Source organism: Haliotis rubra, unplaced genomic scaffold, assembly GCF_003918875.1.
Source record: "Haliotis rubra isolate DU_JTF1 unplaced genomic scaffold, ASM391887v1 Scf1814, whole genome shotgun sequence".
Classification (NCBI taxonomy): Eukaryota; Metazoa; Mollusca; class Gastropoda; order Lepetellida; family Haliotidae; genus Haliotis; species Haliotis rubra.
In genome coordinates, this window is record NW_025765797.1 from 33494 (window position 1) to 105582 (window position 72089).

The 72089-nt window shown below is 39.7% G+C and overlaps 1 protein-coding gene and 1 long non-coding RNA gene across 2 annotated transcripts in view; both read left to right on the plus strand.

The window, feature by feature from the left end:
• LOC124273542 (jerky protein homolog-like) overlaps window positions 1–5098 on the plus strand; it is a 7679-nt gene extending 2581 nt beyond the window's left edge. The window contains exons 2-3 of the mRNA XM_046708822.1: window positions 3768–3869; window positions 5009–5098. Coding sequence (XP_046564778.1) covers window positions 3768–3869; window positions 5009–5098 — 192 coding nt within the window. The remainder of the gene's footprint in view (window positions 1–3767; window positions 3870–5008) is intronic.
• A 39716-nt stretch (window positions 5099–44814) lies between these two features.
• On the plus strand, window positions 44815–56497 carry LOC124273541. Its single transcript, XR_006897679.1, has 3 exons — window positions 44815–44825; window positions 48491–48494; window positions 56351–56497. It is a non-coding gene; the product is annotated as an uncharacterized LOC124273541 (long non-coding RNA).
• The last annotated feature ends 15592 nt before the right edge of the window (window positions 56498–72089 follow it).

Genomic DNA, 72089 nt, shown 5'->3' on the forward strand with positions numbered 1-72089 from the left:
ATGTAAAAAGACATAAGACGCCTGCACACTCACAGAAGCTGATAAACTGGTGAATGCAGACACCAGCTTCCTCGTGAGACACGGATGGGGGAGGTGGCGACTAAATATGATGTGTGTGAAATGTTAGCAACCAGTTAAGAAACAGTTCTGATGTGATGCACGTTTTCGCATAGTTCATGTACCTTACATAAACGTAAGGATTAAAGTGACTGCCAAAACAACGGGGACGTGTTAATTTCAGGTAGTTAATACTCTGCCGTTTGAAAGAGTGACGACTTATTTTAGGTTAACGAATGCAAGGACAATCGGTAAAATGCATGTGTAAGCATATGTATAAATTTAAAAATAATAATTTATTACATATATATGTAAGGGAAGGTGCAAGAGGTGGCACATATATAGTATTACTTATGTGAAATTTTACTTGGAGAATTGAATTAAAGTTAAAATGTATAATTAAGCACCGTACACTTTACACAAACGACCGATTTCCTAATGTGTTATGATTTTTTTCCCAAGGTACACACTGAGTGCTGTGAACGTAATATTATTAGACATAACATGTGTATGCAAAGTTTCCAGATACCATTGATATAGTTGGTACGACATTATGCCTTAGCAAGGCCACCCATTTTGATTTTCTTCACATTCATACTTTTTAAGACAGGTGAAATTCTAGGTTAGAAACCCTGTGCACACTTCTTATGATTATTGCAAATGCAGGGAAGGTGTTAATTGGGATAGAATATTAAAAGAGCTGATAATTTTGACGCACCTTAAGAATGGCCCGCTTAATAAACGAATGAAATATAAAAATATATTTATTTTGTGGTGATTTCAGGACTGTACAACCCCATTGTTAACTTTGAACACCTTTAGAATACCTTACCATGATATGTACGGAAGTAACCTTCAGCATGAAGTGACGTAACATGCTCTTAAATTGAAGAAACTTTTGCAAATGAAGGAAGTTATGATAATGATGTGTACTGGCTAGCGACCAGTTATCGCCGCGTACCAGTTATCGCTAACACCTGTCTGTAGCGCTTGTGCAGACAGCTTGACTTTTACTTCCGTAGTATTTCACACATTGACACAGAACAAAAAGCGAAAGGCTAAGAGAGATAAAATCACTGTGAGTATTTTACATTGTAGACGTTACAGATATTATGCTCTCGGAAGACTAGACCCAAACTCGTTGGGGGGATGTGACGTGAGCATTCATGTGCTGACATGAAATTTCATAAATGATGACTGACTGACTCACTGAGTTTGGTTTTACGCCGCTTTTAGCAATATTCCAGCAACATGACGACGGAGGACACCAGAAATGGGCATCACACATTTTACCCATGTGGGGATTGGAACCGGGGTTTTCGGCGTGACGAGCCAACGCTTTAACCATTAGGCTACCCCACCACCCCTAATAAATTATGAGAATTGGATGAAAATAATGCGGGCTATGTTGTGAATGTATGACATTACAGTTCAGTGCATAAAAAGAGCAGTTTTTAATTTGTGTAAACATACCCATTAATGCAATGAGTAAACTTTGAATATTGAGCTAAATTTCCATTTGCGTTTTATGGACTCGACGGATACCATGCAGAAGATACTGACAAAATATAACTAGAAGGCGAAATGTGCATTTTTACCTTTTTTATTTCCTTTTTTCCCGGAGAAAACAAACATTACGAAAATTGCAAACAACTATTGAAAGAGTTAACTTTGATAAGTTCAACCGCACTGCAACATGTGCATATTAGCGTATTGAAAAATTAAGAAATGATGATAACTGGTACTGTTACTTGTTGGGAAAGCACAATAAACACTATCGCGCTCCCTGTTGACAGCGTTTCGGAGAAACACGATGGGCAACTTTAAACAAGCAGTAAATGTTAGGGGTGGGTATTGCAGAGAATTTTCATATTGCGATATATTGCGATGCCAAAGCATGTATTGCGATATGTGTTGCAATATATTGCGTGAAGTATTTTTACACAAAAAACTACTTAAAATTGAGGTAATGCTTGATTTATAGAGCAAATACACAGCAAAATCACTATGCTTGATTAAGCTTTAATAACAACTTTTATTCATGATATTCCCACATTAAACAACTTAGGAACATATTCATAAGAAACAATATCATTATAAAACGTAAGAAGGTTGTTGATGAGTGACCTTCCACTAAATTTAACCTGCTCATTTACAATATGATCCGGGACTGAGGATTTACCGCCTTCAATGATTTTACAGTTTTCAATAGTTCATCACCAGTAAATGGACATAAAAGATTCATACTGGTGTCATTACAGTCATCAACGTCTTGTCTTGTGACAAGATCTTCAATAAAACTATTAACAAAACAGGTAAAATCTTGATCAAAATTGATATCTTCATACGGCTGGGGGAGATCCCTAAAGTACTTAGCAAATAGGTTACAGATACTTTCTGGAGTGTCACAGGTCTCGTTCTCATACACAATGGTTTTAACTTCGTTCTTTATTACGCGTTTGTACTTTTTGTAACCCTGGTATATTCCTGAATATCAACTTTGGCTGCTTCAGAAATGTCTCTGAACTTTTCATCTTGAAGTTTACGTTTTGATCGGCAATGTTCTTTCCGAAAGATTCTCTTAGCCTGCTTATATTTTACGTAGTGAACATCGTCCTTATTTCGTGGCTTAGCCATATGGACCCATTCTTTACGCATGTGTCGATATCGTTATGACATGGCTTTTTAAATTATCCCTCTTCCAGTAGGGTTTTAAATGGGATTGAAATTTTGAAGCAGGAATACTGATATTGGCTGAAGCATGTAATGAATCAAGGATGAAATTATGGTAGGCTTCAATATACTCCTCTGGTGTGTTGTAATATGCTTTATCTAAACTGACATTTCTGAAATAGTTTTCAGTCTCATAGCGATAAAGCATCAGATCAGTGCTGTTGGCCTTTCGCCAGTTTAACTTTTCACCCCCATAGTGATATTGACGTACATCATCAGTTACATGCATACAAATAAGTATAGGGTAGTGATCTGAGACAGAGTATGGGATGGAATAGTCAATATCATAGCCAACAATGCTACTTCTGCAATCAGTGTTAACAAAAACATAATCGATCATAGTTTTAACCTGTCTACATTTACTAGTGTAGGTGTAAGCATTTTGATTGTCTAGTGGTACAATCGAGATCAGGTCACGTTCCTTCAAAGCTCTCTGCAAACACTTAGCTCAAAGTTTTAATGCTGAGAGAGTCCGAAGGTCAGTATTAAAATCACCAAGTATTACAGTTTGTCCATGATATGAACAGGTATCATATACATCCATAGCATTATGGAGTTCTTCTGCGTAGACAGTGTCCATGACATTAGACGATGGGAGTCGCACACCAACTATGTACACTGGAATGCCACATTTAGTCAGCTTAACACCAATGATGCGTTCACTGTTAGGTATATTTAATACCGAGACACTACAACTATCTTGTTTCCTGATGAACAATGCAACTCCACCAGCTCCTCTAGGTGAAGAAAAGATCTGCTGGCTTTTGACATACACATGGAAGTCGTCATGAAGATCAGTTAGAATTGGTTTCTGATTGTCATTCAGCCAGTGTTCACTTAGGAACAGTATATCACAGCTATCCAGTTTATAGTTGAGTTCCGACAAACAGTTCGTAACACCATGAATATTTTTGACTGATTTTTGTGTAATATATTTAAATACCCTATAGTAATTCATTACTACCTGTCATTTTCAGAAACTTGTACAGCGCCTGAAATGCCTTGAGACCATTGATTGGCCAGATCAACGAAAGGAAAAAGTAGCATCAGTACTCACCTTGGACATGAATTCACCAGTGGTGAGTGATGAAGAAGATAGCACTTTATAGCACTCGATCCCCTTTGCCGGGGAGTCCAGCAGACTCAGGACCTACAAGTCGACACTGGACTCAGCAAGAATTTACAGCGCCACTGCCCGCGTTAAGGCCAACATGAGAACGAGGATGAGGCATCCAACCAAAATAACAGAAGGATCTCCGCCCAAGGATGCCCCTGAGTGGGCTATCAAATAGCTATACATGATCAACTCAGTTTGATTTATTTTCAATTTAATAATTTAGTAAAATATATATTAAATTTTAAAAATTTCTTTCATTTCATTTTTAATGCAACTTTATTCATTTCAGTACATTTGTTTTCATTTCAATACAATTTTATTTATTCTTAAATGCAATTTTTATTTATATTCAAATACAATCTTATTTATTTTCAATGCAATTTTATTTTCAATTTAATCTAAATTATTCATGATATTGAAACAACAGCAATTTTGAATAAATAAGCCGAAGTAAGTGAATGAGAAGTCAATCGGCGTAGCTAACTTATGCAATTAACAAACCAGCGCGGATAACACCTTTCATGACTCATGGGGATTTGACTGTAGATGTATGCTAGATTTCACTGATGCGTTGCTGACTGATGATATATACTCGTGAGCAAAATAAACAAGTGTAGAAGTGAGCACAGCTCACATACCCCCGCTTCCCACTTTGGGACATGGAAATGACTGATATTGATATATATAATGTGACAAGGATCAGCAGCTCACAAGACTTTCTCCTTGACTCTACTAAACTTTATATACATGTTAGATAATTGTTTTGCCATGTACTGATTACTGTAATAATTTATGGAAACATTACTTTTTTGTGTTTTCCGTGGAAACCTGACATACAATTGAACTTGTTGCACACAATTAAGTGGACGTAGATGAAGATTGTTATTTTTTAGCACATGGCATATCTGTGGGTCATGATTAACTTAAGTTTGGTGAACCTAGCATGTATAGTTTCGGTGATATGCTGTGGCCAGGTAACCATCAAACACATTTTGCACTAAGTAATGTTTCCATGGAAACTACAACAAAACAAATTCTGAAAAACTTTAAAATAGCAAAAGGCACATCAATGGGTAAAGATTAACATGTGTGTGATTACAGATTGCAGCAAGTGTCCAAAGGGAGGTGCTAGAGCTCATAGAAGACCTCAGGGAGGTGATCAAGAAATGTTTGAAAAACCTGAGGACGTGAACCCGGAGACTGCACAGGAAACGTGAGTTTGTTATACTGTGATTATATGTAGCGGTAACAAACCTGTACAAACAAAGTAATGCACACAACACCACCCCTAAAAACCTTAGTTATTATTACATACAATAACATCATTATAACTTTATCATAAAGACATGTCGATCATCAGCCGAGTACTTACAATGTTTGCTATGATGCAACACCGCGTAATTGCGCGGGTAAACACCGCCATCCGAGAATGTATGATGTCAGAAAACACATTTTATTTGATTAAATTCAATCCCATTTTCATTCATTAAAACTGTTTACAATAACAACGGAGAAACCATGAGTGAAATGGCATTACCTCATTCCATACAACGCCCGCTTACCACATTCGTGAGGGTCAGTTTTTCGCACCTACCGCGATAGCACCAATTTCACATTTTTCTCAGCAATCACGAACAGATTACAGCCTTGTCATCCACTGACCCCAAGACCCGTGTTATTGACTCATTGAAGTCATATTTGACAATTAATTGCCAACATTTTGTTTTTACAATCAAAGTGGCACGTTCAGCGGGAAGTCAGCGGTGACTTGTCAAACTGTCTCCTACGTAAAATGTATCCAGCCAGGTAACCCAAAGTGCTTAGCAATGCTAATTATTATGTTAAATATGTTCGTAGAAAACATGCATTATACTTATACGATAGCAATATATAAGATCTCTGTTAGAATAACTGCTTGACATATAAATTATTCTGATAATGGAATAGAAATTCTTTGATGTTATATTTTCAGATCGTTTTAAACTGAATCAACGGTACATTGGACCAAAACATCGATCTGTGCCGAGCTGATTGCTATTTCCGGCTTAGTTGAATAACAGGTATCATAACGGAACAACAATTGAATTATCATGTCTTGTGATGTTTGATTGCAAGTTTCATGTACGTACATCTATTTTCATTTTCAAAGTTGTTGTTTTTTTCACCTCCAACAATACGATATAGTTTTGACTGGGCACAATACACGAAATAGCAGTTTTGTTATGTCCATGGCAAATACGATTTTACTTGGCCTATGTTCTGCGTTATGTAATCATTACTATAACGCGGGTGTCTAATAACACGGGGGGTCATCCATGGACCCCAAGACCCGCTATGGCGAGGGATGCCTGTATATGGTGGAATAGGCCTGAACCAGAGAGTGGGTCCTGTAGTGTTCCAGAACCTTGGTCCAGGGAGAGGAGGCTGCATCACAGCGGTGCGTTACATCGACCAAGCTCTCAGACCCCACGTCATACCACATTTCGCACGTCACCAGAACAACATTTTCCAGCATTTACTGCCAGAGCTACACGGAACTTCCTACAGCAGAAAGGTGTCAACATTATGCAGTGGCCAGCCCTTAGCCCTGATTTAAACCCAATTGAACATCTTTGGGATGAAATTCAGAGGAGACTGAACAATGTCATATCAAGGCTGAACACAGCTGATTTCTCTCAGAGTGTGGTTCCAGGTACCAATGGCCTTCATCAATTGATTGGTGCAGTCCATGCATATATGCTGTGCTGCAGTTATTGCTGCTCGTGGTGGTCACACTAGATACTGAAGTCAAGAGTCTGAATGGACTGCAAACGTTCACGTAATGTCTTGAACTTGAGTTATTCATTGATGTGTCAAGATATTGTACACAAAAAATGTTTTTGATCGGCTTATTATGTCCATTTCTGTAATGATTTGATTACAGTGCCTATCTAATTTTGACTTCATAATGACGTTTATTTTGCTGCTGAGTATATCAGGTTTAATTCTGCAATAACTTCCACTAAATAATCTTTTGCCTTAGGATTGTTAACATTCTCGTAATTAATAAAGAACAAGACAAAAAACACAGGATTCATTTCCAAATTTGCTTAACTTTGTCAATATCATTTTATAAAATTCTGGAGAGTCTGAGTTTGGACCATAAATGTTACATATTGACATTCTTCACCCATTCAAAGTAATATCTATCAGTAGGAAGTTGCCAGAATCATGTTTGTAAATCTGATGTGTATTGTGTTCAGTATAAGTCTAGAAGAAACACCACGCCTCTTGACTTATCCATTTCTAAAAAAGGAATTGAACTATTACCGCAAGGTAGAAACAAATCAGATATTATACCAAAGCAAGGTTTCTGGAATACCATTACAAATGGAAACAATATAAAAATCAAATGAAAAGAAATTTCGCCAACCTCAAGCACCAAGCCAAGGAAAGCGGTCTTGTATTCAGCTCTGAGAACCACCAAAGAAAGAATAAAAGCATTATACAACACAAATGCAAATCCAAAAGACATCTTCCATACCAAGCTGTAAGAACAGGGTTGAATCGAAAGTGTTAAAACTTTGGCAAATATTCCAAAAGGCAGGGGACAAGTCAGTTATTTCCAAAAGTCAGTATAATCGCACATAGATCCATCATAAGAATGCACTCATTTGGCAAACGAACGAGAAGGTAGAAATAATAAATTTATTTAAAAGATGAGTTCAGCTCCTGAATTCATAAAGCTTTTGTCAACAGATACTCAGCTTAAAAATCTGAAGAAATTTAACAAAAACCTTTGTATCCTAGGTGTGGATACAACAATCAGCATTGGACAATAGTTTATAACTTCTAATTGATCTGTCGCTGTAGCGGTTATCGTGTAGGTCAGAAGTTTTTAGTGGTATTTGGGTTGGCATTGGCAGAGGGTTGCCTCCCTTTTGTTTTGGTCCCCCTTGCGAAACCAGATCATGGCTGAAAGCACATGTCATGTTGAACTTTGCGATGTCTTCTTCGATGGACATTCATGCGATGTGAGGAACCATGGTGTTCACAAAGTTGTGAAGAGAATGTGTACGGACAAGGTTTGCGACAACTTTGTATTTTAAATGAAGAATAAATGTTGGAACTTTTATAGATTGTGTTTTGCACGTGAGTTGCTTGAAACCTAGCGACTACCGCTTATAGTGAACACCACCTCTGAATGCAACTCTCGTGAATAGCAGAACATTTTACTTTATTCATGATGAGTGATAAAGTTTCAGTGATAAGTGGTTTGTCAGGACAGTCGGCAAAGTCAATGCGGACTCGCGAATGGCAGCCGCCGCCAAGGCAGCGGAATATCGTGGTGCAGTTAGAATATGTTGAAAGGGAAGAGAAAACGCCAAGAGTGAACTTTTGAAACTTGAATTAAAGAAGAAACTTGATATTGAAAATGCCAAGTCACAGGTATTTGAACAGTTTGAATCGAAAGTGAAACATTTCTTTATGGAGCTAGTCCAGATAAAATCTCTCCCAATGTTAATGGACAGGCTGTAGAGAAATCAGTAAATATTGAGGAAGAAAATAAGACTGAACTTGTTAAGAAATATATTCAAACATTACCAAATGATGATATTCAGAACTCTAACCAGGATCATGATAAAACATTTGATGGTGCAGATCGTGCTCAAAACCCAGGAATCTATTCCACACCAATTTCTACAGGAGAAACACAAAGACAGACACAGCCATTTTCTTCAACGGCTGAATGTTGGTGCAGATGAATTCACACCCAAGTTTACACCTGATTGTGTTCCCAGAAGGTCTGAGATTTCAAATGTAGACTGTGTTATGGCTGCAGCAAGTGAGATTGCTAATATGACTAGGACATTTGCAGAGAAGTTTAGTTTGAGTAGATTACCAGTTCCTGAACCTGGTATTTTCTATGGAAATCCCATTTATTTTCCTTCTTGGAAAACTGCCTTTGAAACTTTGATAGAAACCCGTGAAATTCAGCCCCAAGAAAAACTTTATTATTTGAAGAAATATGTTGGTGGCAGTGTGCTAGATGACCTAGAAGGATATTTTCTTATGAGAACCCCTGAAGCTCACGATGAAGCTAAACAGCTTCTTGAAGATAGATATGGAAATCAAGTTGTGTTAGGAGATGCATTCAGGGATAAACTAGATGCATGGCCGTAAAAATTAGTTGGAAAAATGGAACAGCATTGAGAAAGTACGCTGACTTTCTGAAACAGTGTTTGATTGCAACAAGAACTATTCCAAGTTTGAGAGCCCCTCGACTTTGAGAAGGAGAATAGAATGTTAGTGTCTAAATTGCCAGACAACTTGATTCACAGATGGAGTCGCGATAGTTGTCATTTTTAGATCGAGGAAAGTATATCCTCCATTTTCGGAGTTTGTGAAGTTTGTGACTGACGGCCAATGTTGCATGTGAACCAGTCACACGGTCCTTGTCATGAAGCAGGACAAAATCAAGGATTCCTTTACACAGAAGGATAGGGTTAGAGACACACAGACAAATCATAGTCTGAGAAGACCAGCTATCTCTATGTCAACAGAAGTAAAGAAGAAATATTGCTTTCCTGTGCAACAAAGATCATGAACTTGAACATTGGCGATGTTTTCCTCAAGAAATCTGTTGCTGATAAGAAGCAATTTCATGCATGCAACGGGATCTGTTTCGTTGTTTGAAATGGGGTCATCGCCAAAGGATTGCCAGGACAGATTGACTTGTCAAGTGTGTTCTCGAAACACCCAACAGTGTTTCATGGTGACCGTGGACAACAAATGTGAGATGAAATCAGATCAATAAGTTTGAATTGGCGTAAACACAAGTGAAATCTGTGAACGGAAAGTAGCTGTTAGTCATATGAAGGACACTGCTCAGAATAACAAGTGTATGGCGATGATCGCATTCAGTGTGGTTGTCACACGATGATAATCCAGATTCTGAGATATTGACTTATGCTTTATTGGACACCCAGTCTGATACAACGCTCATTCTGAAGGATACCTGTGAGAGGCTTGGTGTTACTGGACCTAAGGTTCAGCTGATGTTATCTACAATGCATGCAGAGAACTAAACAATTGAGTGTCAGAAGATCAGGAATCTTACTGTCAGAGGATACAACTCTTCACTGAAGATACCTTTACCTATTTCCTATACCAGGGTATAATGCCTGTGAGTCGTGGTCACATTCCTACACCGAGAATGTAGCTCAGTGGACGACCTCGCAAGCATGTCAAGTGAGTTGTTAGAGTTACAGGACTGTGAAGTTGGTATTCTGATTGGGTACAACTGTCCCAAAGCTCTCACACCCAGAGATGTCATACCTGCAGATGCAAGTGGACCGTGATGCTGTGAGAACAGACCTAGGATGGAGGTGGTTGGTGTCATGGATCCAGAGGCTGTTGATGAAGATCCTATTGAACGAGCCACCGTGATGCTCACGATAAGGTACCAGAAGAGCTGTCTTCCAGATGCAATGCTGCAGAGAAGTCTGAGCTTTGAACCACGTGGTGATATCCTTGCAGACTTCGTGAAGGAAACTATAGGAACAACACAAGTTGTCAAGTTGCTTGAACAAGATTTTATTGAATGTGAGAAGAGTGACAAGGTGTTGTCCTAATGATGATGCTAAATTCAGTAAAGATTGCAAGAACCAGAATCGGCCAATGCGCTGACAGTCATTATGAAATGCCCCTGCCTTTCGCCACCCACAACCAAAGTTGCCTAACAACAAAGTTCAAGCTACCCGCCGCATGGAGCAGCTGAGATCACGCTTTTAGAAAAAGATGTCCAATTCCACACAGACTACGAGCATTCATGGATAAGATCATCCAGAACGGACATGCTGAACGAGCCCCTGTGATAGATGACAGCAAGAAAACTGTTTGGTATATTCCACACCATGGGGTGTACAACCCACGGAAACCCAACAAAATACGAAGTCGCGGTTTGATTGCAGTGCACTCCATTTCGCGGTGAATCCCTAAACGCACCACCTCTTGCAAGGTCCAGATATGACTAACACATTGATCGGAGTCCTCCACAGATTCCGGCCAAGAACGGATTGCGTGATGTGTGATATTGAACAGATGTTTTTCAATTTCGCTGAGGAGAATCAAAGAGACTATCTTCGCTTTCCTTTGGTTCGATAAAGGGATTTTAATTCCAATCCTGTTGAGTATCGCATGAAGGTGCACTTGTTCGAGCTACCTCCTCGCCGGATGTTCCAACCATTGTTCATGCATAATGTGCTAATGATTATGAGGAAGAAGTTGGACACGGCTGCTGAGTTTTTGAGAAACAACTTCTATGTAGATGATGGGTTGAAGTCGGTGAAGACAGTACAGGAAGCTGTCAAACTTGTCAGTGAAAGCCAAGAACTTTGTGCTTAAGGGTGGCATCAGGTTACACAAATTTGTGTCCAACTCAAAAGAGGTCATGACCTCTCTCCGCCCACAGGATCGCGCCAATTCCAAGGAGACAGAACTGCTCAAAGGCATGGACATTGTTGAGAAGCCTTTGGGAATTCACTGGTGCGAGAGAAACTGATACTCTGTCAATCAGAGTTACTTTACAGGACTCTCCACTGACGCCAGAGGCGCAGGTTATCAACGGTCAGTTCTGTGTATGACCCTTGGGTTTTATAGCTCCAGTCATCATGGTTGGAAAGGCTATACTACAAACAATGTGCCGAGATAATGCTGACTGGGATGACCCAGTCCCAGAAACCCTGCGCATCCCAATGGGAGAAGTGGAGAACTGAGATTTTAGAATTGACAAGTCTTAACGTGGATAGATGTTTCAAACCACAGGAGTTCAGTGAGATTGAAAGAGTGGAGTTTCACCATTTCTCAGACGCCAGCAATCTGGGATATGGTCAGTGTTCTTACGCCAGATTGACTGATAGTGGCGGAAAGATATATGTCTCATTCCTGATGGGAAAATCTAGAGTTTCTCCGCTAAAACAGGTCACCATACCTCGCTTAGAACTCACTGCAGCACTGGTATCAGTCAGAATCAGTACTTTGTTGTCCAGAGAACTTGAATTTGAAGATGTGAAACATGTGTTCTGGACAGATAGCAAGGTGGTAATTGGCTACATAAACAACCACAAGCTGCATTTCACGCCTTTGTGGCTAATCGAAAGTGTCACAGATCCGAGATAAGACTGAGCCAGCTCAGTGGAGATACATCCAGACTGAGAATAACCCAGCAGATGACGCTTCGAGGTCTCACACCTCATGACTTGATACACAAGTCCGACTGGCTGAAGGGACCAGTCTTTCTCTGGAACAAGCAACTACCTGAACAGCACACAGATTCAAACAGTGTGATGTTAAACGCAGATGATCCAGAAGTGAAATGTGTTAAAGGTGTTGTGATGAAGACGATGATTAACTGAATCAACCAAGCTAGACATGGTTGATCGACGGCACGCTTCTCTGATTGGTTCAGGTTGAAGCGTTTGTTGTTGCAATGTGCCTGAAACTGAAGCCAAAGTTGAGACGAGATGTGAAATTGAAACACAGCTTTACCTCCGCGGAGCTGACAAAATTATTGATCAAGCACTAGTGTTACTGTGAATGACATGCTGGAAGCTGAAAATGAGATAGTCAAACACTGTCAAAATAGTGCTTATGCAGAGGAGATTCAATTTTTGGCGATCTGTGAAAGACAATCAATACACATTCAGACAACTGAAGAAGACGAGCTCACTCTCTCGCCTTGATCCATTCTGGATAGCTCTGTGTGATTCGTGGTCGGAGGTAGAATCAGGCAGTCTTCTGTCACCTGCAATGAGAAACATCCAGTGATACTTGCAAAGGGACAACATGTTAGCAACCTTATTATTCGGCCATTGTCATGAGAAAACGCGGTCATCAAGGACGCGGGATGACTACAAATGAAATAATGATCAAGTGGCTATTGGATTGTAGGCTGTAGCTCTGCAGTTTCATCTTACATATACAAATGTGTGAAGTGTAGGAAACTCCAAGTCAAGTACAGCAACAAAGGATGGCAGATTTACCATCTGAACGAGTGAATGCGCCCCCACCATTCACATATTGTGGTGTAGACTGCTTCGACCCTTCCTGGTGAAAGAAGGTCGAAGACTCAGAAACGCTTATGGCATACTCTTTACTTGTTTAGCCTGTCGTATATACATGTTGAAGTTGCTTCATCACTTCCACAGATTCTTTCATAAATGCTCTGAGGCGTTCCAGGCAGTTAGGGGACCAGTGCGTAGAATTGGCGGTAGGATAGAGGCACAAACTTTGTTGGTGCCATGAATGAACTAAAGGACTCTTTTGAGACTGAGATGTTAAGAAACTACCTTTGAAATGTAATTGTGACTTAGTGAAATTCAACATGAATGTACCTGGAGCCAGCCACATGGGTGGTGTCTGGGAAAGACAGATACGCCAGTGCGCTCAGTGCTCAATTCCCTAATGGACCAAGTGAAGGCCCAGCTGAATGATGAATCCCTGAGAACATTGATGCTGGAGGCTATGGCTATTGTGAACAGTCGGTCGCTATCAACTGATACTCTTAATGATCCAACATCATTAGAGCCTCTGACAGCAAATCACTTGCTGACTATGAAAAGTCAGATTGTACTGCCCCCTCCGACATTTTCAGAAGGCAGATTTGTATGCAAGCAGTGGCGTAAAGTGCAGTACTATGCCAATGAGTTTTGGTCTAGATGGAAGAAGGAATTTCTTCAAAACATGCAGACACGACAGAAATGGACCCAACATTTCAGAGATGTAACGGTTGGCTTATGTTATGATCCTCAAGAATGACAATGTACCAAGAAATCAGTGGCAACTTGGTAGAGTTGTTGAGACCTTCCGAGTAAGGACGGACATGTTCGAAAGTAAAACTTCAGATCGCAGATCAAGGATTAGACTCAAAGGGAAGACGGCAATCTTCCACTACCTTTCTGGAACGGCCTGTCCAGAAACTGATACTTCTCCTTGAACATGAAGAATGATTTGAACTGTTTATGCTGACTGAGCTAACTACTTGAACTGATCTGAGTGGATATGTTTGTGAACTTTGCAAGTATTGAAGTGTGAAATATCTGAAATTGAAATGATGTTTTGAACATTTTAAGGTTGATAAGATTTTATTCAAAACCGCTTTGTTTTATTGAAATGTCATGTTTTAGTGAAATCTATGTTTACTTTAAAGTTTGAATGTGTGTTAAGAATTAATTTACTTGGTAACATTTAAATTCATGCAGGATGAGTTAACTTGCTATGAATATGTAAATTCATGCATGGCATGAATGGAAATTAAGGATATTGCAATTATATGTGTGTATCATTAGTTGCAAGTTATAGATAGTTTCCTATTAAAATTAGTTTATGCTAATTTGTGGGGAGTGTAGCTGTTATCGTGGTAGGTCAGAAGTTTTTAGTGGTATTTGGGTTGGCATTGGCAGAGGGTTGCCTCCCTTTTGTTTTGGTCCCCCTTGCGAAACCAGATCATGGCTGAAAGCACATGTCATGTTGAACTTTGCGATGTCTTCTTCGATGGACATTCATGCGATGTGAGGAACCATGGTGTTCACAAAGTTGTGAAGAGAATGTGTACGGACAAGGTTTGCGACAACTTTGTATTTTAAATGAAGAATAAATGTTGGAACTTTTATAGATTGTGTTTTGCACGTGAGTTGCTTGGAAACCTAGCGGACTACCGCTATAGTCGCCATTGATTGAATATAGATGTACATCTCTGGCTTCCTGTAAATCTAATTATCACTTCATTAGCTGTATTCACATCTCCTTATCCTCATTGTTTGTGTCAACTGGCTTTACTCTATCCCTATTATCATTGTTTTTATAACTGCTTTTCATCGTACCTCTCATTCATTGTATATACATGTACTTCTCTGGTTTCCTGTAATTCTGGTATATATAGTATGTTTTGTACTCCTGTCTTTATATCACCAGAAGAAGGGGCAAGAAGTAGCCCAGAAACGTCGTGTTATACAATAAAGAAGAAGTTGTCATCCATATACTCGTCTTATAGTATATAACTGCTATTACATATCGTCACCTCATGCTAGAAACAGATCAAGGTACTGAACTGGTAATGTTAGGCCCAATGTTATTACATCAGATAAAAACTTTTGACAGCTATTTCAAATTACCAAGTGGACTAATGCCAGAGTGCCCTGAACTAAAACATTTCAGGTAAACGTTACCGATGTGTGAAGTTTCACGCGTGACATGTCTGATAATATAAAAAGGAAATTACATTCTTCAGCAACTGAAGGGCACACAGCCAAGTTGAATACATGTATTAAGGACATATATGGTGAGGTAGTTGATAGATCAAAGTTTAGTGGAGAGGTTGACAGGCAGTTTGATCAGAAAATAATGAGTGGAAGTATGCATGGACCAAACACCATCAGGTCATGTGTTACATTTTATCACTATTTCATAGACTACAAACCACACATTATTAAACACTGCATATCGGCAGATTTACGCAGGATGTGTGGTCTTTGATTTCCTTCACAACCATAGACTCAGAATCCATGTGAGTGCCTGACTCCAGTGATGAAGAAAGAATTACTCAAACAGACAGGACAAAAACTTGACAAATATGACTTTGTTCGTGAATTTGAAAAAATTCTAGAGGCAGGAAAATGAAATGAAATTATCTCTCATTGGGAAAGGTGAATGGTGAAACCAGAATATTCCCATCTCTGTGAAAATGAAACTTCCCATTGAAAATAATCAAGAAATCAATGGCAGGCTGTTTACAATTATTAAGTGTTTATTCATTCATCTCAAAAAGCGACCACCATATCTCCTAATGATAGTTTGAATTTCTGTCTTTTAAGCTCAGCATACATATTTCATATGGTACTGAAAGATCCAAATATTCTCTTTCAGAATCTTCTCCGATTCAGCGATGAGTCCATGCAGCCTAAGGTGTCATCTGATACACAGTCATAAGAAACCAGTGATGCTGATGATTTTCAAAATGGAGTTGAACTGCTAACTGATGAACATAAGGCATTGCAAGGGGAAGGTGCTGTTTGTAAGAAGGTGCTTGGTTCTAAGAAACATTTCAACGACTGTTTGTTGAAACCAATGAAAGAGGCAACTGTTCACTTCCCACAAGTCTCCTCCCACTTGTTTTCCCAACAACTCTCATCAAGTTAGAATGCATACTTCCAGTCAAACAGGATGACATCATCAGCTGCCACAGTAGTATGAAGTTGACAATGTTGAAAAACTTGAAAAAGAGGAACACATCAACAGAAGCAGAAGATACCCTCCAATTGGCCTGCTGCCTAGTGACACTGAGGTTCAGCAAGGGTACAAATTACAAGTATTGTTTGTTGCTAATTGTCGACGATTTCATTGTGACGAACAATATAATAAATTTTAAATCTTCAAATATTTCCTATTTCTGAAGTTAATACAGTTAATGAAGGAAAGTGATGACAGATGTGATTGCTCTTCCCATGTATTTGACTATGTTTGTTTCAATGTTTGCTGTCAATGTGCCACCTATGGCAGATTTAGATCATGAACTCAGTGCTGTAAGTGATGTAAATGTTAATCTAGTAATCAAACAAAGTTTTTAAAAAAACTAAGTGAGTGAGTGAAAACATGGCTGTTATATCATCAAACAGTAATAATGGTATCTTCTGACACCAAAACGGATGTAGAATAAGGCACATATTATTTCAGCACAAGTGGATAAAGCTGTATTAGCATTATTAGTTATTCATCTGTAACCTGGAAGATTTTCTATCTCTATTATTGAATAAACAAATGTCGCACCCTTAAACTTCTTATTTGAAGTGAATATCCATATTTAAAAATATGGTGGGTATCAAAAAGTATAGATACCCACTTGAAATTGGAAATACCCACTCAGTTTCAAAAGTATGGGTATCATACCCACATGGCCAAAAGCTTATCTGGAGCTCTGTATTTTTATATCTATAGCCTTTCTATTCTGATTTCTGCATCTAAGTCAATACATAGATGTAGAGTTCTACTTTCTCTATTTCCACACACACAAATAACTTGATCGTTTAGCTGTAATAAGTATGATCTAAATACATATTCTTTGTCAAATATGCCATGATTTTTCAACATCCTTTCAATATAAAGTGTGGGTTTTTTTTCACAATCTTGTCTCATATGACAGATCTATATTTGTAGCAGTCATCTCATCCAGCTGGTCTTGTGTTCATAAATCCATACTTGTAGTCATTCATTTATCGGTAACTCATCGACAGATGACCTCGATAATCGATTATAGTTTTAGAGGTTGATTCCCAATACTAGGGTGGACAGCCATTCAACAAAAGACAAAAGTTCCCACCTCATGATTTGTTTCTGAAGAGATATGATCATCGTATTTACACCAGCCCCAGGAGTAAAGAAAAGAAAACAACAGCTAACCAGTAGAACACATATGTCCACTGTGCAAGGCAATAGGATCCTGGGTTTGAGATGAAGAATATTATCATACATCATGAAGTAAGGGAACAACTGACTCTTGTTCACGAAGAGAAATTAAAAAGACTGAAGTGTTTACAATGTAATGTTCATTGTCATTGATGACACTAAATAACAAGTCATGTTTACAAAACTATGTACTGTGAAACATGTCCGATATGGATAAGAAAAGAAAGATGGGCAGGCCTGAAGTGCATTGGAAGTATGATGTCAATGAGAGTGATGTATTTATTTTGGATATGTAGTGCATGATAACTAGTAATGTTTGACTTGGTTTTACAAATACATTGAATGTCTGTTATGTGTAACTATTTAAATGTCTTTGTTTTTACAATGAAATAGATAATTTTCGAGTTTTATAGATGGCTTGACCAATCTGTATGTTCTTTATTTGTTATTTGAAGTAGAGGAATCACTTAATGAATGCTTGAACATATCTTCACATTTTGACTGGAGTTTATTCATGGTAGATAGATTGATTAAATTTATTCGTGTTCCCTATTTCAAAAGTTTGCTTTTTTTTTTAACTTCATGAACCCAGCCTATATTGAGATCACAGAGACTGATATTAGCTTCCATGGCATCTTTAAGGATGACATCTGTGTTGTGTTATCTATATGGACTGACTGACTGAATTTGGTTTTACGCCGCTTTTAGCAATATTCCAGCAACATCACGGCGGGGGACACCAGAAATGGGCTTCACACATTGTACCCATGTGGGGATTCAAACCCAGGTCTTCAGCGTGACAAGCCAACCCTTTAACCACTAGGCTACCCCACCGCCCCGTTATCTATATGGAACTTTTTGAGGATTGGTTCTAGTAATGGGTACACACCTAGTTCTGCGCGACCAGTGTGTCAATATTTTTTAACATTGTAAAATACCCCAGACTTCACAATTGTATAACATTATTGGTTCTATGAGGGTTTTAAATAGTTTTATTGCTAGTTTTACTGGAATATCATCATGTTTATTGATAGAAACTTTGCATGCACTGTATGGTATGTTCATAATTAGTGTAGATTATTACACTTAAACTTTTTTTGTGGTGCTATGCAAATACTAGTCTGTAGTACAGACCCTGAAGCAAATATATCCAAGAAAGCCCACACAAGTCTACGCAAGTAGAAAATGTGGCAAGTCTAGATTCCACAGCTTCAGGGTCTGTACCAATCTGCTGAATTCACAAGCCAGCACATGGCTTGTAATTATCAGTTTATCTCTAGCTGTCACTGGTGTTTAATATCAATTCATGGGGAGTCTCCCTCACTGCTCCCCAAGACCCCACCCACACTAGGCCAAGACCTCCTGCCCTGTCCTCTCACCCCCAGGCAACATGCGTTATTGCACGTACTACAAATCTAGAGACTCACAAAATCCCTGTTTTCTTAACTGATTCATTGTTACACTGGTGATGAGAGGGGAGGATTTCGAAAGGTTTTGCATCTCAAAGTAAAAATGAATTGGAAAATTGATGAGGTAATTGCTTCATCACTAATGAAAGCAAATGTACAGAGCATTTGTCCAAATCAGAAGACAGTGATAGAAAGATACTAAAGTGGTAAGGATGTGTTGTTTTGTTATCCGCCTGGGAGTGGAAAATCACTGACTTTTGAAATTTCTCCCTATTTATATAAGACAGTAGAAAATACAAGCCATGCTACTGTCATTGTTGTGTCACCCTTGATTGCCCCCGATGAAGAAACAAACAGAGAAATGTTTGTCATTAAGGCTTAAAGCAGTGTACCTGAATGATGTTACACCGGAGGAAAATGATGAGTTTGGTATGTACAATAGAGAAAATGTCTCTGGAAGACATAAGAGATGGGGCAGCTGATATCATATATACCACCCCAGAATCCATTCTTGGACATTATCGGAATCTAGTGATTTAATTGGACAAAGAAAAACATCTGAAGGCATGTTAGAAAACTAATCTCACGAAAGAAGAATAGTCCATTATTCACAGCAAAGGCATGCTGCAAATTCCAAGGATGTATAAGATACATAGTGAATATAAGACAGGAACCAAAAGGGGTCAAGCCAGTGAAGGTAAAGGTGAAGGCTATCAAGCCCTTCATTCACACCAGTCATGAAGACTGTGATTGGGGCATCCATACAAAGGTGCATATCTGTTCAGCCCATCTTCTACGAAAGATTTCAGGTCACTTGAGCCAGCTTGTAAAGATCAAACACTGCAGAAAGTACATCTTGTACTCTTGCTTGACCACGGTATAGGAAGCTATACCGAAACGTCGCATTATAATAAAATAAAGAAGTTGTTATCCATAAAGTATTATACTTTTGTTAAATTGTATGTGATTGCTCGTATGGTAAATGCAGAAAACCAAGAACAAATTGATGCATGTTTCAAGAGCCTGTGTTCTTTGTTATTATCAAAGAATCTTGACTCCCACCCACATGTCGAAAGGAGTATTAAGTATTTGGACAAGGTCATAGCTAATGAAGGCCCTGATACAGCAGTGGATGTATTTCAAGACAACAATGACGATGAAGCCGAAGACAAAGCGCCAAGTGCACAACCAACTACTTCTGCTTTTGGAAGCCACTTCAGGCGTATCTCAGAGGAAGTAAAATCAGAAACCCAAAATGGTATTTCTGAGAAATATCCCTACTACAGCCCTGATACCTGTCAAACACGTACATTAAGATATTGTCATTATGGACAGGTTTAATGCTCGATGGAGACAGACATGACACAAACAGTCCCGCAGAGAACTGGATGAAGATTGTCAAGAAGGAGATTCTTTGGTGCAAAACACATCTGACTCCAAGCAATTTCATCGTTGAAGTAATGGCAAATGTTAAAGAACGTCTAAGAGAGTTTAGTGACTGATAACATGTCCAGAAACAGACTGTAGACCACTTATAAAGCAAGAAAAAGAAGAAAGAATCAAAGGAATCAACTCATTCATAGTATCAGAGGAGAAATGGTAAGGATGCATGTGACGAAACCCTGTATTAAGTTGAATTCTATACAATTTATGTGGTCGTGTCAAGATTTAAAGTCAACTTGTGAATTTAACCTAAATCTTTCATCATGCAAATGGGCCCATAATACTTAGTTTTCAGGCAATATGGTCTAATTTATGTAAACTTGTTTATTTTGGGAGGAATGCAGTATTTTCTTCCATTAATCTCATTGGAAGACTATTTTCAAATCTTTATTGGAACTATATCTTCATTATTAGTTACTCTAGAACAATTAAAATTCTACGTGAAAGTAGCCAGTAACGTCTGCTATCACATGTTCAGATTTCAACTCATAAGACTGATTAATCATTTTTGCAATATATTAAAACCTGATGCTTGAGAAACACAATTACTAAGTCTCAAGTATTAGTTTCAATCTTTCTTGGTCAAGTCAGAGGTTGTCCTCTCCAACGGGTCAGTTCCCACGGTGGACTCACACAACTAGGACCTCTTGGAACGCTGGACACAGGAATATGATGGTAAGTTCCTTGTGTTCTTACCTTCAGTCTGGCGTTTCACTTATAACTTCATGTAACAGACTATAATCCTGTCAGGGGTATGTTTATTATTACTGGTGTCACAACATGAAGATTCATGTTCTTCATGTTCATGTAGTCTTATAAGAATGTAAGTCTTCACAAGAATTCAAAGGTTATTGTAATTTTGGTAGATAATAATTTCTTCATATCTACATGAACAATATCTATGTCAATATTCATCATCTTCATTCTATTTGAAGAGTATTGAGGTACAGTCCTCAGATACTTGAGGTCTTCAGGTCTTCAGTTTCATTTCCTAACACATCGATTATCATTTACCTGAGTTGAGATTCTCACCGAACATTTCCGACCCAGTCTCGAGAGAGATGTTACATCGCCAGGCATGTTACTCCCAGCATGTTCAATCGTTACTGGATACATGTTAACTTAGTTAACTGACTGCTATCTGCTTTGAGCATTGTGATTGGCCAAGACATTTCTCTCAGCCAATCACATTGCTGGATACATGATATAAGCGAATTGAAGTCATAGCAAAACCCCGGGAAACATGGCGTTCTCGGTAACGGTATTTGAGCCTCTGTCGGGCAAATACAAGTCAAATGTGTGGAAACACTTTAATTTTCCAGTCACTTACGATAGTAATAGAGTTCGGAATGTTTGTCGTGAAAAAACAGTATGTATGCTTTGCAAAACCAATTTAGTTTATTCCGGTAACACAACTAACATGAGTACACACTTGAATCGACACCACCCGACATCGGGCTCAACTGTAACTTCTAGTGCTTGTGACAGGTCAAATGTACCAACTAAGAGGAAAAAAAGACTCTTCAGGGAACAGTCAAATGACATTAACAGGTTGTTTCCAAAACAATGTCGTTCAATTCTGAAAAGCACAGATTGATAACACGACAGATAGGTGTGTATCTGGCTCATGACAAGCGGCCCTTCTCGACAGTAGAAAATCAGGCTTTTATTAAGTGGACGGCTGTCGCGAACAAGCATGCAGTGTCATATCTTAATATATATTAATATAATAATATTGTCATAATCCAAGGGAAACTGTTATCAATATCCGCCAATAGTTAGGATGTGTGAGGTCAGGCATGCAGGATCTGGGGTATTAGAGAGCCATGCTCATTTTTTTTCTTCTTTTGTACTGTAGTAATCTGTTACATTATGTTGCAGATGGATGACGAATGGTGTAATGGTGAACCTTGCAGGTCATGGTGATAAGGTTGGATTTAGGAGAACACAGCTGTGTTCACCTCTTGTAGGTCATGGTGATAAGGTTGGATTTAGGAGAACACAGCTGTGTTCACCTCTTGTAGGTCATGGTGATAAGGTTGGATTTAGGAGAACACAGCTGTGTTCACCTCTTGTAGGTCATGGGGATAAGGTTGGATTTAGGAGAACAAAGCTGTGTTCACCTCTTGTAGGTCATGGTGATAAGGTTGGATTTAGGAGAACAAAGCTGTGTTCACCTCTTGTAGGTCAGACACATTAAGTTATTCTTAGGAGACATGTTTTCAAGGGTTCACATTCCAAAGAGCTTGCTTAAAAAGATGAGATAAATTGAAAGTTCACTGGCTAAAAAAAACATTGTTGAAGTTGAGTTACTTTGCAGACAAAAGTTTTCAAGATATTCTAGTTAAATCATAATGTAAGGGTTTCGAAAGCTTTTATTGGAATTCTAAAATTTCACTAGCAAAGACTAGTAATTAACAAGTGACTTCGAGCCCTGAAGGAGGACAAAATGACTTGACTGTCCCTTAGTCCTTCTCACTAAATGATAATATTATCTCAGTTGTAAAGTCTTAATTAAGTCACGCTCATTTGGGGGCTAAATTGAGAATTCCCCCTCAGGGTCTTTGTAACGACTGCTATCAATAGTATACAAGCAAATAAGTAATGTCATAATAATGTTCTGGAAAACTTATTAATGTCTGAAAACAAAAGGACAATAACCCCAAAAACAGTATATGCCTATTGTACACCAAATATCCTATAAAATGGAATGATTGCTCAAAACCATGGGGAATCATTTCACTTAATTACTTGATTCAATTTGATCTTTTCACAGACTATAACAAACTCGCATAAAGTGACGGAAAATGAGGTCTACCTTGAGATGGGAAAGTATCTGAAGAATGCCCCTGGACGGTGTTGCAGGGGTAGAAGATCGAAGGATGACTGATGCCCCAAATTTGTATTTACATAGAAATAATAATGAAATGAATAAACTTGATTTTACATCATTTACAAATTTTGTCTTCATTTATCAATTTATGTGGAGATAATGCATTTGAGCTTAAAACTTCATGAGTTCAATTTCATGCTCAATTCAAAGTTCATGCTTAATTCTGACTTCATGCTCGAACTTACTGCAGGGCTCCAGGTTATAAGACTTCTTGAGGTCAATTTCATGCAGCTCAAAGTTTTATAACCTGGAGCCCTGCCGGTGGGATGAGGATGGTACATGTTTGAACTGGCAACTTGTGTAAACAACTGGTATTCTAGTTAGTAGAATAATAAAATGTGTTTTGGTGCACCATTAAAACAATACAGTAATTGGCATCTAATCAACGTCTTTTATACGTTTTTTCAACATTTAGACGATGTCTATCTTTAGACATCTAAATGACGCTTAAGTTTCAACGGCTTCTAGGCTTCCATTTTAAACTATATTTAGATGTCTTTTCAACGTATTGTGTAGTCGTCATTTAGACATCTATTAGACGTTGATGTGCCTGCTGGGTGCAAAATCAGACGTTTGAAAATACTTTGGCCTTAAATCTGCAGACGGGAAGGTTGACACAAAGTTAGCTGTTTGCTATGAATGTAAGGCAGTGGTGGGACCACACACCTCACGACACATTTTAGAAGACATCATCCCATGTTTCTCTCCACGACAAAAAGTGACAGGTCAGAATTTTCCAGCAAACCTACAACGGACTTTAATCAGCCTAAATCGTCTCCCTCAGCAGTGACAACACCTACTTCGACCCAACAAACATTGCATGTGTTTGCTTGACAACATCAGTAAACATGACAGTAACTTGACACAATGACTGTTTATTGGAATTTAAGATGTGCTGCTTGATGTGTTGAAAAGTTGCCAAAATTACCATTACATTAGACTTGAAACACAGCAATAAGGAAGATCTCTATTTACATCAGTATGGAGTAACTCTTGTATCTGTCAGAAATACCTACAATGACAGACATGTTATTGTAAACAATGGACATACATAAGGCCTTTGGAAACTTTCTAGAGATACAGGTTTGACTTGACAAGAAATTCTCTCTTATTTGAACGGCTGACTTTGTGCTGGCGATTTGGTGCCTGACTCTGAGGGTGTGGGTTCGAATCCCGGATGGGACTCAACCCCAAATAAATTACTAGAATTTGTACTTTACTAAAAACGTGTTATCCCAAATATAACATATGTAACATTGGACCACTTTATAAATGGCATTGTGTAATCATACTGTATACCAGCAGGTTCACCCAGAGAGTTCACCATCGATATACTTGACATAAATTGCAAGTTTGTTTTTTTTTTCTATGGTGATGTCACAGGTCTCATCCAACATAAGGCCAATGTATGGACTGCTCTGTAATTGCTTTAATTTGCTGTTCTTCCATAACATGGAAGATCGATTCCTCCATTTCCTAAATGACATGAGCATTTCTGTTTCAGAAGTGCAGCATTCTACACCACTGATAACTTGTAGATCCATCCAATCTTCAAAAGTATAAGCAGGGATATTTTTGGAGCCATGACATAAACAATGCGCATTTGTTTAATGTGACCAGCAGGCTGGTCACTACAGTGAACTTTGTCTGCCATTTCTGCATTTTTGACATATGCACTGAAATGCTGTTGCAGTTTGTGAATTTTAATTGCATCAATGTGATCTTTAGAAGCTTGATGTCTCTTTCAGGATGACTTCTGAAGTTCGACAAGAAATGTAAATGGGTTCGGTATATTTTTTGCCCAAATGCACATATCACAGGTCGTGATTTTATTGACATTGTCGCATATTCACCAGGTGTATAGCGATAGCCAATCGTCACAAAATACCCTTGTGACTGATTTTGATGTTTTCCAGTTGGTTTTAGTGCTCTATTTATTTGCATCATCATCAGCAACATCAGGAGATTTGCTTTTCTTACTTTCATTACTGAAAAATGAGTCAAGCGACCAGTTTTTTTAGCAGGACCAGTCATGCTTAAATGTCCAAAACATAGTCTAATTATACCGAATAACATACTCAGCTGCTACTGGCTGTCTAGATATAGTGAATGACATGCTCAAATGCTATTGGCTGGTATTTTTACCGCATTGCAGCAAAGCTCAATTACACAAGCGTTTTCAACACAGTTTGCAATAAAACGAAAACTATCATTGTTTGCTTATCAAATTGATCTTATTGAACTGAATTCTGAGGGTCACTCATAAAACATGCGTCAAGCTTGACTCATATAATAATTTTGGAGTCTCTTAAAAAATTGTTGTGTTCTAATTTTGATAGTAGTAAATACACAGTCTTAAACTGGAATATCTTTATTAAAATATAAACATTACCAGACACAATATATATTTAATTATAGTACATGTATTTGTCCTACCATCCCCATGTATTTATTACTGCAATAGTTAACTTATGGCTCAAACAATTCACCCCTTCATGTGTCAGGTTCAATTCCTCCGCCATGATATTGCTGGAATACTGCTAAAAGCGGCGTAAAACCATTCTCACTAACAAAATGGCGGTAGCAAGCTGAAACGTGCTCCTGTTGAAGTTGATCCATGCGTCCACAACACAAATGGCACTAAGATATTTACATCTTTTGCCAATTCCATGAGGATATCTGAGATTTATGAACATTTTCACGTAGTTGACTCAACGTCATTGTCACCGAAAAAAAATGACAGGAATTTGAGTGCAGGGCTGCAACAGCTAATGAAAGAGAAACCTATTTCATGGTCGACCCCATCCTGACACTCAGCGACGTTGTGCAAACGTGTCAGGTAAAGAAACTGAAGTTTAAGTGTCTATGTAAACCTTATGAAAGAGCAGACAGGCTGCACATAATGCCATGACAGTTCCTGTTGATGCGTTCCTGATATTAATGGAAGGGGGCGACAAGTTCCTGTGAAAAAGACTACCAGGTAAGAGGATCTAGCAAAGGGTTTGCCTTGAAGCAGCCCCCTAGATCAGTACCCCACTCCCTATACATGATCACACCAACATATGCTGCTTTGTTGTATTTTATGTTAAGTCATAAGGTAATTCATTGCATAAATATAATATTGGGGGAAAAAAATAATTTCACAAGGACCCAAAATATACTAAAGTGAACCCACTCCTATGTCAGAACCTTCATAGGGCATACAGGCACATCCAGGAGTTCAAAGAAATAAGACAGACAGAGACCAGAGAGAAGCAGACGACTTGTGGAATTGTTCCACCTCAAGCCAAACTTGTATCCAAAAGAAAGTACAAGGAAACAATTTCAAAAGAAATGGAGGCATCATGGCTGAAACACTGCAGTGAATAAAGAAACAAGTTGGGTTAGTCCCATGATCACTATTACATGGAATGAAAGATTACAAAATGTCATCTGCCTATTTTGTTTTGTAAATTATTTCATTATCTTAGGTATTAAAATTAGTTTTTCATTACTTTTTATTATTTGTTTACTTTTCTTAACTTCCTTGGTAAATGATATATTTATTTTCAAACTAGGTTCAAAGTCGACATCATTTATTTATCTCCTGAGGCAAGCTGAAGATGGAACAGTGACAGCAAATGTAAGCAAAACCATTCCCATCAATGTATTATCAATCATTCCTCGCCTTATTTCATCAATGCACCCAGCTAAAGAGCTGACCTGTACATTCCATCTATGGAATTTGGTTTGTAAAATTATTGAACAACTCATCAATGAAGAAGTCATCTATGAAATGTTGCAAAAACTTCAGTCATACATTCAAAAATTATCGATCCTGTCATGTACCAGATAATTCATGGGGAGGATTCTCCGAGGCAATCACAGGTGGTACTGTCAAATGAAAATGTTGGAAATTACCATCAGATGTGGTTATCATACCTGATTGAGATAATAGATTAGAAACACACCAAAAGATCTCAAAAGCCATGGATGTCCTTGCTGAATTTAAAATGGACAATGGCTGCCTCATAAGTGAAAACTTTATTACACTCTCTGAGAAAGTTTGCACTACTGACTTTGTTTTGCAATATTTCAAAAACCAAAAGATCTTTTTCCTGGAGAAAAAGTTCAAAAATTTTTACTCTGGGTGTATCGCATTTTTAATATTCCTCTTGAAACTATTAATGTCAATGGGTTGAAAGCTAAAATTCTGAGGCAACAGAAAGAACTAGCAAAGAAAAAGAGGCCAGGACAAAATCAACCTTTTGAAGGACAGGTTAGTTATTCCTTGTACGACTTTGACTCCAACAGCTCCAAAGGAATTTGATATAACAAGTCTGATTGCTGCAGAATTAGTTGAATCAACACAAAATGAAGCAAAACTGAAGATGCAACTAGCTGTGAAAAACTTGATCATCTCCAAAGTGCGGGAAAAAGGCAAGGTGTTAAAACGAAAATTGAAAAGACATGATGAGCAAGCGTCAGTGAAGATTGCTAAGCTTTCTCATGCCAAATTGTCAGATGATTTTCGTATTTCGGAAAATCGCTGAACGGCTCTCAATAGGGCACTTGTCCATTCAAAATCCATTAATGCAGGGCAAAAGGAACACTGAGGGGTAGTTGAATTTAATCTGACAGGGAAATGTAGAGAGCTGCTGGGTTACTGGATTCATTGAATGGAGTTTCAAAGTCAAGAGAAGAATGTATGTCTGAGCTAAAAAGAAATATGCCATGAAAGAGAAGAAGATCTGTTAACAATGCAGCAATTTAAAGAAGAAAATGAATATTTAAATTCATTGTTAGAAGAAGATTAAAAGTTGGAAATATTTGATGACGAGAGAAAATGTTTCAACACCAAAATAGTACAGTGTGTTATGAACTTGACAGATGCCAATGTAGCCGCAAACAAAGTCAGCACTGTCATACATCATGTGTGTGATTTGTGTGGTAAAACACCTGAGAAACTGCCTTCTGAGTGGACAGTGAACCGGATCAACCTCAGAAAAGCCAGTCTAGCAAGGAAACAGCTTCAAACCAGTACGGAAGAGGAAAACTTGACATTGTATTCAGATGAAACAAGTAAATATGGCAAGAACTTTGAAGTGTATGCAGTTACCGATTCTAATCAAGAGTTATATCTACTTGGACTCCGAGAGATGTCCAACAAGAGCTCACAGACAGTGCTGGACACATTAAAAGACAATGTAACTGACATCAATGAAAGTTGTTATAACACTAGCACTGAAGCAGGATACAGGATTTTTGGCAACATCAAGAATACAATGAGTGATCGAGCAACCACGAAAAAAAAATGTCATGAATTGTTAGAGGGATATTGAAGAGATATTCTACCACAAGTAGTGAAAGACTGGGATAAAATGACAGAGGAAGAGCAAAAGGAGTGCTCTAGCTTGAATAACTTTTTCTGAGGTTTGCATCTGCTTGTTGGGCTAGCTGATGTGTGCGCTACTGCTATTGAACAGTGTGGAGTCATGGGCTATGGGACCACACTCGACAGTCCAATCATAGGGTTTCAAGTACTTGACGAGTGTCTTAGAACCTCACTTCCAAATACTGTGTAGAGTTTACTTAGAACCTGTCTCCAAATACTGTGTAGAGCTTACTTCGAGTGTCTTAGAACCTCGCTTCCAAATACTGTGTAGAGCTTACTTCGAGTGTCTTAGAACCTCGCTACCAAATACTGTGTAGAGCTTACTTCGAGTGTCTTAGAACCTTGCTTCCAAATACCGTGTAGAACTTACTTGAGTGTCTTAGAACCTCGCTACCAAAAATACTGTGTAGAGCTTACTTTCGAGTGTCTTAGAACCTCGGCTTCCAAATACTGTGTAGAGCTTACTTCGAGTGTCTTAGAACCTCGCTACCAAATACTGTGTAGAGCTTACTTCGAGTGTCTTAGAACCTCGCTACCAAATACTATGTAGAGCTTACTTCGAGTGTCTTAGAACCTCGCTTCCAAATACTGTGTAGAGCTTACTTCGAGTGTCTTAGAACCTCGCTTCCAAATACTGTGTAGAGCTTACTTCGAGTGTCTTAGAACCTCGCTACCAATACTGTGTAGAACTTACTTCGAGTGTGTTAGAACCTCGCTACCAAATACTGTGTAGAGCTTACTTCGAGTGTCTTAGAACCTCGCTACCAAATACTGTGTAGAGCTTACTTCGAGTGTCTTAGAACCTCGCTACCAAATACTGTGTAGAGCTTACTTCGAGTGTCTTAGAACCTTGCTTCCAAATACTGTGTAGAGCTTACTTCGAGTGTCTTAGAACCTTGCTTCCAAATACTGTGTAGAGCTTACTTGAAAGTGTCTTAGAACCAAATACTGTGTAGCTACCAAAAATACTGTGTAGAGCTTACTTGAAAGTGTCTTAGAACCTCGCTACCAAATACTGTGTAGAGAGCTTACTGAAAGTGTCTTAGAACCTCGATTTACTAAATACTGTGTAGAGCTTACCAGTGTCTTAGAACCTCGCTACCAAATACTGTGTAGAACTTACTGAAGTGTCTTAGAACCTCACTGTGTAGAGCTTACTTGAGTGTCTTAGAACCTCGCTACCAAATACTGTGTAGAGCTTACTTGAGTGTCTTAGAACCTCGCTACCAAATACTGTGTAGAGCTTACTGAAAGTGTCTTAGAACCTCGCTACCAAATACTGTGTAGAGCTTACTTGAGTGTCTTAGAACCTCGCTACCAAATACTGTGTAGAGCTTACTTCGAAAGTGTCTTAGGAACCTCGCTACCAAATACTGTGTAGAGCTTTACTTCGAAAGTGTCTTAGAACCTCGCTACCAAATACTGTGTAGAGCTTACTTGAAAGTGTCTTAGAACCTCGCTACCAAATACTGTGTAGAACTTACTCGAAAGTGTCTTAGAACCTCGCTACCAAATACTGTGTAGAGCTTACTTCGAAAGTGTCTTAGAACCTCGCTACCAAATACTGTGTAGAGCTTACTTGAGTGTCTTAGAACCTTGTTTACCAAATACTGTGCCAAATGCTGTGTAGAGCTTACTTGCTTCCAAATACTCTTAGAACCTCACTAGAACCTCACTACCAAATACTGTGTAGAGCTTACTTCGAGTGTCTTAGAACCTCGCTTCCAAATACTGTGTAGAGCTTACTTCGAGTGTCTTAGAACCTCGCTACCAAATACTGTGTAGAGCTTACTTCGAGTGTCTTAGAACCTCGCTACCAATACTGTGTAGAGCTTACTTCGAGTGTCTTAGAACCTCGTTACCAAATACTGTGTAGAGTTTACTTCGAGTGTCTTAGAACCTCGCTACCAAATACTGTGTAGAGCTTACTTCGAGTGTCTTAGAACCTCGCTACCAAATACTGTGTAGAGCTTACTTCGAGTGTCTTAGAACCTTGCTTCCAAATACTGTGTAGAACTTACTTCGAGTGTCTTAGAACCTCACTTCCAAATACTGTGTAGAGCTTACTTCGAGTGTCTTAGAACCTCGCTACCAAATACTGTGTAGAGCTTACTTCGAGTGTCTTAGAACCTCGCTACCAAATACTGTGTAGAGCTTACTTCGAGTGTCTTAGAACCTCGCTACCAAATACTGTGTAGAGCTTACTTCGAGTGTCTTAGAACCTTGCTTCCAAATACTGTGTAGAGCTTACTTCGAGTGTCTTAGAACCTCACTACCAAATACTGTGTAGAGCTTACTTCGAGTGACTTAGAACCTCGCTTCCAAATACTGTGTAGAGCTTACTTCGAGTGTCTTAGAACCTCGCTACCAAATACTGTGTAGAGCTTACTTCGAGTGTCTTAGAACCTCGCTACCAAATACTGTGTAGAGCTTACTTGTCATTGAAGTGTCTTAGAACCTCGCTACCAAATACTGTGTAGAGCTTACTTGAAAGTGTCTTAGAACCTTGCTTCCAAATACTGTGTGTAGAGCTTACTTCGAGTGTCTTAGAACCTCACTACCAAATACTGTGTAGAGCTTACTTCGAGTGTCTTAGAACCTCGCTACCAAATACTGTGTAGAACTTACTTCGAGTGTCTTAGAACCTCACTTCCAAATACTGTGTAGAGCTTACTTCGAGTGTCTTAGAACCTCGCTACCAAATACTGTGTAGAGCTTACTTGAAAGTGTCTTAGAACCTCGCTACCAAATACTGTGTAGAGCTTACTGAAAGTGTCTTAGAAACTCGCTACCAAATACTGTGTAGAGCTTACTGAAAGTGTCTTAGAACCTCACTTCCAAATACTGTGTAGAGCTTACTTGAAAGTGTCTTAGAACCTCGCTACCAAATACTGTGTAGAGTTTACTTGAGTGTCTTAGAACCTCGGGCTTCCAAATACTGTGTAGAGCTTACTTCGAAGTGTCTTAGAACCTGCTTCCAAATACTGTGTAGAGCTTACTGAGTGTCTTAGAACCTCGCTTCCAAATACTGTGTAGAGCTTACTTGAGTGTCTTAGAACCTCGCTTCCAAATACTGTGTAGAGCTTTACTTGAAAGTGTCTTAGAACCTCGCTACCAAATACTGTGTAGAGCTTACTGAAAGTGTCTTAGAACCTCGCTACCAAATACTGTGTAGAGTTTACTTGAGTGTCTTAGAACCTCGCTTCCAAATACTGTGTAGAGCTTACTTGAGAGTGTCTTAGAACCTGCGCTTCCAAATACTGTGTAGAGCTTACTTGAGTGTCTTAGAACCCTCGCTACCAAATACTATGTAGAGCTTACTTCGAGTGTCTTAGAACCTAAGCGCTACAAAATACTGTGTAGAGCTTACTGAGTGTCTTAGAACCTTGCTTCCAAATACTGTGTAGAGCTTACTTGAAAGTGTCTTAGAACCTTGCTTCCAAATACTGTGTAGAGCTTACTGAGTGTCTTAGAACCTCGCTACCAAATACTGTGTAGAGCTTACTGAAAGTGTCTTAGAACCTCGCTTCCAAATACTGTGTAGAGCTTACTTGAAAGTGTCTTAGAACCTCGCCTTCCAAATACTGTGTGGGAACTTACTGAAAGTGTCTTAGAACCTCGCTACCAAATACTGTGTGTAGAGCTTACTTCGAGTGTCTTAGAACCTCACTTCCAAATACTGTGTAGAGCTTACTCGAAAGTGTCTTAGAACCTCGCTACCAAATACTGTGTAGAGCTTACTTCGAAAGTGTCTTAGAACCTCGCTACCAAATACTGTGTGTAGAGCTTACTTCGAAAGTGTCTTAGAACCTCGCTACCAAATACTGTGTAGAGCTTACTTGAAAGTGTCTTAGAACCTTGCTTCCAAATACTGTGTAGAGCTTACTCGAAAGTGTCTTAGAACCTCGCTACCAAATACTGTGTAGAGTTTACTTCGAAAGTGTCTTAGAACCTCGCTACCAAATACTGTGTAGAACTTACTTCGAGTGTCTTAGAACCTCACTTCCAAATACTGTGTAGAGCTTACTTCGAGTGTCTTAGAACCTCGCTACCAAATACTGTGTAGAGCTTACTTCGAGTGTCTTAGAACCTCGCTACCAAATACTGTGTAGAGCTTACTGAAAGTGTCTTAGAACCTTGCTTCCAAATACTGTGTAGAGCTTACTTGAAAGTGTCTTAGAACCTCGCTACCAAATACTGTGTAGAGCTTACTGAGTGTCTTAGAACCTCGCTTCCAAATACTGTGTAGAGCTTTACTGAAGTGTCTTAGAACCCCGCTACCAAATACTGTGTAGAGTTTACTTCGAGTGTCTTAGAACCTCGCTTCCAAATACTGTGTAGAGCTTACTTCGAGTGTCTTAGAACCTCGCTACCAAATACTGTGTAGAGTTTACTTCGAGTGTCTTAGAACCTCGCTACCAAATACTGTGTAGAGCTTACTTCGAGTGTCTTAGAACCTCGCTACCAAATACTGTGTAGAGCTTACTTCGAGTGTCTTAGAACCTTGCTTCCAAATACTGTGTAGAACTTACTTGAGTGTCTTAGAACCTCCCTTCCAAATACTGTGTAGAGCTTACTTGAGTGTCTTAGAACCTGCTACCAAATACTGTGTAGAGCTTACTGAAAGTGTCTTAGAACCTCGCATACTACCAAATACTGTGTAGAGCTTACTTGAAAGTGTCTTAGAACCTCGCTACCAAATACTGTGTAGAGCTTACTGAAAGTGTCTTAGAACCTTGCTTCCAAATACTGTGTAGAGCTTACTTCGAAAGTGTCTTAGAACCTCACTACCAAATACTGTGTAGAGCTTACTTGAGTGACTTAGAACCCGCTTCCAAATACTGTGTAGAGCTTACTGAAAGTGTCTTAGAACCTCACTACCAAATACTGTGTAGAGCTTACTTGAGTGTCTTAGAACCTCGCTACCAAATACTGTGTAGAGCTTACTGAAAGTGTCTTAGAACCTCGCTACCAAATACTGTGTAGAGCTTACTTCGAAAGTGTCTTAGAACCTTTGCTTCCAAATACTGCTTCCAAATACTATGTAGAGCTTACTTCGAGAAAGTGTCTTAGAACCTCACTACCAAATACTGTGTAGAGCTTACTTGAAAGTGTCTTAGAACCTCGCTACCAAATACTGTGTAGAACTTACTGAAAGTGTCTTAGAACCTCACTTCCAAATACTGTGTAGAGCTTACTTCGAAGTGTCTTAGAACCTCAGCGCTACCAAATACTGTGTAGAGCTTACTTGAGTGTCTTAGAACCTCGCTACCAAATACTGTGTAGAGCTTGCTCACTGAAAGTGTCTTAGAAACTTTCGCTCACCAAATACTGTGTAGAGCTTACTTGAAAGTGTCTTAGAACCTCACTTCCAAATACTGTGTAGAGCTTACTTCGAGTGTCTTAGAACCTCGCTACCAAATACTGTGTAGAGTTTACTTCGAGTGTCTTAGAACCTCGCTTCCAAATACTGTGTAGAGCTTACTCGAAAGTGTCTTAGAACCTTGCTTACCAAATACTGTGTAGAGCTTACTTGAGTGTCTTAGAACCTCGCTACCAAATACTGTGTAGAGCTTACTCGAAAGTGTCTTAGAACCTCGCTTCCAAATACTGTGTAGAGCTTACTTTACGAGAGTGTCTTAGAACCTCGCTACCAAATACTGTGTAGAGCTTACTTCGAGTGTCTTAGAACCTCGCTTCCAAATACTGTGTAGAGCTTACTTCGAGTGTCTTAGAACCTCGCTTCCAAATACTGTGTAGAGCTTACTTCGAGTGTCTTAGAACCTCGCTTCCAAATACTGTGTAGAGCTTACTTCGAGTGTCTTAGAACCTCGCTACCAAATACTGTGTAGAGCTTACTTGCGAGTGTCTTAGAACCTCGCTTCCAAATACTGTGTAGAGCTTACTGAGTGTCTTAGAACCCTCGCCAAATACCAAATACTGTGTAGAGCTTACTTGAGTGTCTTAGAACTTAGAACCTCCGCTACCAAATACTGTGTAGAGCTTACTTGAAAGTGTCTTAGAACCTCGCTACCAAATACTGTGTAGAGCTTACTTGAAAGTGTCTTAGAACCTCGCTTCCAAATACTGTGTAGAGCTTACTGAGTGTCTTAGAACCTCGCTACCAAATACTGTGTAGAGCTTACTTGAAAGTGTCTTAGAACCTCGCTACCAAATACTGTGTAGAGCTTACTTGAAAGTGTCTTAGAACCCTCGCTACCAAATACTGTGTAGAGCTTACTTGAGGTAATCTTAGAACCTGAAAGCTACCAAATACTGTGTAGAGCTTACTTGAGTGTCTTAGAACCTCGCTACCAAATACTGTGTAGAGCTTACTGAGTGTCTTAGAACCTTGCTTCCAAATACTGTGTAGAGCTTACTTGAGTGTCTTAGAACCTCGCTACCAAATACTGTGTAGAGCTTACTTGAAAGTGTCTTAGAACCTCGTTAGCTACCAAATACTGTGTAGAGCTTACTTGAGTGTCTTAGAACCTCTTAGAAGCTACCAAATACTGTGTAGAGCTTACTTGAAAGTGTCTTAGAACCTTAGAACCTTCCAAATACTGTGTAGAGCTTACTTGAAAGTGTCTTAGAACCTCGCTACCAAATACTGTGTAGAGCTTACTTCGAAAGTGTCTTAGAAACCAAATACTGTGTAGAGCTTACTTCGAGTGTCTTAGAACCTCGCTACCCAAATACTGTGTAGAGCTTACTTGAGTGTCTTAGAACCTGTAAGCTACCAAATACTGTGTAGAGCTTACTTCGAGTGTCTTAGAACCTCGCTACCAAATACTGTGTAGAGCTTACTTCGAGTGTCTTAGAACCTTGCTTCCAAATACTGTGTAGGAGCTTACTGAAAGTGTCTTAGAACCTCGCTACCAAATACTGTGTAGAGCTTACTTCGAAAGTGTCTTAGAACCTCGCTACCAAATACTGTGTAGAGCTTACTTGAGTGTCTTAGAACCTCGCTACCAAATGTGTGTGTAGAGCTTTACTGAAAGTGTCTTAGAACCTCGCTACCAAATACTGTGTAGAGCTTACTTCGAGTGTCTTAGAACCTCGCTACCAAATACTGTGTAGAGCTTACTTCGAGTGTCTTAGAACCTCGCTTCCAAATACTGTGTAGAGCTTACTTCGAGTGTCTTAGAACCTCGCTACCAAATACTGTGTAGAGCTTTACTTCGAAAGTGTCTTAGAACCTCGAAACTACCAAATACTGTGTAGAGCTTACTTGAAAGTGTCTTAGAACCTCGCTTCCAAATACTGTGTAGAGCTTACTCGAAAGTGTCTTAGAACCTGCTACCAAATACTGTGTAGAGCTTACTTGAAAGTGTCTTAGAACCTCGCTACCAAATACTGTGTGTGTAGAGCTTTACTGAGTGTCTTAGAACCTCGCTACCAAATACTGTGTAGAGCTTACTTGAAAGTGTCTTAGAACCTCGCTACCAAATACTGTGTAGAGCTTACTTGAGTGTCTTAGAACCTGCTTCCAAATACTGTGTAGAGCTTACTTGAGTGTCTTAGAGCTTCCAAATACTGTGTAGAGCTTACTTGAAGTGTCTTAGAACCTCGCTACCAAATACTGTGTAGAGCTTACTTGAAAGTGTCTTAGAACCTTGCTACCAAATACTGTGTAGAGCTTACTGAGTGTCTTAGAACCTGCAGCTACCAAATACTGTGTAGAGCTTACTTGAGTGTCTTAGAACCTCGCTACCAAATACTGTGTAGAGCTTACTTCGAGTGTCTTAGAACCTCGCTACCAAATACTGTGTAGAGCTTACTTCGAGTGTCTTAGAACCTTGCTTCCAAATACTGTGTAGAGCTTACTGAAAGTGTCTTAGAACCTCGCTACCAAATACTGTGTAGAGCTTACTTGAAAGTGTCTTAGAACCTCGCTACCAAATACTGTGTAGAGCTTACTTGAAAGTGTCTTAGAACCTCGCTACCAAATACTGTGTAGAGCTTACTTGAAAGTGTCTTAGAACCTTGCTTCCAAATACTGTGTAGAGCTTACTTCGAAAGTGTCTTAGAACCTCGCTACCAAATACTGTGTAGAGCTTACTTGAAAGTGTCTTAGAACCTCGCTACCAAATACTGTGTAGAGCTTACTTCGAGTGTCTTAGAACCTTACTGGCACTTTGCTTCCAAAAAGATACTGTGTAGAGCTTACTTGAGTGTCTTAGAACCTAAGCTACCAAATACTGTGTAGAGCTTACTTCGAAAGTGTCTTAGAACCTTGCTTCCAAATACTGTGTAGAGCTTGCCAGTGTCTTAGAACCTCGCTACCAAATACTGTGTAGAGCTTACTTCGAGAAAGTGTCTTAGAACCTCGCTCGCTCCAAATACTGTGTAGAGCTTACTTCGAAAAGTGTCTTAGAACCTCAGCTACCAAATACTGTGTGAGTTTACTTGAAAGTGTCTTAGAACCTCGCTTCCAAATACTGTGTAGAGCTTACTTGAGTGTCTTAGAACCTCGCTACCAAATACTGTGTAGAGCTTAGCTTACTGAAAGTGTCTTAGAACCTCACCGCTACAAATACTGTGTAGAGCTTACTCTAGAGTGTCTTAGAACCTCGCTTCCAAATACTGTGTAGAGCTTACTTCAGTGTCTTAGAACCTCGCTACCAAATACTGTGTAGAGCTTACTTGAAAGTGTCTTAGAACCCACTGCTACCAAATACTGTGTGTAGAGCTTACTGAGAGTGTCTTAGAACCTCAGCTCACCAAATACTGTGTAGAGCTTACCGAAAGTGTCTTAGAACCTCAGCTACCAAATACTGTGTAGAGCTTACTTCGAAAGTGTCTTAGAACCTCGCTACCAAATACTGTGTAGAGCTTACTTCGAAAGTGTCTTAGAACCCTCGCTTCCAAATACTGTGTAGAGCTTACTTGAGTGTCTTAGAACCTTGCTTCCAAATACTGTGTAGAGCTTACTTGAAACTGTGTCTTAGAACCGCTACCAAATACTGTGTAGAGCTTACTTCGAGTGTCTTAGAACCTGCAGCTACCAAATACTGTGTAGACCTCACTTACTTAGTGAAAAGTCTTCGAAGTGTCTTAGAACCTTGCTTACCAAATACTGTGTAGAGCTTACTTCGAAAGTGTCTTAGAACCTCGCTACCAAATACTGTGTAGAGCTTACTTCGAGTGTCTTAGAACCTCGCTACCAAATACTGTGTAGAGCTTACTTCGAGTGTCTTAGAACCTCGCTACCAAATACTGTGTAGAGCTTACTTCGAGTGTCTTAGAACCTCGCTACCAAATACTGTGTAGAGCTTACTTCGAGTGTCTTAGAACCTCGCTACCAAATACTGTGTAGAGCTTCTGAAAGTGTCTTAGAACCTCGCTACCAAATACTGTGTAGAGCTTTAGTTCCAAATACTGTTAGAACCGAGTGTCTTAGAACCTCGCTACCAAATACTGTGTAGAGCTTACTCGAAAGTGTCTTAGAACCTCGCTACCAAATACTGTGTAGAGCTTACTTGAAAGTGTCTTAGAACCCTTGCTACCAAATACTGTGTAGAGCTTACTGAGTGTCTTAGAACCTTGCTTCCCAAATACTGTGTAGAGCTTACTGAAAGTGTCTTAGAACCTCGCTACCAAATACTGTGTAGAGCTTACTTGAAAGTGTCTTAGAACCTCGCTTCCAAATACTGTGTAGAGCTTACTTGAGTGTCTTAGAACCTCGCTACCAAAATACTGTAGAGCCTCGCTTACTGTGTAGAGTTTTGAGTGTCTTAGAACCTCGCTACCAAATACTGTGTGTCTTAGAGTGTCTTAGAAACCTCACCAAATACTGTGTAGAGCTTACTTCGAAAGTGTCTTAGAACCTCTGCAGCTACCAAATACTGTGTAGAGCTTACTTGAGTGTCTTAGAACCTCGCTACCAAATACTGTGTAGAGCTTACTTCTTAGAGTGTCTTAGAACCTTGCTTCCAAATACTGTGTAGAGCTTACTGAAAGTGTCTTAGAACCTGCTACCAAATACTGTGTAGAGCTTACTTGAGTGTCTTAGAACCTGCTTCCAAATACTGTGTGTAGAGCTTACTTCGAAGTGTCTTAGTGTGAGCTTACTGAAAGTGTCTTAGAAGCTACCAAATACTGTGTGTAGAGCTTACTTGAAAGTGTCTTAGAACCTGCTTCCAAATACTGTGTAGAGCTTACTTGAGTGTCTTAGAACTAAAGCTACCAAATACTGTGTAGAGCTTACTTAGAAAGGTCTCTAGAACCTCGCTTCCAAATACTGTGTAGATGCTTACTTCGAGAGTGTCTTAGAACCTCGCTACCAAATACTGTGTAGAGCTTACTTCGAAAGTGTCTTAGAACCTCGCTACCAAATACTGTGTAGAGCTTACTTGAAAGTGTCTTAGAACCTCGCTACCAAATACTGTGTAGAGCTTACTTCGAGTGTCTTAGAACCTCGCTACCAAATACTGTGTAGAGCTTACTTCGAGTGTCTTAGAACCTCGCTACCAAATACTGTGTAGAGCTTACTTCGAGTGTCTTAGAACCTCGCTACCAAATACTGTGTAGAGCTTACTTCGAGTGTCTTAGAACCTCGCTACCAAATACTGTGTAGAGCTTACTTCGAGTGTCTTAGAACCTCGCTACCAAATACTGTGTAGAGCTTACTTCGAGTGTCTTAGAACCTCGCTACCAAATACTGTGTAGAGCTTACTTCGAGTGTCTTAGAACCTTGCTTCCAAATACTGTGTAGAGCTTACTTCGAGTGTCTTAGAACCTAGCTACCAAATACTGTGTAGAGCTTACTTCGAGTGTCTTAGAACCTCGCTACCAAATACTGTGTAGAGCTTACTTCGAGTGTCTTAGAACCTCGCTACCAAATACTGTGTAGAGCTTACTTCGAGTGTCTTAGAACCTCGCTACCAAATACTGTGTAGAGCTTACTTGAAAGTGTCTTAGAACTCAAGCTACCAAATACTGTGTAGAGCTTACTTGAGTGTCTTAGAACCTCGCTACCAAATACTGTGTAGAGCTTACTTACCGAGTGTGTCTTAGAACCTAGAAGCTACCAAATACTGTGTAGAGCTTACTTGAAAGTGTCTTAGAACCTCGCTACCAAATACTGTGTAGAGCTTACTTGAAAGTGTCTTAGAAGCTTCCAAATACTGTGTAGAGCTTACTTGAGTGTCTTAGAACCTCAGCACCAAATACTGTGTAGAGCTTACTGAAAGTGTCTTAGAACGCTACCAAATACTGTGTAGAGCTTACTTCAAGTGTCTTAGTGCTACCAAATACTGTGTAGAGCTTACTTGAGTGTCTTAGAACCTTGCTACCAAATACTGTGTAGAGCTTACTTGAGTGTCTTAGAACCTTGCTTCCAAATACTGTGTAGAGCTTACTTGAAAGTGTCTTAGAACCTTGCTTCCAAATACTGTGTAGAGCTTACTTGAGTGTCTTAGAACCTCGCTACCAAATACTGTGTAGAGCTTACTTGAAAGTGTCTTAGAACCTCGCTTCCAAATACTGTGTAGAGCTTACTTCGAAAGTGTCTTAGAACCTCGCTTCCAAATACTGTGTAGAGCTTACTTCGAGTGTCTTAGAACCTTGCTTCCAAATACTGTGTAGAGCTTACTTCGAGTGTCTTAGAACCTTGCTACCAAATACTGTGTAGAGCTTACTTCGAGTGTCTTAGAACCTCGCTACCAAATACTGTGTAGAGCTTACTTCGAGTGTCTTAGAACCTCGCTACCAAATACTGTGTAGAGCTTACTTCGAGTGTCTTAGAACCTCGCTACCAAATACTGTGTAGAGCTTACTTCGAGTGTCTTAGAACCTCGCTACCAAATACTGTGTAGAGTTTACTTCGAGTGTCTTAGAACCTCGCTTCCAAATACTGTGTAGAGCTTACTTGGAGTGTCTTAGAACCTCACTTCCAAATACTGTGTAGAGTTTACTTCACAGATACAGTCATGCCAGATATTTACAAGCAAGTTGAGCTCTTTTTGATTGCTAAACAAACATTATCCAACTTTTGTGATAATAGAGGTCAATCCTGCATTGTTACAGTAGAAGCTTTGTGATTGTGATCAACTGTTCACGTTCAATTGTTCATGGTTTGTTTGAGAAATGTTAGCAGTGTCCTGTCCATTAGTATTGTGGTATAAAAATCTGACTCAACTTGGTTGGTTTGTTTACACTTGATATTCCCAGCCTGTTATATAATCATAACTAAGAGGTGCTCTGTCAAGGATATTTTCAATATTTGTATTGCATATAGTCATTGCTCACAACACCATAAGAAATATATCCTTTTCAAAGAGCAAGATATTTCATATCTTACTTCATGATCATTCTGTTGGCTATCAATCAATATTTTATTTTGTTTTTCATATTTACAAATAATTCCAGGTGTGAATGACACTGATGACAGTGGAAATTTGTATTGTCTCATATTCCAAGACATTGAAATGTACTTGATCAGTTATTCTATTTTATTTTAAGTCAAGGAATGAAAAAAATATGTTTATATATTGCTGTTCCAAAGATAAACCTAGTTTTCAAAAAAATAGTGTTTTCCTTTTAACCCCTAATCGCTTTTGTGTATTGAATCAAAACATACCGAACCAAGGAGTCATTACCGTGATACGTATCATATCGAACCAGGAGTCATTACTGTGATACGTATCATATCAAACCAGGAGTCAATACCGTGATACATATCATATCAAACCAGGAGTCAATACCGTGATACGTATCATATCAAACCAGGAGTGTATTCTTGCAGCCCTACAGAACATAAGGATATACAATGGACTCATTTTATTACCACCACTACTGAATTATGCTAGTTAATCCTTACAATATTCTTGACTTGAGAAAACAGTGGATTTGCTGATTTGCTGATGTGAAGATATGTGATCTCTGGGGACATTTACTTTAGAGGAGCCACTGAGTACCTTGTGGATAAACCCAGACCACGGTATCAGGAGGGCGATGACAGGAGCTACAATGACATGGCACCAACATACTCAGGGGACTGCCACAAGCAGCAGGACTTCCCTAGCCTGACGTCACTTCCCTAGCCTCAGTCGGTAGCTGTACTTTCTGCACACCAGACACAGGCTACTGAAACTTGGAGTTAGATGATAAACAGTACCGAGTACACTGCCTCCTCCACGGCATAGCTAGATCTATACATACACACCCATAAAGTATCTGCATAAAGAGGGACAACAGATAGAATTCACCCTCAGGTATTTCTGTATCAGATAACACATGATCATCATATTGATATCCAAACACATTCAGGTGAGATGCTCTTTGTGTTGACTGTGCTATATCACTTCATGGCCCTTCTATCTGACTTAATAATGTTCACATCCTATACTACAAAGTGGTTGCAACATAGTTTTTATACATTTTTTAGAGGGATACTTAGTACACTTCAATATATCATAACTCTATCACTTAAAAACTACATAGTCCTGTCTACATACAAGTTATAAAAAACTAAACAGTTATCAATCAATGATAAATGCCAAAAAATTGTAATTCAAGTTTGTGTCTGCACGTACTGATGTAGAGTATTTGGTAGTGTAGTAATGTGTGAGCTCTTCTTTAAGTTGATTAAAGGAAGGGTTTTGTAACCAAAAATGTATCTGTAAGTCATGTACGTCCGTACAAAATCCAACTGATGAAAATATGACTTCCATAGTTTCTTGAATGGAAACAGTGAAACATATATTAAATATCAGCATGATAGTGCCACATACTTTACACAAAGTATGAACCAGCTGGAATGATTTCATTATCAGTCACTGATTTTACAACCCATTCCCAGCATGCAATATTTACCATTTATAATATTAACCATATTTTAAAAACAAAACTAAATACCAGTGTTCACTGATGGTGTTTCAAAGTAACAGGACATTGGGTCCTGTAAGTTTCAGATGTCTGTCTGACCCATTGAAAATTCAAAGGACCCATAGAATAAAATTAAACACACATTTCAGATTTAACATTTCTTATAATTGGCATTGAAATTATTAACAAACATAAGATTTATAAACAGGAAACATGTGTTACATGCCACACATAACAACTTCAGTCAAAGTCATTGTGAAACATACAGTCAGACACTGGGGCCTGTGGGTTGTATGTAGACTTCTATCAGACCGTTGGCGAATCTGCCGGATTTGTCAGAGGGTCAGACACTATTCGTGAACACTGAAATACACCTAAAATATTGAATGTACTTAATGTGCTTGATCATGTTCCATGATATATTTCACATTCATGAAGTGTTTTAACTTTTTAAAACATGTTCTCATACATGACATTGACGCAAATGTTCATGAATCAAATCTTAATCGCCACAAAGATAACATAATTGTTAACTGTCTGATATCAAAACCAGACTTAATGCATGTTTAACACCACAGTGACCATGACTCCCAACAATACCTGATTTACCTGATACTAACCATGAGGGAGACAGGAAGCACTGTTGAAGTGTTCCAAAGCATGCAATTGGTTCGTTCAAGTGCCAGACATTTTGAATATTCAAACAGGGCTCCAGATCGCCGTATCGGCGTATGTACGGATAAAAAATATGTACGATACAGTAGGAAATAATTTAGAAAGCGTAACAGATATGTACCACAACAATGGTGTACGGTCTTAGAATCATTTACAGACATATTTATCTGAAAAAGTATTGTTTTATTGTTCATTGACCTGTTTACACAAGAGTAGCAATGTTGTGGTGCACATATGAAACGAAACACAAGATTACTGATATGCCATTAAATTCCATTCAGTACTCTTAATGTACTCTTAAGGTTTTCCAGTACTCCAATATTGAAAAAATAAGAAAGTACGTACTCCTGATGTTGAAAAATTATCTGGAGCCCTGTTCAAATATTACTCCAGTGTATCTTAATACAATATTTCCAATAATTCTGAGCACAAAAAGGCATTATGTTCATGGAAATGACCTGTCATGAAAATAACTGTTACTTTTGTTCTGGTAAATTTAAAGTAAAACATAAACTTCCTCCTGAGAGAGCACCTGTAGAATGTGTTGAGTTACACTGGAAATGAGATTGTAAGGTACAGGACATAGGAACAACTCTGTCATGGTCAGTTAAATAGAACACTACAAGATTCTGCATCTTTCTCAAATACTAAACTCTGTGCAGTTTGTAGAAATACCCCAGTTGGGATGCTTCCAGTTAAGGTACAGGTCAATGGCCCTTGTTGTAGTCTCAGTAGAAAAGGCAATAACTCCAGAAAAACTGGGTTTTAGAAAGTAAAAAAATCATAACTTAAAAATATAATATGGCAAAAAACATACTACAATCTGCGACTTAGTCACTAGTATGAGCCCGAGCTCAGCAGAAATGGGCACAAGATGACCTTGACAATATGTCAGCCATGTTCAAAGAGGGGTCACACAATCCTGTGATCATGATACAATCAAAGAAGTTGCCAGAGGTTGGCTTTTTCAGGTTTCATTTTCTTTGGGTTTTTTTACTGACAAAAACAAATGTTGTATGTTGAACTACTATAGTAATGTGGTCAAATACACTGAAACACATTTCAAAACTGAATGATTAGCAGCACATTGGTCCTACAGTGGTGCTTGCACCATGTTCAGTTCTTCAGTTCCAACAAATATAACATTCACAGTCCTTCAGCAACCAACTGGTCATTCAGTACTTCTGACTAACCAGCATACAGGGAAAGCAGCTAACAAATATAAAACACCTCATTTCCTACAGGTTCTTTCTATCAACATTTTTCTCAGCGTATTCATTTGTAATTCCAGCGTGTGTATGGCAGTAAGATTAGATGTAAGTTCAGACAATTGGTAGACACTACACATATCAAATCATAAGAATATGGTTACCGTATATTACCGTAGATAAGCCGAATTTGGAGGACGAAAAAAAGCAGTCTCTAGAAGGGGATCGGCTTATCTATGAGATATAATTTCTTGAAAGTATTTTTCAGGTCGTCTGTGCCCTGTCAGGACGATCTGACAGATTAGCGGTACAGCAGTGGAAGTTTACGAAGATTACAGCCACTTTCTTATACATGATAAATAAAATACATATTAAAGTATACATTTTGTTGTTATTTCAAAATATTTTGCCCTTAGTCATTATTAAGTTTCGTACCTACCTATTTACACACAATAAATCCACAAACAAGAAGTTATAATCCTGTCCAGTCGCCATTTGCAAAATACATATTAAAGTATACATTTTGTTGTTATTTCAAATATTTTGCCCTTAGTCATTATTAAGTTTCGTACCTACCTATTTACACACAATAAATCCACAAACAAGATGTTATAATCCTGTCCGGTCGCCATTTGCAACATGACATGTGCCAATGCGATCAGCTGGTCAGGTCACATACGTTGATTGCATTCATTTGCAGTGAAGATTTAATACAGGTTTTGGCTACACGAAACTAGCAATGAGTTTCAACCACCATGCTAAATGTAAACTGACAACTCACTGAACATATTTTAAATGAGAATCCTTTACCAATTCATTATAACACCACAAGTCGCTGTAGTGTATGAATACAAAAGCACCAAAAGCTTCCACACCTTGTACATAATGCTTCTCATTTTGGATGGTACAGTACAAAGGTCTGTTTGAATTTTAGACATTTTAAAATCTATTTCTTTAACTTAAAATACCTGAGAAATCTGAACATCAGGTAATGATGTGCCCTTTGTTATTCATCATACTTGCAAAACCAAATATATTTATCAACTCTATTTGTGATGAAAGATGTGTCAATAAGTTCATTTCCTTTTGAGAAGCCAGGTGTACACTTAATGCAGGCCTTGGGATGCCAGTGAAGGAGGCACAATTCAGTCCCGTCATAGATCATTCCAGAGTGGCACCTGGACCAAGTGATTGAATCCTGGAGTGAGTGTTGCGGCCCACATCACACAGAGTGACCTGGGCCTCAGATGAAGCCACACCAGAAAGAATTTTATGAGATTGCTTTCAACCTGCTACACATGGTCGTATCCTGTCCAAAAATACAGAAGCCAGACACCTGTCATAACTATTGAGTAAATGACAAACATTTCAATTCAATTAGTTACAGTGTCGGTTAGGATCATTGTGCTGCCTTCTTTTAGATTATTAAAAAACACATCACAAAAACGAACAAACTGCATTATTAAGGCTGATAGTGATAAACAGAATGTTCACTCAGCCCTACCTGTCAGTGATCTTCCCACACCTCTCTCCTCAGAGACACAGGGACACTGTCACCATCCCCTCTTCCAGTTCCAGGAACAGCGAGACTGTCACCATCCCCTCTTCCAGTTCAAGGAACAGCGAGACTGTCACCATCCTCTCTCCCCAGACACATGAAGACTGTCACCATCCTCTCTCCCCAGACACATGAAGACTGTCACCATCCTCTACCTCCAGACACAGGGAGACTGTCACCATCCTCTCTCCCAGACACAGGGAAACTGTCACCATCCTCTACCTACAGACACAGGGAGACTGTCACCATCCTCTCCCCAGACACAGGGATACTGTCACCATCTTCTACCCCAAGACACAGGGAGACTGTCACCATCCTCTCTCCCAGATACAGGGAAACTGTCACCATCCTCTACCTGCAGACACAGGGAGACTGTCACCATCCTCTCCCCAGACACAGCTAGGGAGACTGTCACCATCCTCTACCTGCAGACACAGGGAGACTGTCACCATCCTCTCCCCAGACAGGGAAACTGTCACCATCCTCTACCTGCAGACACAGGGAGACTGTCACCATCCTCTCCCCAGACACAGCTTGGGAGACTGTCACCATCCTCTACCTGCAGACACAGGGAAACTGTCACCATCCTGTCCCCAGACACAGGGAAACTGTCACCATCCTCTACCTGCAGACACAAGGAGACTGTCACCATCCTCTCCCCAGACACAGGGAGACTGTCACCATCCTCTCCCCAGACACAGGGAGACTGTCACCATCCTCTCTCCAGAGACACAGGGAGACTGTCACCATCCTCTACCACAGACACAGGGAGACTGTCACCATCCTCCCTCCCCAGACACAGGGAGACTGTCACCATCCTCTCTCCCCAGACACAGGGAGACTGTCACCATCCTCTACCTCGATACACAGGAAGACTGTCACCATCCTCTCCCCCAGACACAGGGACACTGTCACCATCCTCTACCACAGACACAGGGAGAATGTCACCATCCTCTCCCCAGACACAGGGAAACTGTCACCATCCTCTACCTGCAGACACAGGGACACTGTCACCATCCTCTCCCCAGACACAGCTAGGGAGACTGTCACCATCCTCTACCTGCAGACACAGGGAGAATGTCACAATCCTCTCCCCAGACACAGGGAAACTGTCACCATCCTCTACCTGCAGACACAGGGAAACTGTCACCATCCTGTCCCCAGACACAGGGAAACTGTCACCATCCTCTACCTGCAGACACAGGGAGACTGTCACCATCCTCTCCCCAGACACAGGGAGACTGTCACCATCCTCTCCCCAGACACAGGGACACTGTCACCATCCTCTCTCCAGAGACACAGGGAGACTGTCACCATCCTCTACCACAGACACAGGGAGACTGTCACCATCCTCTCTCCCCAGACACAGGGAGACTGTCACCATCCTCTACCTCCATACACAGGGAGACTGTCACCATCCTCTACCTCCATACACAGGGAGACTGTCACCATCCTCTACCTCCATACACAGGGAGACTGTCACCATCCTCTACCTCCATAAACAGGGAGACTGTCACCATCCTCTACCTCCATACACAGGGAGACTGTCACCATCCTTTACCACAGAAACTGTCACCATCTTCTACCTCCAGAAACGGGGAAACTGTCACCATCCTCCCTCCGAAAGACACAGGGAAACTGTCACCATCTTCTACCCCACGACACAGGGAGACTGTCACCATCATCTCTCCCAGACACAGGGAAACTGTCACCATCCTCTACCTCCCGACAGGGAGACTGTCACCATCCTCCTCCCAGACACAGGGACACTGTCACCATCTTCTACCCCAAGACACAGGGAGACTGTCACCATCCTCTCTCCCAGACACAGGGAAACTGTCACCATCCTCTCCCCAGACACAGGGACACTGTCACCATCCTCTACCACAGACACAGGGAGACTGTCACCATCCTCTCCCCAGATACAGGGAAACTGTCACCATCCTCTACCTGCAGACACAGGGACACTGTCACCATCCTCTCCCCAGACACAGCTAGGGAGACTGTCACCATCCTCTACCTGCAGACACAGGGAGAATGTCACCATCCTCTCCCCAGACACAGGGAAACTGTCACCATCCTCTACCTGCAGACACAGGGACACTGTCACCATCCTCTCCCCAGACACAGCTTTGGAGACTGTCACCATCCTCTACCTGCAGACACAGGGAGAATGTCACCATCCTCTCCCCAGACACAGGGAAACTGTCACCATCCTCTACCTGCAGACACAGGGAGACTGTCACCATCCTCTCCCCAGACACAGGGAAACTGTCACCATCCTCTACCTCCAGACACAAGGAGACTGTCACCATCCTCTCCCCAGACACAGGGAGACTGTCACCATCCTCTCCCCAGACACAGGGAGACTGTCACCATATCCTCTCTCCCCAGACACAGGGAGACTGTCACCATCCTCTACCACAGACACAGGGACACTGTCACCATCCTCTACCTCCAGACACAGGGAAACTGTCACCATCCTCTCCCAGACACAGGGAGACTGTAATCATCTCTACTTAGACATAGTTAGACTGTCACCATCCTCTCCCCAAACAATGGGAGGCTCTCACCATGCTTCCCCGCCGACTGTGACAACCATCTACATGCTCCATGTTGTGAATGTTCTGGAGTTACTGTTGCCTGTAACATAAGAATAAATTCCTATTTAGCCAACTTTCCCAAGAATTATTAATGGGATTTTTAGAACACCTTTACTGATATATGCTTTTGCTTTTTTTCTCAAACGAAAGACAAGTAGATCTAATATGTTTTTTACTGAGAATATCAAATGAAAACATTTCTTTTCAATGTACTAGTATGTGTTTGTGCGAGAGTGACCGGGGGCGACTGTAGTTTACCGCTCCACTCCGTGAAAACACGACTCCCGGCCAGACGATCCAGCTTGCGAGCAGTGTTGAAAGTCTGCGGCATAGTACAACGCCTACAGCAAGTTATTCATTACATAAATGCTTTATGCATCAATAAAATACACACGTGCACATTGACATTGGCAATTTAAAGGCACATTATAAAAGCATATCAGAAGAGAACGTTCTGTCAAGTTCAGGGTTGCCCCGCTGCGAGAGGTCGCAGTCTCGTGTCCGTACAATGACTGGGGAGCAGCTCGAACACTATGCCCAACCAATTCACTCCATGCTATGAGAGCAAACAAAAAAGTTTCATTGAGACATTTCAGCATTTGAATTTTGATATTACCTTGTTTGCTGCTGGCTGTGAGTCGCAAGATAGATCTAATGATTTCCCGCCGAATACAGTTGTGTGCAGAAGGTCAAAACTATTAATAGATTAGGGAAACCCCACATTTGCTCCAAATTGCTATTCCTCAACATCGAATGAATAATCTCACAGACCAGAGACCATTTGGTCTCTGCACAGACTAATCAAACCTTCGTAAGTTTTTAACTTTATGTGATAATTTTTATATCGATCACCTCACCTACCGGCTAGATCTGACAAAACCTTTGCCTCGCCTCCAACCACGTGTTCTGCAGGGTCCACACACCGCCACAGAGGAAGCGCTTGGCACCAAAGGCTCAAGCCTCGTTCGGGGCGGATCCAGAGCGGAGGTGCGCATCCCCCCACCCCCACCGCTTCTGAGCGGCTTGTCCCCCGACACAAATTTCCCAGAGGAGGATTTCCCCTAACCTTTGGACTTCATCATTTATGTGCAACCCCCTTCTCCAGAATCCTGGATCCGTCCTTGGTTATAAATTACCTATCATCACTGATCACACAATGCTTACTTTATGTTTGATTTTTGAGAGAATTGACACGTTTCAAAGACTAATTTGCACATTAATGTTTTTTACTGAAAAAAGTCAATAAACGGGAAACTATCTGCGCGAAATGTTGAAACACTCCTTGGAATTGGGCCAAGTTAACATTAATATTACATGTAAAGGTTTAGAATACTTTTCACTAAGCGCACAGTATATTTGTTGTTTCGTGTTGTCCGGTTTTGGGTTTGTTTGTTTTTAATAAATTTTGTACACATTTAAAAATGTGATACCAGTTATCTGTAGTCCACATATTTCACATAACTGGTATCAGTTTTATCAATCAGAAGAAGAAAGACGATTGAGAACCATTTACATGTTGTGACAGATATCTAAAGTCAAAGCTCCACCTCTCATCTTACCCGTGAAGATCCGGGTTAGAATTGGTCTTCAGTAACCCATACTTGTCGAAAGAGGCTACAAACTGGATCGGGTGGCCAGGCTCGCGGACTTGGCTAACACTTTTCATCGTATCCCAACTGTGTAGATCAATGCTCATGCTGTTGATCACTGGAGTGTCTGGTCCAGAGGATTGTCTGGTCCAGACTCGATTAATTACAGACCGCCACCAAAAGGCTGGAATACTGCTGAGTGCGGCATTACACTACAACCAATTAACAAAACAACCTCTCAACCCTTTTTAATAGTCGTGAATTCGAAACTTACCATTGCTATCAAAGAAAACGTTATGCGGAGTGCTGAATCTGTCACTGACGATAATACCTATAGGAAACAACAACTCGGTCCATTTAGATCACCGGGTGATGTAATAATTCACCATTACTTCAGTATACGTAGAGTCACACCCACACGACATGGCGTGTATTTTACACCCAGAAATGACTGGGGACCGTAATGTCATAAATCCATAGTCATTTAAATCCTGGTATCACTCACGTGGTCTGTCATACGGACCCTGATATAAATATATCAAATAAAGCCCATGCAAGTCTAGATGTCCACAGTTTCTGAAAATGAAGAAAGTATCCGGGCTCCTTTTCCTTATATTTTTTTTTTATGATCAACTTTTTTTTTCTGATTTCTAAAATATATCATTTCGGAGACTATCGTTGTTAGTCAATCAGTGACGTGACGTCCACAGTATTGATCTACAGATACTGATGATAGACTACATAGCCACGGTAATAACGTAACACCTGACATTCAAGAAGGCTGCTGCAGTCCGCATACATCAATCTGTAACACGCCATAGAGACGCCCACATTTGTATAGCTTTAATATCATTTAGAAACAACCTCGTCTCAATTATGACCAAATTGCTGGTTTCGAAACCAGGAATTTCATTAATTACTCAACCACAAAGGTCCTTGTTTACAGAAATGCCTGGTGAAATTATTACGATGTCAAATTTGTTAGTGTAGGACCGACTACTGTTGTCTGGTTATTAAACTAAAAAGAGAGAAATTGTTCCTAAAAAGTCATAACAACATAATTATGATTCATTCCATTGAATTTTTTTTGACTAAAACATACATTGTTGCATTAAATGTTTGCCTTAGTATTAATGCCCAATGCCCAAGTAAAAATATATTAGTATTTAAAGCTGAAGCTAAAAACAAAAAAACAAAATCTCCAACAAAATCACAGGAACTCCATCTGACAAGCCAGCCTGTTGCTAGACTGTCTCACAGTCCCTGAACTACATTATTTTCCTTACTGCCTTGCCCTCCCTGCAATGCTTACAGTCCTAAATGAAGCAGGTCTAGATTTCCTCAGGTTCAACCATCTCTGGTATCCCTGAGGCTCCTTAATCAATATAGATGGGTTTGTTTGTTACTATCAATATTATACATATTCAGAGACTAAGCGTTAGTCTACACAAGACATTAATCTATTCCAAAAGCCACGCATTCACACTGATGTCAAGAAGACATTCGACTAACAACTAGTCTCTGAAATGAACATATTTACTGAAAAAAAGTGCATAGTCAAAAAAATATATATATAATGAAAAGGAGCCCTGAGACTTTCTTCATTTTCAGACCTGTTTTGTCTTCCCGTCGCCTGGTCCTGCTGAGTCCGCGGGCTGAACGATGGACGGGTCGAATCAATGTCGGCTGGGGGAGTGAGGTCCTATCTTGGCCACTTCATGCATCGAGTACGCGTCTGTGGTCACAGCTCAAATTACGTTATTGCATCTTATCTATATAGTGTCAGAATATAAACTTTGTATCTCATCGTAAACGTCTCTCCAAATATATATTGGAATTTTCGCTCAACTTCCTGCATTGGTGGGTTGTGGAACTCATAGACTCGTCCATAGGAGGGTGCGCAGGTTGTAAAGTCACATACTCACAAAACCCACAGACGACAACACTGAACTTGGATGCCTAGGCCAGTCGTTAGACTTGCACAGATATTATATACCAGTCTCTAAGGAAGCGATCATTAGTTTAAATCTCAAGTCCGAGATTTTGTAAATACTACGAACAAGTTGTCGCAATAACTGACTAAACTTGCCCATTTTAAGGAAGTATAATCGCATTATAACCATGTCCTTATCATTGACTCTACAGCCTTAGAGCAAGGATAGTCTACCAAACCATATCGTTTTCGCCGACACGCTTTCTGTCGTCTCCTTCCGAGTGACTAATGCTTGCACGTATATAGTGAGTGAGTGAGTGCGTTTAGTTTTACGCCGCACTCAGCAATATTCCAGCTATATAGTGGCGATCTGTAAATAATCAAGTCTTGACCAGAGAATCCAGTGATCAACAGCATGAGCATCGATCTACGCAATTGGTATACGGTGGCATGTGTCAACCAAGTAAGCGAGCCTGACAACCCGATCGCGTCAGTCGCCTCTAACGACAAGCATGGGTTACTGAAGATCAATTCTAGCCCGGATCTTCACGGGCCTTACATGTATATAGAGGATATATTTTCTGTAACACTATTTTCAATGTCAAAGATTAAAACTTTATCCGACAGCTAACTGACTAACAGATAGTGCGCACTTCGAAAACCAATCCATCATTCTTTTCTACTCTCCCCATAACTAACCATGTTTCTCTCTCGGTGAGGTAATGGTACCACAGGTCAGCAGTGTCTCAACTCTATCGAGGGGGCGGCGGCCTTAATTTGTCTCACAGTCCCTGAGCGAAATAGTCACTGGCCCGCTAGCATGTGGCTAATAAAAATCCACACCAGACCTGCTATGGCTGGTGAATTTTCATGGGGTCATTTTGTAAATATATCACTCTCTCCGACTTGTTAAGTTATTATAATACACTTATAAATGTACATCATATTATATAGCAGCTTAATGATGCAACCCGTGTCATACCGACAATATCTTATTCTCATCTTTTTTGTAATCTTTGGTAAGTTTCTACATTCAAATTTCGGGCTAGTGAATTATTTTGTGGGCTATTAACTCTCAGGCATAGCTAGCCCGACAGGCTAGCAAAATATGGAAACTATTTCGGTGTCACCCATATGTTCTGGGGAGGCAAAGGGCACAGGCCCACGTGTCTTTGCGAGGATTAAAGATATATGAAATATATGAAAATATATATGAAAAATTTAAGATGACCCCCGACTCGAAATGCTTCACAGTACAATACATGATGTCGAGTCGGGCGCATTTCGAGTCGGGGGCCATCTCAAACAACTTTTATTTTCAACCTTTAATCTTTGTAAAGACACGAAGGCCTGGTGGTCACCAACATAGAAGGCGCGTAGCAAGCCACTTTATTCGTCAGACCGATAGGTTGTAACGTTTTATATTTAGATAGTATTGAGGGCTTGCCCAACTATCATGGTTCTCTTTAGCAAACATCATGTGTAAGCCCGGGCGTTTTTTTCATAATGGTAAGTACGCCCTTGATAAAAATCATCATCACGTCCACTATACATAGGCTTAGTCTTTGCAAATATTTATTTCATATAGAAACAAATAGCTCCATTTGAATCGAAAAGAATATCTGCGATATTAGAGATCCCCAACCGGAGGAAAATCTAGACTTGCTTTATTTAGGGCTTTTGGTAATAAATAAGACTAATTGCTTATGCAACAACAAGGTGAACATGTTCGTTAAAGATTTGTATACATGTAAGGTATAATATATGAAATCACTGGCACGGCCTTTCCTGGATTCTGAGTTCGTGTTTCGGCTGAGAAAATTATACCAACGTGTAGTACATTTTCATGCAGTATCTTTCATGATCTCAGAGAACAATACAAACTGATGTTGAAGAGGTGGAATTACGCATGGTCTCTGAAATAAGCAATGCATAAAAATATGTGAAGAAATCATATAGTTTTAATGAACCACCACGCCTATTAACTTCGTTGTGACTGTTGCTGGAGCTAAGGGAACGGTGAAGCGTGATTGTTTAATGTGCCATTAAGTCTGTAAAAGAGACCTCTGTGCTGTTGTGGTTGAGCACTGGTATAGGACACCGAGTGGTTTGAAAATGGCCGCAGTATTTGGAAAATTTGAAAATCATCTTGCTCATGCAGTGGCGTCCCTGATGTTACGCACGAGTCCAAATTCAACACATCCGCGTGTCCAAGCAGCAGTACGCACGCGTGTCAACCGATAACCACGTGGGTCAGTGGTGCCTCCTTTCATTCTGGTTCAGTTTTGTAGAAATTATTTTCAAAAGTCCACTACCTCAAAATATATTTTCATGTGATCCTTTGCAAATGTAATTGCAATACAACCTGGGTATATATGAGACACACAGAATCTGTAACAGCACGTGAAATACAGCTGTACAGCCTGGGATAGCCTTGCTCCAAGGCTGTCCTTAATGCTTCGCCCTTTCATGTATAGTACTTCTATCCTTAAAAGAAGCAAGCCTAGATAAGGACGCCAGTATGTCACTTATATTATTTTTAGAATTATTCTATGAAACTATTAATTATTACCATAGAGACCTGTGCAAGTCTAAGCCTGGGACGATAAAGCGTGATTGTAGCTGAAGTGATCTCACACGACAGAGCAGAGTTTATACAGTAGATTGGGCTTGGTGGATGAGTGCATCATAAGCAGATGGAATGAAGTATCCTTGGTCTTGGTTGATGGTGGGCTTTTGGCGTTTGATGTGGATGGCTTCGGTGAGCTTGCGTTTAGTGAAGTCTGTTTGTTTGTTAGAGAAACTGGTGATGTCAGATCAAACACCAAAAGCCCACCATCAACCGAGACCAAGGATACTTCATTCCATCCGCTTATGATGCACTCATCCACCAAGCCCAATCTACTGTATAAACTCTGCTGTATAAACATCTCATTATTATTTGTACATCATTGGCTTCCACGCCTGTCCTTTGTCTACTCTCTGGCTTCATCAGCTTTCTGCCTAGCCAATTATGTTAATTATGTTGTTTTCTTTGTTACAAATCAAATAAAAATCAAATCAAATATATTTATTGTGCAAACGTTCCATACAGAAACAGTGACAATATTCTATAAACTACATAAACAAGATATATAATGAATCACATATATATGATGAACAACAAAACATATAATAATACAAATGTGTATAATAATAATAATTGCCTAGCACAATCAGATCTTCTATATTTGTTTGATCACTGGATTGTCTGGTCCAGACTCGATTATTTACAGACCGCCACCATATAGCTGGAATATTGCTGAGTGTGGCGTAAAACTCAACTCACTCACTCACTCACTCTATTTCACCACACGTTCTTCTTACCGAGTCACTTTCTCAGTTCGATACTTAAAAGCAATGTCATTATTTAGCGTTGACAGAATTTCTAACTGTGATATAGATATGTCGCTGTCACAGACAAAACTCAATGTCTTGTTTTATTGACACCTGTGTGTCTGCCTGCATGTCTGCTAATGACAATATTCAATACACAGCTGCTATCACTGACCACATGCAATTTGAACTTAACACCAATCAGGCTATACACCATAAACAAAACGCTTTGATTTATGGCCCGAGTTCGGTCTCTGTCACATTATGTAATTACACAGACAGGCAGGTGTGATACTTGAACACATGACATGTTATGATGTCTGTTGATTGCAAAATGTTATACACAAAAAATGAGCATGTTTAAAGTTGTACATGTGGTAGCAAATAATTTCTATAGTTTTTTTGGATCATTATTTCTAAAAAGAAGGTTAAATTTTTCAGTGGTAGTAAGTCTGAGAAAGTTATTAATTTTAGAGGAAAGGGAGTTAAATAAGGACTTTCTTGCATCTGAATATTTAGTGCAACACATGAAATGGTGTTGTTCATCCTCAAGGACAGAGCATTTATCACACAGACGGTCCTCCAAAGGTGTAGGTGGTCTTGTTCTCCTACCCAGTTCAATTTTTAGTCTGTGATCACTCAGTCTTAGTTTTGTGAAGTGGATACGGTGTTTTTTTATTTTGCAGTGTTGCAGGTATGGTTCAAAGTTGATTTCAGATTTAAATTTTCTATATGTTCTAAGTTTGTTCCTTGAATTTAATGTGTTTGGATTATCTTGAAGAGATGAGTGGAACATGTCTGTAAATTTCAATTGGAGGTCCTTCAGTATAGAGGAGGAAGTAAGATTACTTTCCTTGATGTTAAACTTATCTAAGAGGCAACTGAGTTTATAGTACCATCCAATTTTGTGTTTGGCAATCTTTATTGATTCATTAAAGGCATGTTTTAAAATGGTATTTGGAGATTGTAAAATATGATTGTAGAATTGAACAATTGATTTAATTACTCTGAATAATAGGGGAAACAAACCAAGTTCTGCTCTGCATGCCCAGTTATGCGTTTGCTGAGAAACTCCCAGAGTACGTTTACAGAATTTCGTTTGTAATTTTTCAGGTGGGAAGGAATCTATATGTCTCTGCAGAACAAAATCAATTCCCCATACTTCACTGTTATACAGAACAACAGGTTCAACAATTGCCTTGAAAATTTTGCAGCAGACTGTTGGATCTAAATCATCTCCAAACAAGTTAGAAGAGAGAACATAGTATGCTCTTTGACCCTTTTAAACAAGGGATTCCACACAATGTTTAAATTTAGAATTTTGATGAAACGTAACACCTAAGTAATTGTATTTGTCTGAGACATTAATATTCTGCCCTGCCACTGACCATCTGAATATTGGATAGTGGGTTTTTTGTGCCAAATATAACTACATTAGTTTTTTCAATGTTGATAGTTATTTTATTGTCATTGCAGTAATTTGAGAGGTTATTGAGAAGCTGTTGGAGTTTGGCTGGTGAATCAGACAGAAGGACCAGATCATCGGCAAACAGTAAATGGCATATATTGAGACCAGCTAGTGTTAGGCCATTTTTCTCTTTATCAAAATAGGATTCAAGATCATTAATAAATAGATTGAACAAGGTTGGGGATAGTATACATCCTTGCCTTACCCCTATATTTGATTTAAATGGGCTTGACATTCCCTGGCTTGTTTTAACTGTATAAAGGACATTGTTATATAAGGATGTTATAACACGAAGTATGTTACCAGATATACCCAATGCATGAAGTTTTGATGTAACTATACTTCGATCAACAGTGTCAAAGGCCTTTTTAAAGTCGACAAAGCAAGCATAAAGCTTCTTTTTCTTTGATTTAGAGCTGTCAATAATAGTTTTCAGTGTGAAAATGTTGTCAGATGTTCTGAATCCCTTTCTAAATCCTGCTTGACAATTATCAAATATTTTATTGTTTTCACAGTATTTAGTTATTAGTTCATTAAGTATTTTACAGAAAAGTTTACCTAAGCAGCTGCTTATGGCAATACCTCTATAGTTGTTGGGGTGGGTTTTATTGCCCTTCTTATGTAATGGGTGAATAACAGATGTTGCCCATTCTTGTGGGAAGTGACCACAGTTAAGCAGATCATTCAATAGCTTTACTAGGTGGTCAATGGTAGGATAAACTATAGCCTTAATGAATTCATTAGTAATGTTGTCTTCACCTGTACTCTGATTGTTTTTCAATTGTTTGCTACAGGTAATAATTTCGTCAGCTGAGATGGAATTATTAAGGAGGGGACTGACGTGTTTTTCATCACTGTTAATAGGGTGTATTCTGGTTTGATGGGTTACTTCCTTACTATTGTATATTGATCTTCCTTACTATTGTATATTGATCTTTCTTACTATTGTATATTGATCTTCCTTACTATTGTATATTGATTTGAAACGACTGAATGTTTCATTTCGTGTTGGCTGGTCAAAATTTAATGGGTTTGTCTTATGTAATTGTCCTAAATGTTTCCAAAATTTACGTGGATCCGACTGCGATAACAATTCTAGTTTACGTAACTGATTTGTTTTGTAATTGCGACGTTTTTGTAGCATTTCTTAGCTGAAAATGCGATGTGCTTGTCCAGATCACTGGATGTTTTAGCAAAGGTGGCATAACATGCCTCCATATTTTCCTTAGCTACATTACACTCTGTATCATACCAGGGATTTTTAGGTTGAGTTTTATTGTTAATTAGTACAGTTGTTATTGATCAATTCAAGAATGTGTGAAAAATTAGATAGGTGTTTATCATACTCCTGTGGTGTTGTTTGTGGTATAGATGATATGAAATCTGTAAGGAGGTTTTGTATATATGGATTTGATAGGGACATAGGTAAAGCCAGGTTACTGTTACTATGCCATTTCCTCTTTTTAGGAGGCTTAAAGAATATGTTATTGTTTTCCTGTTTGTTGTGTTTGGTAGTTTGTGGAGAACTTGGTTGTAATGTTTGAGTAGATCTATTCTTGTCGAGTTTAAGTGAAACCTGGCAATGGTCAGATATCCAATTAAGGGGTTTAATGTTGAAGTAGGAAACATGTGGGTATATATGTTCAGATACTAGTATATAGTCCACAACACTTTGGCCATTATAGGTGTGACAAGTAAAATTTCCAAGCCTATCACCGACACTTCGCCCATTTAAAATGACTAATTTGCATGAGGTAGCTAGGTCAAGTAGACATTTTCCATGATTATTTATCTTTGTGTCCCTACTTCGTCTTGGCATTTGAACACTGGAGGCTATGTCTGTAGGAAGATCAGATAAATGAACAAGGTTAGTACCATCTACACATTCATCTTTACATCCTGTACGGGCATTTAAGTCACCACCTAGCAGTAAATGAGCTAGGCTAGAGTATTTTGTAATTTCTGTTAGAATATATTCGAAGGGGTCATTTTTGCATTTACTCCAAAATGATGATCCATCTGGAGGAATATAAATAATGCCCAAGTAAATATCACTTCTAGTATTACACATCTGCTTATCAATTCTTATCCATAAGGAAAAAACACTACTAGATACTATTCTAACAAAGTGTCTAAGTCTGTCCTTACAGAGGAAGGCTATTCCTCCTCTGTCGCAGTTTATTGCATTCCTTCTAGGGCTGCTGATGGTGGAAAACCCTGGAATGTTTATGGGAGTAGTCACTTCCCATGTTTCGGTTAAACCAATAAAGTCATATTGGTTTATACATTTACACAAGTCATCCATTTTGTCATCCTTCATTCCCTGGATATTCCAGAAGGAGACATTGACATCACATGTAAGAAACATAGTGTTGGTGAAATAAAGCACAGATGAAACACACTTTCCTGATATATCAACAGTTATATATATACAGTTGCAGGTTCCAGCAGAGTCGGTCAGGGCAGTTAGTCATAGTAATTTTGTTGTTGTTAGTTTTGATTTTATAGGAGTCCTGGCAGATACATTTTCAGTTTCAAGATAAGGTCCTTTACTGTGTCAGTTTGACATCCAGTAAGCGCATTCCAATCGGGTTGCTGAGGATACTGCATCGTGCTGTAGTTGTTACTTTGATTTCCAGTAGGTACATTCCATCCTAGTGACTGGGGATGTGCCATTGCTTGGGGATATAGTTGTGGATCATCATTTGTTAGTCTAGGAGGTGTATTCAGTCTGATGCATTGAGGGTGTTGACCAGTGGGGATAAGCTTGAGGGCCACCTGTTGTGAAAGATGTCCTGCTATTAGGTCTTCTGGTCTGCTGGGGTGAGTGATGGTTGACAGTGGCAGGAGAAGGGGTCATGCCAGGGCACTTATGATTATAATCAGTGATCTCTGGATGTTGTCTAGCTGGTAATTAAGTTGACGGGATTGAGGCAGCGGTGGGAAGTCTTCATTTGGCTTGCGTTTCTGTGATTGTCCTGCCAATTGTTTCCGAAAAGATTGGGCTAATATGTCACATTTATATTTGCTGGGATGAACCTTGTCGTGATACATTGCTTTTCTCGGGGAACCAGAGGATGTGATGAAAAGGTCCGAATGGTCAATAGTTTTGATTGTTGTTCCTCTGTGCGCAATGTCTTCAATGATGCGGTTCCCCTTGCATATACTGTTGAATAGCATACCTCTTGTAGCACTGGGTATGATTAGTGATAGGTGAACAGTGGCTTTGGGGAATTTGGTGTGGCATGTCTTCACCAAATCCCCATACTGGCATTCTTCAAGTGTATATTTTGGAGCACTGCGACAATTGCTTACACCCACATGTAGAACAACTGTCTCAATGTTGGGTTTTGAGATTGAATGAGTCAAGATATCATTGAGTTTGTTTGTAGTTGCTCCAGGGAAACATAGTACTTTTGTTTGGAAGTCAGACAAGTATCTTGGTAGGAATCGCAGAGTAGAATCACCAATGTATAGAGTTTTGAAATTAGGCTGGAGTCTTGGAATGCTGTGTTCATCCTTTTTTAGATCAATATTTATCTGATTCTTTGAAACATTTTGGTGTTGATCTCTGTCTTCGATCTTTGGGGAAGCATTCCTCTTTTGGTCAGTTTGCAGGACCTTGGGTTCATCTGGTGAAGCATTCCTCTTTTTGTCAGTTTGCACGACCTTGGGTTCGTCTGGCGGTTGGTATGCTGAAGTCGGATTAGATTTCTTGCTTTTTGGGGTCTGAGTTTGCCATTTCTCTGTGTATATCTTCTGAGGGTCATGGTTTTGGTCCTTAGGGGAGGGGTGGTTCCCCCCACCAACTATTTCAGTCATCAGAGTATCCATGGAGTGTTCTACATTTGTAATCCGAGTTGACAAGGTGGAGATAGCAGCATTCAAGTCAATACATGGGTCATTTTCTGTAGTTTCAGCGTTGTTTCTTGGGTTAGATATAGTGAGTCCCTCTAGTTTTTCTTCAAGCGTTGTCATCCGATAGCTGAGTTTTCCCAAAGAGTCTGATAAATGTTTATGCTTCTTTGCAGTTGTCATTTTTTCATTGTGTAGATTTAAGATATCGTTCTCCATTTTTTCTAATCGTTGAATGATCTCTTCTTGGAACACTGAAAATTGGTTGTTTGAAGCTTTGTGATTATTGGCACATTGAACTGAATGGTCTTTATGGTCCTGTTCAGTTGACAGCATATGTTGGTCCAGCTTCGATTCATAAACTGAGAAGGAGTCTTTGAGGGATCGAACAGTTTGTAGGAAGTTGTAAGTACTACCAATGTTTTCACTGTTGGGGCTCTTAGTTAGGTACTGTTTTCTGGATGGGGTAGTCTTCTTTCCTTTGTGGGTGGCAGTGTCACCGAGATCATTGTCACTGTCTATGTCACTTATTACATTGTAGTCGTATGTTTTAACTCTTTCATCTTCAGCTTCCATAAGGACAGGTATATCTTCAAGTTCACCTTTTTGAATTCTGGCTACCAAGGAAGCAAGTTTGGGGACTTCTTGTGCATACCATATTTTGGATCCTTGTCCTTGGAATTGCAATCTGTTAGATGTTCTATATATATGAAGAGTACCTAACTTTTTGAATTTGTCTTTCTGGCTTGGAGAGAAAGATATTTCTATTTTCTCTTCACATATAGCACCAGTGGAATCTCTTTGTTCCGTCCATTTTGTTTTAACTGAATCATCACTTTCACTCTGTATCCAGTATTGATAGAATATTGTTTTTGTGTATGTTTCAAATACACCTGACTTCAACACAACATTGCAGCATCTGCCATTGTTTTTCCATGCTAAATCACACAGAGAGGATTTATTGTCAGGGTCATCTTCATTTTTTTCTTTCTTCTTTAACGCTTTCTTTCTGTCTAAGGTATAATTGTTCACCACTGTCTGTATCATGGGTATAGGGTTGTAGTCAGTGCCTCCTGCTTCTCCCAGGGCAGGGCTTTCATGCTGGGCGGCCATTTTCGCCTTCCTGGGGCTGACCTACCACATGCTGGAATTCTTGGTAGTGGCTTCACATGGATATTACATTCTTGTATTAGTCCATTGTAGAAGAAATGGAATCACAAGGTCTCTTTCCCTCTTGGTTTGTAGTACATATATGTATTTTCTTCAGTGTTTTGCTGTTACTAGTAGTTCTTTAGGAGCAAATATTGAAGCATGTCCTCACAGCACAGCACAGCACAGTTTTTCCATCCAGCATTGCTACATCCAGCATATATATACTTCCCCCTTCTTCATGTTCCATTATGCTTGACAACAGTACAAGAATCTGTATCGAAACATCGCACTCACGAATAAAAAGAAGTTGTTATCCATAAAGTGTGTTCTATATTGTATTGCACACCCAATTTATTTTAACAACAAAAAACTGGTAAAAAAACCAGACAGTATTACACTCAAATATACCTGTCATGTTTGATATTTCACACACTTCCCCATGCAGAAACATGTAAAAAATATTTGTATCATCAGTGTGTAACACATCTTTATTCAGGTAAGTTATCCTGATTGTATACTAAACAGTGTATATCATGTATGTGGTTATCAGCATCTACTACAGTTATATAAATATATAAACAGTGTATATCATGATGTATATGGTTGTCAGCACCTACTACAGTTATATAAATATATAAACAGTGTATATCATGTATATGGTTATCAGCATCTACTACAGTTATATAAATATATAAACAGTGTATATCATGTATATGGTTATCAGCATCTACTACAGTTATATAAATATATAAACAGTGTATATCATGTATATGGTTATCAGCATCTACTACAGTTATATAAATATATAAACAGAGTATATCATGTATATGGTTATCAGCATCTACTACAGTTATATAAATATATAAACAGTGTATATCATGTATATGGTTGTCAGCATCTACTACAGTTATATAAATATATAAACAGTGTATATCATGTATATGGTTATCAGCATCTACTACAGTTATATAAATATATAAACAGTGTATATCATGTATATGGTTATCAGCATCTACTACAGTTATATAAATATATAAACAGTGTATATCATGTATATGGTTATCAGCATCTACTACAGTTATATAAATATATAAACAGTGTATATCATGTATATGGTTATCAGCATCTACTACAGTTATATAAATATATAAACAGTGTATATCATGTATATGGTTATCAGCATCTACTACAGTTATATAAATATATAAACAGTGTATATCATGTATATGGTTGTCAGCATCTACTAAACAGTGTATATCAGTTATATAATATATATAAACAGTGTATATCATGTATATGGTTGTCAGCATCTACTACAGTTATATAAATATATAAACCAGGAATGATTCAATTTCAGGGTCTACAGATGCTGTGCATACAGAAGATTCTCAATACATTTGTGACAATTCATTACATTTAATCCACTTCAAATACAACAATAGACAAAGTATATTAAGTAGTAACAACGAGCCTATTGGGTGCTTTGATACAGTCTATAGTTTGATTAAATCCTCTTTTTATGTAATCCGCTCTATGCATTAGTACCTCTGTGGCACTTCTCTCTGAGTCCACAATTACCACACTACCATCAGTAGCGATTTAACAATTAATTAATTATACCCCGCTAACACTTAGTTAATTAAGCACTAAAAAACTTCAGCTATTCACATATCGTTAATTGAAACTGGTCACCTGTACCTCTGTGGCACGTGGCCTCTACTCGATTTCCCTCTGTGGCCTATGACATCAGTGATGTGTGACAGAGACAAGTGCCACAGAGGGAAGTTACTGTCATTCATAAAGTTGTATGTTTCATTTTTGACTCACCAACTGTAAAATGTGGATCAAACATTTAGATATAAGCACTGTAAACAAAGTAAAAAAAGGCCGTCGTCTCGCATCTATGACGTCACCGCCTGACTTCACCTGACTTACAAGCTGGCTATCTGATTTGGGCAGTTGTTTGCTACTTTTTAGAACACAATGAAAGCACATGTGACATTTTGTGTGTGGATGTATACTTTGTTTCCTCCTTTATAACATATTACAAACAGTTGTGTAATATATCTCCTTTATAACATATCACAAACAGTTGTGTAATATATTTCCTTTATAACATATCACAAACAGTTGTGTAATATATTTCCTTTATAACATATCACAAACAGTTGTGTAATATATCTCCTTTATAACATATCACAAACAGTTGTGTAATATATCTCCTTTAAACTGAAACAAATGGGCATCAAGGGAAAGGTTTTCTCCTGTGCTAAAACCATGTTGAATAATATGTATATTTTTTTTATAACAATATGATACAATTAGGAAGCAATTGCTTAAGATATTTTAAATGTCAGTGTGGGGAAGACATTTGTCCCCATGTGTTGGCCATCCTTGCTGATCACCTTAGGTAGAATGGCATACATATTAAATACATATATGTAAATGTGAGCCATGTGAATGTTGCAGTTTTGGGGGAGTTATTATTATTGAATGCTGATGACACTGTTACATGTGGTGAAATTCCTGATGACTGGAAAATCATTTCACAAATTCTGTAACATACTGAAATTGAGTGCAAATATAAAGAAAACTAAAGTTCTTGTTTTGAAAGAAACCCTGTAAGTAAAAAAAGCAATAACATTCTACTATGGTAATAAAGATGTGGTGGAATAACATTCCTGGTCAACAAGTGTAACAGCATGTAAGTACATGGGAATATTAATGTATGATGGTTATGTATATGTAACTGTTCATACAAACGAGTAAAACATCACAAATAATGCTTTGAGTAAATCTAGAATCACTGATCTCTGTTTTTGTTCAACCTCTGTGTAACCTCTGAAGAACATGGAAGCTGGCCCTTCCCTCTCACACTATGTAATTGGATAAAGCCTGTGAAGCACAGCCACCCAGATCATTGTAGTACTTGTGCCACTCTTACTGGTCAGAAACAGGTGATGTGGGCGGACACTCATGAATATAGGCACCCACAATGGTTCAGCAACATTTTGAGTTTACACTCAACTACTGTAAAAACAAGTTTTGTATAATTTTCAGATGTATATAACCTTCACTGCAAGTGCATTAAGGCACTGTCTGTTGTCTATATTATCATACCAGGGTAACTGTGGTATATCAGGGTAACTGTATATCAGGGTATACAGGGTAACTGTTGTATATCAGGGTAACTGTGGTATATCAGGGTAACTGTGGTATACAGGGTAACTGTGGTATATCAGGGTAACTGTGGTATACAGGGTAACTGTGGTATATCAGGGTAACTGTGGTATATCAGGGTAACTGTGGTATACAGGGTAACTGTTGTATATCAGGGTAACTGTGGTATGTCAGGGTAATTGTGGTATATGAGGTCCCCAGTACTGTAACCAGGTCATCAATGTGAGCTGACCAAGTTGTGTCACTGAGTGAGTAGGTGGGTGAGTGAGTGAAAGAAAGAAAATTTGTAATCCCCTCGGCAATACTTCAGCCATATATCAACAACACCAAGTCTATACATATACACAAGCCAGTTTTAAGTACAAATTAAAAATAAGGAATTTCTATATACATAGAAGGTGGGAGCACCACTGTAGGATATTAATCTTGAGGACATTATGTAATCATGGAGTAATAATTCATACAAATATTCATTATTACCACTGTAAGCGATATATTAGGATTCATATATTATGAAAATATTAATATAGAATATTAGTTTTCATCATAATCAGTAATAGCATAGAGAAAGACTATAGCTTAAAGTAATAAAAACTCAACTCATCTCACAGACATACTATTCCAAAAGGTATACATTACCACTACATAGATACAAGATGTTTCTCAGCCCAGAGGGTTCTACCGACTGTCTGTGGCCACCCTATGTTATTCTGTTCTTGGTAATAGAATTGTAATTAACTTCTTGGAACTTTGAACTCTTTGCTGAGCTAATTCCCCACAACCAGACCAGCCAGTTGGAAAAGGGGTTTCACCAGAACACTCACTGGGAGCCAAGACCCTTATCATAATAGCTGGCAGAGAATAAACTATTTTGGGGACCTCGGAGCCCAGGAACTAATAGTCTGTCGTACAGACCCTGAAGCAAATATATCCAAGAAAGCCCACACAAGTCTAGAAAATGTGGCAAGTCTAGATTTCCTGAGCTTTTTCTGAAAATGAAGAAAGTCTCAGGGCTCCTTTTCAATATATTTTATATTTTTTTACTATGAACTTTTCAGTAAAATATGTTCATTTCAGAGACTAGTTGTTAGTCTAAGGAACTAACTACAACCAGCTACAAGAACATATGGAATAACAAGCAGCTGCATCCATCTCTAATCTCTGATCTCAGCACTGGATAAGGACCACCAACCATAAACATGGGAACCATAATAATGTCATGAACAAATAACAAGTCACTTCACCCTCAAGCAGACCCCCTTCAGGAAATACAGAAGTTGTTTTCCGATAAAGTTTGTCTACACAGCCTATACCGGCTATCACTCACCTGTTTATATCTGCTACCATTGACCTATAAGAGTTGTGAAATACCAGTGTGAATTGAGTGAGATATTTGTTTATACATGTATACTGAGAGAAAGAAATAAAGGAACCCAGGAAAGTTCAGGCATTCCTTTAATATTTTCCAGTTTTCATCACCAGCTTTGAAAAGTGCTGTAGGAGGAAATCTGAGAATAAATAGAGGAACACCGCCATGAAGTGGTGTTCCCTTATTTGTTTCCCTCAGTATATAATGAGACAACAGATAGAGTTATTCAGCTGCATGTAATCAGCAAGATACTTTGTTCAGCAAATATCATGTAGTGTGTTAAGTGATAACATTCAAGTGCTAGAGAGACTTATACAATACTGGTCTGAAGAAACATGAGTGAACTAAACAACAGGTACACTGTACCACACTGGTTGTGTCACTGCACTAACACTGGAATCCTCAAAATCTATAAAGCTTGGTCTGTAGCCAGGGAGGATGTTTGTCCTTCTGTTGGTCATTATATAAACCAGGATAATTTAACTCAAAGCTGGCCCGGGGGTGGTAGGGTAGCCCAGTGGTTAAACCGTCCACTCGTCACGCCGAAGACCCAGGTTCGATTCCCCACATGGGTACATTGTGTGAAGCCCATTTCTGCTGTCCCCCCACAGTCATATTGCTGGAATATTCCTAAAAGCGGTTGTGATTTGCTCTGGAATCCCCTGTTTCTATAAACAGATTCTGAAATATACATGCTGTAGCATACCAGCTGTAGCATACCAGTTATAGCTTATCAGCTGTAGCATACTAGATGCACCATATTGCTTGTCACTATACTGGATACTGATTTGAACAAAGTGTTGAGAATGATTAAACTGAAGAAAGACTGTACATTACTGACCCCAATAGTGTCTTGGCTGCCTGTGTAACTTATTCATTGGCATTGAATACGAACCCAATGTGCATGTGTCAGTATCGCAGCTTAATTTATGCTGCTACTTGATTAAATGAGTAAGTGAGTGAGTGAGTGTAGTTTTATGCCGCACCCAGCAATATTCCAGCTATGTGGCAGCGATCTGTAAACAATCGAGTCTGGACCAGACAATCCAGTGATCAACAGCATGAGGATCAATCTGCACTTGATTAAATGAAATGAAACAGGTAAAATCATATTTTTTATTCATGTAAGCTTAAAATATCACTTGTCAAATAGATACATTTACTCCCTGAATGTTTCAACGATTGCCATGTTTCTGTCAGTATACACACATTAGCCACTCAGGTTAGTTATTCCACTAAAGCCTGAGAGTTGTAAGGGACAGTGCTGGGAGACACAGAGACAACTTGCCTGACTGCATTAGTGTCTGTTCATACTCAAAAGGAAGAATTGTAAACAAACAACTTCAATTACTTGCTCAAGTACATGCTTCTTGTTTATTGTAAACATCTGCCTCTGTTGTCCTGTGTGAAGAAGCACATTTCAGTGTTGAGACACTGCATAATGGCTTCTGTATAGTCTGGCCAATGCTTTGAATGAAAGTCAGCTGCAATCTTCACAGGCTTAGCAATTTGACATGTCATACCACACCTACATACAACACCCAACAGCTCTGAAAGTCTCAATATGAACTGTGGAATAAATCAGTTAAAGCCCAGGAGAGCTTACCAACAATGAACAATGTTTCAATAATGTTTAACAAGGGAGGGTGTAAGGGTGAGAAAGGATGAACTGTGTAACACTGTAGAACACTGTGACAGTGAGAATTTCACACTGTATCAGGATTGTATCACAATGTTACATACTACTGTTAGGGTTCCATTGAGTATAATGGACAACGATTATATTCTCATTAGGAATTATTAATAAGTACTTCATACACTCATTCCCCCTCTCAGTCGTCAGTGCCAAGTACACAATACCCCCACTCCCACAGGTGAGCTGTCATTTGTAAATAAGTGCACATTACATGAAGGTATGACAAGATGAAGGCGACTCGAAACGAGAACAAATTACTAGGATTTGGTGTAGCGACGGTTAAAAACAATCACAAAATTATTTATGCATTTATTGAGTGCAAGGTTTTGTTCGGAGCCACTGAAGACATCTTTATTGATAAAAGTTTGTGACAAGCCGACAACAACATGCTTGATTCGTTTGGGCAGAGCCATGAACGGAAACCGAAGCTCTCTCTTATAATTATTTTGCTTAATTAAAATTGTCATTAGAAATATATGGGTCTTTTTATGTTGCCACAAAGGTGATTTACTTTTGCACATAATGTCTTCTATAACCTGAATATTACTTACCTGAACAAAGCAAAGTAATTAGGAATACTCCTGTGGGATAATGAGCAATTAGCGAAATCCGATGCCGGGTGGAAGGGAGCAACTCCGACCATAAAGTTATGACACATGTAAAGGATATTTTTTTTTACGCAATCGGACATTGTCAGTGCTTTAATAGTCCTTGAATATCATAAATATATATAATATACGAAGAATAATAGGAATCCAGACTAGTATAGATGGCATGTGAAGTAGGAACCTCTTTTGGAATGTCCCGTGAAATGAATTCTCCCGTTCCTGTTTTCTGTAAAATACTATTTTTCACTTATGATAAAAATATGGATGTATCCCTGGGCCGTCGGTGATATAAAGTAGTTCCTAAAAAAATTAAAATAGCCCTTCGCTATTTTGATATCGTCAGTATTGTACGGAACAGTATCCTGAAGCTCACCGCGGCTGTTATTTCTCCAAACTGTCGGTGTTCGATTCGCGGTTCTGTGCAAAACTTGGCACTATTTTCTCTTTTGTGGGGACCGTCTCAGTAATTTTCTTGAAAGTATCTGTCTTCAAAGAAATATGTCAGCTTGTATCCAAAATGCCATTTCGAGTGAAATTTTGGTCTGTGTACAATATAAATATCTAAGCGCTTTATGTCATTGAAACAGTAGTGTTTAATATGAAGAGCTCTAGCTCGGTTGGGGAATTTGCGGGCGATTCCTGCCTGTCGTGTTAGTTACGTATGTCTGTGCCATGAGATTGGTCTGACTTCGCTAGGTGTGCAATAGTTCTACTCCCCAGCCCTTCCGAATTTCCGAATAATAGTTTAATACACTTCGCATTCAATGATATCAAAGTTAAAATATATGGATATTTTTAAATATGAAACTAACCAACAGTTTCACACATCACAGGGTGGTTGGTTTACTGTTATGCTACTGGTGGCGAATGTACAGATACAGGGGTGGCATGTTCACTGTAGATACGCCATTATGTCATGAAGAACACACTCATTTCAACCTATGCATGCTTTAGTTGAAGTGTTATAACCACTAGGTGTAGAGAAATTCTGAACGTTATGAGATCATGGTTGGGGGGTTTGATAAAACGATTTATTGGAAAACAAACAGGGAATTACATATTTTTACTCCATGTCGAAAATGAGCAGTGGGCTTGTGGTCTAAATACTGAATATGAATGTGTGACTGTCTAAACAATGCTGTTCCTGTATGTAAGGTGCAGCGTTGTAAGCAGGTGACAGGTAGCTGATCCCTTTTATCTGAAGTCGTCATGGGCGTTACATATTCTGTCCCCAGGAATTGACGGAAGGGCATCACCAGGAGTGGAGCCAGCTGCTGCTTACTTTGACTCAACACGGAAAACTCACAGGGTCAGGACACTGGAAGGATTGACGGATTTTAAGCTCTTTCTTGAATCAGTGGGTGGTGGTGCATGGCAGTTCTTAGGCACAAAACTCTAACCCAAGGCGCCCGCCGCTTGACTCAAAATAGGGCCGAAATGACCTAACCCTAGCTGTAACCCTAACACTCACCGTTACCTCAACTTGTGCAGGCTAGGGTTAGGGTTAGTCCCAAATAAGTGCCAAACATGCGGTTTTTTGCGCTCACCACCCCCGCACACAGCCCCCCAACACGTCCCAACGAAGACCGCACCCAAATTGACCAAAGGGGTCGAAATAAACCTAACCCTAGCTCGTACCCGTAACCCTAGCGCCAACCCTAAGGACTCAAAATAGGGCCAAAACGGGCCCAAATAAGTGCCAAACATGCGGTTTTTTGCGCTTCCCACATCCGCCCAGCACCCCCGCACATGCCCAAAGTCAAACCGCATCCCTCCCGAAACTCCTTCCCCCCGCCGTCATACTAAGCACCGTGGACTTAGGCGCAAAACGCTGACCCACGGTGCCCGCCGCTGGACTCAAAATAGGACCAAAACGGGTCCAAATAAGTGCCAAACACGCGGTTTTTTGCGCTTGCCACACCCGCCCAGCACCCCCGCACATGCCCAAAGGCCAAAACCGCACCCAAATCCACCAAAGGGGCCGAAATGACCTAACCCTAGCTGTAACCCTAACACTCACCGTTACCTCAACTTGTGCAGGCTAGGGTTAGGGTTAGTCCCAAATAAGTGCCAAACATGCGGTTTTTTGCGCTCACCACCCCGCACACAGCCCCCAACACGTCCCAACGAAGACCGCACCCAAATTGACCAAAGGGGTCGAAATAAACCTAACCCTAGCTCGTACCCGTAACCCTAGCGCCAACCCTAAGGACTCAAAATAGGGCCAAAACGGGCCCAAATAAGTGCCAAACATGCGGTTTTTTGCGCTTCCCACATCCGCCCAGCACCCCCGCACATGCCCAAAGTCAAACCGCATCCCTCCCGAAACTCCTTCCCCCCGCCGTCATACTAAGCACCGTGGACTTAGGCGCAAAACGCTGACCCACGGTGCCCGCCGCTGGACTCAAAATAGGACCAAAACGGGCCCAAATAAGTGCCAAACACGCGGTTTTTTGCGCTTGCCACACCCGCCCAGCACCCCCGCACATGCCCAAAGGCCAAAACCGCACCCAAATCCACCAAAGGGGCCGAAATGACCTAACCCTAGCTGTAACCCTAACACTCACCGTTACCTCAACTTGTGCAGGCTAGGGTTAGGGTTAGTCCCAAATAAGTGCCAAACATGCGGTTTTTTGCGCTCACCACCCCCGCACACAGCCCCCCAACACGTCCCAACGAAGACCGCACCCAAATTGACCAAAGGGGTCGAAATAAACCTAACCCTAGCTCGTACCCGTAACCCTAGCGCCAACCCTAAGGACTCAAAATAGGGCCAAAACGGGCCCAAATAAGTGCCAAACATGCGGTTTTTTGCGCTTCCCACATCCGCCCAGCACCCCGCACATGCCCAAAGTCAAACCGCATCCCTCCCGAAACTCCTTCCCCCCGCCGTCATACTAAGCACCGTGGACTTAGGCGCAAAACGCTGACCCACGGTGCCCGCCGCTGGACTCAAAATAGGACCAAAACGGGCCCAAATAAGTGCCAAACACGCGGTTTTTTGCGCTTGCCACACCCGCCCAGCACCCCCCGCACATGCCCAAAGGCCAAAACCGCACCCAAATCCACCAAAAGGGGCCGAAATGACCTAACCCTAGCTGTAACCCTAACACTCACCGTTACCTCAACTTGTGCAGGCTAGGGTTAGGGTTAGTCCCAAATAAGTGCCAAACATGCGGTTTTTTGCGCTCACCACCCCCGCACACAGCCCCCAACACGTCCCAACGAAGACCGCACCCAAATTGACCAAAGGGGTCGAAATAAACCTAACCCTAGCTCGTACCCGTAACCCTAGCGCCAACCCTAAGGACTCAAAATAGGGCCAAAACGGGCCCAAATAAGTGCCAAACATGCGGTTTTTTGCGCTTCCCACATCCGCCCAGCACCCCCGCACATGCCCAAAGTCAAACCGCATCCCTCCCGAAACTCCTTCCCCCCGCCGTCATACTAAGCACCGTGGACTTAGGCGCAAAACGCTGACCCACGGTGCCCGCCGCTGGACTCAAAATAGGACCAAAACGGGC